Below are 70,521 nucleotides of genomic sequence, written 5' to 3' on the forward strand. Positions count from 1 at the left end.
AACTTTAAATTAAGAAACGTTTTGCTTGAACATATGCCCTACTCACACATATTTCGCACAGCGTTTGTTTCGTGTGATAGTGGATGAAAATCTAGTTTGTTTTGGATTAATTCGTATGACATGTTCCAACAGATTAGATTGATAAATTAGTTGAAAAAGATTTCTGATTTAGGAACAATCCTTAACCCCGGCCCCATTATCTCACGTTTGGACCAACATTGTCCAATTTATCCGATAGTGTTGATTTAAATAGCTCATTTGACACCTGTATAACCTAGCATTTTTATTCCATAATATGTTACAGCACGTTTGCGTAACGCTTCTAATTTCAAGTATGGCCCTCTACCCCCATCATGTGGCCAGTCGTCGTCAAGAATTTTGTTCACAAAATTCGTTCACAAAATTCGTTTACAAAATTTCAATTTTGTTTCCCACCATTACATAGGTACTGATGAGTGTGAATGACATTTTTGGTACGCAGAAGAGCCGATATTTCTGTGTATACAGTGGAAACCAAATGCCACCATGTCCTTGAGAGCTGTATAGGAATAACTGCACCAATTATTTTTCAGGAACGTGCGACCCTCGTCATGCTGTTCAAGTTAGTTTACCAATATTCTCTGTAACATTCCGGCTCTCAAGATGAAGCAATCCGACCAACTTTAGGCGCATCGTCACAAAATTTGGTTGAGTGCGTCGTCGGTAGTCGAAAGATTGAAATCGTTATTCACGACATTTAGATATTTTGATGGGTTAATTTTGTGTGTGATAAGCGAATATACTTTTGCTGTTCCTCCTGCGTTAAGTTTAGTTTGCGTTTGTTCTTTCATCAAGAAAAATATATTACGTTATCACTGTAAGCAAGTACTATCCGTTATGTAAACATACCACCATTCATTTTCAAAAAAGTATATTAAGGTTTTGCTGGCTATGTTCTGTTAAGATTTATTCAACCGCTTTTAGCTTTAAGACATTGACGAATGTAGCGACCCAGAGAAGAAACCTTGCACCGGTGATTACATGGAATGTCAAAACACAGTCGGTAGTTTTCAATGTACTTGTCCTTCCTACATGGGCCACCAGGATGGAAACTGCATAGGTAAGAATTACTTTGCAAATTTTATTTAGGTATTTGAATAATTTGGCATTAACGTTAAAATTTAGGGATCAACGCAAACATAATCCTATAATGTAAATTGATTTAAAATTTTCTAGAGACGGTACAAGTACAAATCAAACAACATTGATGATTAATTCAATTGTGTTACACGCATATATTTACCATTGGTTGGTATGCTTTACAAATGTTCAATTTTGCTTTACAAATGTCCAAAAAACTTAAAAACAACCTATTACAACCTTGTTTAAAATGATCAAACTTAGTTAAATATTGACCTACACGTATGTTGCTTGCAAACTGACGTGAATCATATGTTGTTGTAGCAACATTCGTATTGGATTCACTCCCAACTGGCATGTGACAAACTTTCGGTTCAGAACTTCCGCCAAACTTTGCGTCGAGAATGAAGGAGAAAAACAAAGTACCATTAGCGCCTGGCAGAACCAGAATTGAAATGTTGGCGCTTTACGTGCTTTCAGGAAACGTGGCGGACCTACTGCTTTATTTGCTGCCGTGCAGGTACTAGAATTTGTATGGATAATGATTGTTCGGATTTGTTTAATGGTCAATTGATTTGCTCAAATTAAATAGTGGTTAAATCACAAGATTTAAACGACTTAATTGCATATTTACACATTTTATATTATCATAAATTACGATTTCTATGATATGAAATCTTTCATATACAAGTTACATAGGTTCATGCAGCCCTCTGTTATGTTATTGTGTATTCCACTACCTTTTATGCCAACTGTAACAGCTTGTAATTTTGTAAGCCATGATATGTAGTGCTTTTAACCAATATATTGTATAAGGTATACAAAAGATTGGCAAATTCAAAGACGGAAAAGTTGACAAATCCGTCTCACGGTGAAGACAACGGGATAAAACCGGACGAAATTAATGACAAAGATCAAAGATCTTAAAAGTCTGACAGTGAAACTTTTGACATTGAAATTTTGCACAACATCACAACAACACTTAAATTCGACCTGCTACCTAATTGCTCTCCTCGTGTGTGCGTGCACTCGCCAAACTTAAATTCACAACGATTTACCAAAATACAATCGTTCGCTGCATAAAACAAACGAACAAATTCTTGCTATTATTTTTGTTTTATTTGTTTCGTTAATTGCATAGTGATTGTTGATTTTCTTTTGTACACACTGTAAAACTATCAAGGGTCAGTTTAGCGGCCCAAGGTCCTTCTGTTCCATTTATCGTGTTTAACTGTGCCGAGTTTTTATTGTTTTCGGATAACGACGAAAATAAACTGAATTGAATTGAAATTCAATTGAAATATGAACCAACATGTGTTGTTTGCAAATAAATCTTTGGTATATTTTTCGCCCATTTCGTCATTTTTTTACACTATTCTTTCAAACCAACCGGTTCGTTCGACATTTACTGAAAGCTACAGTGTGGTATTGCTTTCATTACAAATCATGAATCGTCCTCATTCAAATCAGGGAATATTATCATATTTCGCATCAAGTTTAATATACACTATAACAAAGAATTTTACGCAGGACCAACCGAGCAGTCGCAAAGATGCAACACCCAATGTTGCCCGGTTAACTGCCAGTGGGGACAGTGGAGCAAATTTAACGACTGTCCTGTTGAATGTGGTAACGGTACACAGTTTCGCAATCGACGTATTCTGTTTGCAGCTAATTGTGGTGGACAAGCATGTATGGGCGAAGATACCTCGTCACAATTCTGTAACACTCACTGCTGTCCCGTCGACTGCACATGGGGAGAGTGGAGGTACTTCGGCGAGTGTTCAGTCCCATGCGGTGGAGGCCAAAAACACCGCCAACGCCAAGTTTCTGTGGAGCTAGCGTGTGGCGGACGATCCTGCAATGGTTTAGTTGTTGATTCAACACCGTGTAACACACACCCATGCCCTGTGGATTGTGTTTGGGGTAACTGGGGTGTGTGGAGCAACTGCAATGTTACCTGCGGTGGTGGATCCAGGTTCAGATCAAGAAAGGTTGACGTGGAAGCTCAATATGGGGGATTCGAATGTGAAGGTCAATCATATGAGTCAGAGTAAGTGTTTATTTATTGAATAGGTTTATGGTGTTTGGTTCTTGTCATATTTAAGTGGGAAGGTGGTGATTTGCCAACAACATAATATAATTTCGCTTATTTTTGTGTTGATAACAGATACCACTAAACATGTTTTTTTCTCAGTCGTTAAATTTTCCGTTCCACGTTCGGTAAATCTAGTAAAGTTCATCGCTCATTGCTTCTTTCTGTAACAATAAAAAATTTTTTTTGCAGAATCTGCAATCAAAATTGTTGCCCAGTCGACTGTGTCTGGAATAATTGGAGTGTTTGGACAATCTGCTCCAAAAAGTGTGAAAACGGTTTGTAGTGATATGTATGATTCCTAGTATCGACTAAAAATAAACAAAATATTTTTTTAAAGGAACGCAGTCAAGAATTAGAAGTGTCAGCGTGAGGCAAATTTGCGGTGGTTCCCCTTGCTTTAGCAGCTTCACGAAAGAGAGAGCGTGCAATGATGTTTGCTGTCCTGTAGATTGTGTGTGGGGCCAGTGGTCAGCTTGGGGAGAGTAAGTATTGATTTTGGATGTTGTATCTATCTAAATGATATCAAAGTGATTCTTTTTCCGTCCGAGGCGATGTATAAATTAACAGTAATTATGCTAAAAACTGGTTGATAATTTGGCAGATGCAGCCAAACTTGCGGCACGGGCTCCGAGGTACGGGTAAGAGATATTCACTTGAACAAGACCTGCAACGGAGCGGATTGCACTGGTGATAACAGGAATGAACAAGAATGCAACTCTCAGTGTTGCCCAGGTAAGCTGTCACGGAATATTTAAATAGCACCTCAGAATCTCGTGTTAAATGTTTAGCGGCCAAACTCTTGTTTGAAAGATTTGGCCAACAACACAATACGAACTCTTTATTGTTATGTCGTATTACATTTGACTGTGTCTAAAAGTTGCTGTTAGAAACCGTTATTGACTAATCAGATCCGTAACTTGAAGGATAAATTTTTATTTTTAAGTGGACTGCATTGTTTCGAAATGGGGCAACTGGAGCTCTTGTCTACAAACATGTGGTGTGACGAACAATATGGTCAGGAACATATCAGTGATCACTAATAACACGTGTGGTGGGAAGGAGTGTCCAAACCTACAGGAACTCCAGGGTTGTGAAGTTGTTTGTTACAATGGAGCCACTGCGACTACTACAGGTTGTTTATGCCAACCTGGGTGGGGCGGTCTATGCTGTGATCAAGGTAAGTTTAAAATCAACGGTGTTAGCTGTGACTTAGGTAAATTACATTGAGCCAAATATTACTAAAAGCTAAAATATTTCTGAAAATACATTTATGCAATGATTTGTAACTAATAGCCACCAGTTATGTAGAATATTACGTGGTTCATCGAGCAAATAAACATGTTCGTTCATTACAATGAAGAGGAAATGCAAATATCTAAATAAAAACAAGTGTATCAATGCAATGCTGAGAAAACTTGACAGGCGTGCTTTGGCAGACGTTGACGAATGCAGCCAGCCAGGAAGTACTTCATGCCGGGAGACGTCGAACTACGTCAGCACAATAGGGAAATTATCGCTGCGATTGCCAGTCTGGCTATAGGAATAACAACGACTTGGAATGTGAAAGTAGGATTTTGGCTTGTGTTCCAATACTTTAAAGGAAGGGTCAGAACCTTTTGGAACTGATCACAGTAGATTTTATTTTTACAGTTTGTTACTTGGTGTCATAGGAATTTAATGTGTTGTTTGTGCTACGTGCGACAAATAAACCAACATTTTCTATGTTTAATGTTATGTCAAGTTAATAATAATTAATGACAAATTTGTTTTAGACATCGATGAATGCACAGAGCAGATTTCCAATTGCCATCAAAACGGTCGATGCGTTGACACTGAGGGGAGCTTCCTTTTCATGTGCGAGCATGGATTTTCAGGAAATGGAACAGTCTGCTCAGGTATATCACAACTGATAGAACATTATGACATCCATAAAATAATTTTTAATTGCTTTGTAATACTGTTTATGTACGATTCGATCAAATTCGTCAGTGGGAGATTTTTGCTTCATTCAAACGTGTTTGCTTGTTCGGTGACTGACATTGTAAACGTGTACTTAACAACACATATTACCCTCGAGTTTAGTTTGCGTTTGTTCTTTTACGTTGTTATCACTGTATGCAAATAGAATCTGGTATGTCACACCTATGGCACCAGTCTTTTTTAAAATGTTTTATTAAGGTTTTTCTCTTTGACTTAAGTTATAATTTAATCAACCACTTTTGCCTTTAAGACATTGACGAATGTAGCGACCCACAGAAGAAACCTTGCACTGGTGATTACATGGAATGTCAAAACACAGTGGGAAGTTTTCATTGTACTTGTCCTTCCTATATGGGCCTCCAGGATGGAAACTGCGTTGGTAAGAATTACTTTGCAAATTCTCATTTAAATATGCGAATAATTTGGCATGAACGTTAAAATTTACGGAGCAAAGCTAACATAAACTAATGCAAATAGATTAAAATTTTTAGAGATATTACGAGTATAAATCAAACAGCATTGATGATTAATTCAATTGTGTCACACGCATATATTTACCATTGGTTGGTTTGCTTTACAAATGTTCAATTTTGCAACCTAAAAACAACCTATTCCAACCTTGTTCAAAATTATCAGATTTAATTAAATACTAGCTTACACCCGAGTTGTTCAGAACTGATGTGGATCGTGTGTTGCTGTTGGAACGAAACATTTGTATTGGATTAACTCCCAACTGGCATGTGACAAACTTTCGTTTTAGAACTTCCGCCAAACTTTGCGTCGAGAACAAAAGAGAAAAAGAAAGAACCGTCAGCGTCTGGCAGAACCAGAATTAAAATGTTGGCGCTTTACGTGCTTTCAGGAAGCGTGGTTGTCCTATTGCTCGTATTTGTTGCAGTGAAGGTAAATGGGGTATTTTAAGGGCATAAATATTACTTGAATGATTGTACGGATTTGTTTAAGAGTCAATTGATTTAAATACTTAAATTACAAAGATCACAAGGACCTTAATTACGTAGTTACTATGGTTATTGTTTCAAACCTTTATATTTTACCCTAATCATAAATTCTATACAAATCTTAGATACATATAGGTTAATAAAGCCCTCTATTATGTTACTATATATTCCAGTACCATTTTTGCCGACTTTAACAGCTTGTAATTTTGTAGGCCAGGGTCATGTAGTGCTTTTAACCAATATATTGTATAAGGTGCACAAAAGATGGGCAAATTCAAAGACCACATTGTTGATAAATCCATCTCACGATGAAGACGACGCGATAAACTTGGAATTCGATAACTCCGGTTTCGTTGCTGACGAAATTATTGACAAAGATCTTTAACGTCTGATTGTGATACTTCTGACAATGAAATATTGCTTTACATGTGTTTGTTTGTAAATGAACCTTTGGATTTTTTTCGCCTATTGCCTCACTCCTTTACCTTTTTTGTTTCTATATCAACCGGTTCCTTATCTACATAGACTGAAAGCTATAACATGGTAAAATATTACTGTAACTTTGAAGTGCATGTGGTATGGGAATTTTGAACAAAAAATAATTAAACTTTTGAATGATCATAACTTTTAACGCAAAAATAATAGCTCGATACGACCACTTGTTTCTAAGATACAGCTGATCAACGTTACGTTCAAACCGTTGCGATCATAGTAGATTTTTATTGCAATAAAACAAACACCACCACTAGTGAGTACAAGAGCCTTGTGGCTAGAATTTGGAAATCTCTATTCTTCTGGTTTTGAACTAATCAATCTTCCAATTTGTATATACAATTTTATTCCTAACAATTGGCAATAGGAAGACACAAGACTGGCAATGTTAACTTCAATGCTTTTAAAGTAGTATGCCCTACACCGGTCCTTACGGTGGACCGAGGCACACCGTGCGCTTGTCACACGATAGTAGTCAGACTAGAATGACCAACTGCAACGCAGACAGTCAGGAAAAGAGAAAACAAAATTACGCTGTCACATGAACTAGCATTTAACCATTCACATGGGACACCGGATATACTTTATAATTCAGCCTGGTAGATCGTTGCATAAACAAGAGCAGCAGAGGAATCATGAATGTTTACTTGCTTTATAAGACAATTGTTACCTGGACAGGGTACTTTTTGTGGATTTTGGTCTAGGCAGTTATGATTGCTAACGCCACGCATATTGTATTCAAAGATTACGACTTAGGGAGACGCAGACAAACAGTTATTTGTTTATCGCGCATTTAGTATTTATAGAAAGATTGTCGTTTTGTCCACTCCGGGCAAAATATTGGTAATGATGGGACCTAATAGGTCGATAGAGTGGCCATCTGTCTGCAGCTCACATAATTCATATTATTTGCTCCATATTTCGTATTTTTGGTAACGTGGAAGTAGGTTTAGCGCCTACACAAAATCGGTTGTTGTATAATACAGATGCAACAAATTACAAAGTCCTAAGAACGTTTGTGGCCTGAATGGACCAGCAGGCGTGTTTTTTAATTTTTGTTTTCTCAACCAGTGAAATGAATGTTGTTGAAGACATCATAGAATATAACCTATGGAAATCATGCACAAAGCTTGAAGTTTAATTTCCTGAAAATTTATGTACGTGACCAAAAATGATTAAATCGTCACTTTATGGTCTCGTGCGCGTCACGTTCAAGTCTCCATTTTAACTTTGCTTGATTGTGTGATTTGTTCTCGTGTAAGTTTCTTTGGACAATATTCAGACTCACCGATCAATAGACCACGTACTTGGCCAGATCAAATAGTGTTCGAAAACATTATGGTACGTCAAAGATATGAGCAACAGTAATGCTAACTTTCAAAGCAGGTTTGCATTTGCTTAACGTCCATTATTCAAAGTGGATTTTCATTGTGAGCCCTAGATGGTTTAAATCGTTTGTTTAACCAATGCTGCGACAAATTAAAATTGTTCTGTTTTGGCCTACGTTTTAAACGTCAAAGTTAAACAGTCGCTCAGAAAGCTATATTATCACGCGGTTAAACGTGTGGAACGAAAACTAAATACAATAAACTTAGGCTCATTAGGTTAACAGGCTTCGCAGCCCAGGTATTGCAGTATAGCTGGATCAGCCACTTATTTGCGAGATCTGAAAAGTCAAGCTTCCGGTGAGGTTTGAACTCACGACCCTAGGCTAGCCAGGCCAGCTGAGCTATCCCTGTGGTCTGCAATGCCTGGGCTGCGAAGCCTGTAAACCTGTTGATCTTGATACGATAGCTAATATCGCCAAGTTAGGACCTTCGCATTGGGGCAATCCTTCCAATCATGTAATTGCATGAAATATTACTACAATAAACCTAGAACGCAATTTAGGGACAACAGAAAATTATTAAACGATGCGCATATGTTTACAGATATTAGTTGGTGACGATTGTTTTTTTTTATTTTTATTCGGGCATTTGACGATGACCCAGGTTAACTTTCCAAAAATCACACAGGATTTAGCACACAAAGCAGTGAAGTTAAAATCGTGACATACAAGATGCGACAGCAATTATTCTTTCTTTGGTCACGTTGCAAAGCCATAGTAGCTTACGAAGTGGATATACGCAAGTTTCCAGGAATTTGTATGTCTAACTTTAGGTCTTGTCAAGGACTTTTTCTTTCTTTTGAAGCATATATTTAAGGAAATACAAAGCTAATAAAATCTTGGTTGTGTTTTTAAGTGTTTTTATTTTTGAAGCAAATGAGAAATATAACCCAAGCAGGGTCGCCAACCCCAATTTGGTAAACGTCCAGGTTACTCTGCACTGACGGATTACAGCGAAGAACTGGAGCCGCGCGGTCAAGGTGGCTGCATTTCCATTTATACAAGCTCCTGTAGCTCTGTTGGTAGATCGTTGGGCCTGGTTAGCCAAGAGTCGTTAGTTCAAACCTCACCGGAAGCTTGATTTTTCAGATCTCGCTACAAAACAGTGGCTGATCCAGCAATGCTGCAATACCTGGGCTGCCAAGCCTGCAAACCTAATGAACCTACGTTTATTGTATTCAGTTTACGTTCGCGTGATAACATAGCTTTCCAAAGGACTGTTTAAAGCGTAAGTCTACCCAAAACAAATCAGATTTGTCGTAACTTCGTTTGAAGCAACGAGTTAAAACAATCGAAGGCACACCATGAAAATCCACTTTGAATAATGGACGTTAAGCAAATGTAAACCTGCTTTGAACGTTAGCATTGCTGTTGCTCATATCTATCTGATCAAACTTGCCAAAATGTTTTCGAACACTATTTGTTCTGGCTGAGTACCTGGCCTATTGAGCGTGGAGCCAGAATATTTTCCATATAAACTTACAAGTGAAGCAAGCGAAGTTAAAATGGAGACCTGAACGTGACGAGCAAGGGGCCAGAAATATTTTAACGATTTAATCATTTTGGGTCACGTACATAAATTTTCAGGAAGTTGAACTTCAAGCTTTGTGCAGGATTTCCAAAATTTAATGATGTCAACGTTCATTACACTGTTCACTTGTTGTTTACTGTTAGTTAATCCCACATTTCCTCCCATTCCTACACAACTATAGCGCATTTTATGACGTCACACAATAATTATCTAGCTTTTGCACGATCACAGCGGTTTAAATGTAAGTTTGATCAGCTGTATCTCAGAATCTAGTGGTCGTATCAAGTTACATTTTTCGCGAAAATTATTTTACCACATTATAACTTTCAGTCAATGTCGATAAGGAACTGGTTGATATGAAAACATAAAAAAGTCTAAAGAGTGACGAAATAGGCGAAAAAAATTCAAAGATTTATTGACAAACAAACACATGTAAAGCAATATTTCAATGCCAGAAGTATCCCAATCAGACGTTAAAGATCATTGTCAGTAATTTCGTTAGCAACGAAACCGGAGTATTCGAATTTCAAGTTTATCGCGTCGTCTTCATGGTGAGACGGATTTATCAAACTTTCGGTCTTTGAATTTGCCCTATGATACCTTATACAATATATTGATTAAAAGCACTACTACATGACCCTCGCCTACAAAATTACAAGCTGTTAAAGTCGGCAAAAAAGGTACTGGAATAGATAGTAACATAATAGAGGGCTTTATTAGCCTAAATGTATGTAAGATTTTTATAGAATTTATAATTTGTATAAAATATAAATGTTTGAAACAATAACCATAATAACTACGTAATTAAGGTCCTTGTAATCTTTGTCATTTAAGTGTTTAAATCAATTGACAACTAAAGAAATCCGTACAATCGTTCTTTAAACTGCCCCACTTACCTTCATATCACGCTTCCTGGAAGCACGTAAAGCGCCAACATTTCAATCCTAGTTCCGCCAGGCGCTAACGGTTCTTTCTTTTTCTCTTCATCCACGACACAAAGTATGGCGGAAGTTCTGAACCGAAAGTTTGTCACATGCGAGTTGGAAGTGAATCCAATGCGGATGTTTCGTTACAAGAACAACAACATGTGATTCACGTCAGTTTGGAAGCAACATGGGTGTAGGCTAATATTTAATTAAGTCTGACAACTTTGAACAAGAACCGTATTAGTAATAAAAATGCAGGGTATACAATATATTCTTGGGACATGCTTCTTTATCCATTTCAGCCCATCTGTCTACTTTTGAAGAACATATAGTCAACAACACGTTTCAACTTTTAGAAGTTGTGGTTTTGTGTTGCCAGTAGTTCAGTAGTGCGTTACGTCATGATTGCAAACCAGACACAAACAAATTAGTTTTAAACACGTGTTTTTGTGCGTAAGTTTGTTGATAAAACCAATTTTGTCTAGTGGCTACTGTGACCATCAGAGGATATATTAAAAAAGTAAAAGAAAATTAAACCAGAAAATCTACATATTTAAAAGATACACCTGTGGTCATTGCTTTTTTGATAAAAAACAAATTTTAAACAATTTTTTTTCTCTCCTTAAGTCAATTGACAAAGTCGACATTTACGAAGGTTGTGGTCTAATTCTCGTAAGATTAATATTTTGTGAGCATCAAATTGATTGTAACAGAATTTCAGCCCTCTCATTTCAAAGTTCATATACCGTGGTGACTCAGTTTTAGTCGTAATTCATTGTGATGATGTTAAACTCGGTTATAAATTCTCTGGAAATGTGTCAATTTTTCGGAGAATTGTTTTTAGCTACTAAAAAGTTGGTTGCTCATAAAAGTCGAAGCATTGTACGACGCTGCACGTCCGCCCGCCAATACCCATCAATGGTCCGCGACAGTCAATCTGTTACATATATAGCTTCTTCATGCGGTAAAAGACAACCTTGAGCACACAAAGAAATTTGTTAGGATTAGTCATTGATGGCATCAACAAGTGGATCCAAACCACTTCTACCTTCACATATCGGGGCAAATTAAATATCAACCAAATCCTAAACATATTATGTAGCAAAAGCGGTAAAAATCCCTAAAATCGTCGCGGCATTAAACAAAATAATACCGAGAATTTTGTGTAGAACTTGGTTAGTGACTTATCCGGAATTTCAACGTTGCCAGAGAAACGCGTTGTTGTTTCCAGAGATGTGTCATATATTTGGCTTCATTTGAGTTTCGATTAATAACTGAAATTCCGTATTTTTCTTTGACAAAAAAGATTCGAAAAAATTGTGACTCAATGTTTAAACTATTTAAAAACTAACGCGGGCAAGTTGGTGTTTAGTTCATGTGTTTGAGTGTTCGAACGTTTATTTTAGCAATATTTTTCATAAATTTAAATCAGTAAAATTATGTTGAGAACTCTTTGCGTTTGTCTATGTTTGCTTGTAATTATTCACGGGACATCGGCATGGTAAGTACATACAAAATTTTATTGGTATTATTTGTACATTGTTTTTGTTCGTCTAGATGCAAATAAAAATCATCCAGGGGTTTTATAAGTTGAACTCTCCTAAAGCCGCTTATAATTAGTGCAAATAAACCGGATGATGAAAGTTTGATTGTTACTAGCATATACATCAAACGTAATTAGCTGATTTTGTACTTGTGCGGAGTGAGGTTATAGTAATGTTTCTGTACATCTAATTTTGCCATCAAATAGAAATAAGAATTTCAGCAAAATGTTCATTTGCAGGTTGTTTTGGAGTAGACGAAGAAGACGAAGATGCGACTCCACTCCTTGTCAATGGAGCTGGGCAAGCTGCTCACGACCTTGCGGAGGTGGAACCCAATCTCCCCGAGTAACTAGAACACAAGGAAGTTGCGGTTCCTGCAATTTGCCGAGCTCGAGATCGTGCAACAACCAGTGTTGTCCAGGTAATGAAATAAGAACCGGTTTCTCCTCGTTTGTTGTTGAGTAGAAAATAAAGTTAAGTTTGTTTTTGTTAAATGAAACTGGTCATTGCGTTTACCAAATCATGTTGTTGTGTTGGTACTTTCGCCAAAGTTATAACGAAACAGATATTAGCTGCATTCCTGGAATGCACTGTCACGACGTATCAGTTCACATCACAACAGTCTTGTCGCTGTCCAGACTATTCACATTGTGGTGACTTTGTAGTGGACATGGTTTCGTTAGGTACCAAACTATAGGTACAAACTCCCGGAGACGAACCACAGCAGAACACACTACGGCCAAACAACTGCTTGGGAGCCAATAGTGTTGTCGGCTTGATATTACGAACATCATTGGTTCGTTGCTTGTACATAAAATACAGTAGCTTTCAGTGTAATAATTATAATCTGCACTGTGAGTGGCAGTTAGTATAACTGTTTGAGAACATTTGTACCTTTTGTGGTACCGTAATTCAAACTCCAAATATCGCATTACCACTGTTATTGTCATGATTGTTTCAGTGAACTGTTATTGGGCATCTTGGAGGAGTTGGGGAGGATGCTCTGCGAGCTGTGGAAGTGGGATCAGAACACGGACCCGAGGATACGGCCGAAGTGCTAGTTGCGGAGGCAGTCAGTGTCCTGGGAGATCAATTATGTCGGAGACTTGCAACACAAAATGCTGTCCGGTGAACTGCGCCTGGGGTCCTTGGGGATTGTACGGATCATGTTCCGCCAATTGTGGCGAAGGAACGCAGTCTAGATCTCGCTCTACAACAAGATCCCATTCTTGCGGAGGTTCTTGCTCTGGGTCTTCAACTTCGTCTCGCTCGTGCAGCAAACCTTCACGTGAGTTAAAACCGTTTTAGCATCGAACAAAAAATTTCAAGCAATCAAATTAAACACAAGTTACACGTTACATTGCACGATATCCCCGGTGGCTAATATGATTAAAGATTAAAAAACTGGATCTATTTAAAAGCCAAAGTCCCCTGACAGGCTGTCGATCGCACACCATATCGTTATAGTTATATATTAAATTCCACAAAGTGTTGACAGCTCAGATGTTTGAATAAGTTAGAGAAACTGATGATGCCTTCTTAGGCGAAATATATCTTTCTCAAGAAAAATCCTTCTGAGCTGTCCACATATCGCTTTGTGGAATTTAATATATAACTCCCCAGTGACTAAATTTTTTTTTGGTTTTAGTGAACTGCACTGTATCGGATTGGGAAAACTGGGGCGATTGTCCACAAACATGTGGTGTGACGATCAACAAAGTCAGGAACAGATCAGTGATCACTAATAACACGTGTGGAGGGGAGGAGTGTCCGACCCTGCAGGAAGTTGAGAGTTGTGAAGTAATTTGTTACAATGGCGCCACTGAGACTGCTACGGGATGTTTATGTCAACCAGGGTGGAGCGGTCTTTGTTGTGATCAAGGTACATATTTTCTGTAGTAAAAACCGTATCTCCCTAGCTATTTCCCTCTGGTTATAACAACAGTGACATACATCGTCACTGTTTGGTTTTCCAGACGTTAACGAGTGCACCCAACAAGGAAGTAGTTCATGCCCCTTGAATTCAATCTGCGTCAACACAGAAGGAAGTTACCACTGTGATTGCCAGTCTGGCTACCAGAAAAACGACGATTTTGGATGTGAAAGTACGTCAGCAGGAAATTGCGGGATCGCAGCAGATAACAAGGACATGTCCAAACAAAATTAAAAAAAAATTTTCTTTCTGTCAACACTAAACTTTACATTATAATTTTCATTGCATATTTTCACATTTTTCGCCTATAATACTCATATAATATTGTTTGTTCCAGATATTAATGAATGCGATGATCAGAGTGTCACATGCCACCAAAACGCACAGTGTATCGACACTGATGGAAGCTTCTACTGTTTGTGTGATGAAGGGTACACTGGAAACGGTACTCATTGCTCAGGTAAATGACCACGCACTTCATCTCCTCTTAATGTAGACAAACATTGAAACACATAAAAATTTAATTCTACACATATTAGGCATTAGGTTACATGGGTAAAACGTTACAATTGCGCTACGTTGATTAATAACCGAAACTTACTTTTATAGAAATAAACGAGTGTGAAGCGGGCACTGATACTTGCCCAGACAACAGTGAATGCGTCAACATTGAAGGAAGTTATACTTGTCCTTGTCTTCCTGGCTTCGTGTCCCAAGGCGGACAATGCTCTGGTTTGAATTAATGAGAAACGTTTTTCACATTTGTCTTACGCGCCAATCAACAATAAAACTGTGTTGGCCATAGATAATTATGCTATGAAAACAAAAAACGTCTCAAATTTATTCACTCATATGTTCCACGTGTAAAAAAACCCCTTCTCAGCCATTCTCATTTTCAAACATGTAAATTGTGTTAAACCTATTGAAGTTTATGTAGCCTTTTGTTCTGAACATCGATCTACAGATATCAACGAATGTACCGAAGAAACCGCTAATTGCCACGTCCGAGCAATATGTGAAAATAAGGTTGGGTCGTACGATTGTCGATGTGTTGAAGGTTTCGAAGGGGACGGCAGGACCTGTGTTGGTGAGAAATAAACAAACATGTTTATTTGTTTTTTTGTCGTACACATTGATGACAAGTCTTTCTATGACCCAAATTTGATACGTGGGTATAAAGAATTAAGAAGTTTCCAAATTAAAAGAAAACTTTAGTTTAAAAGCTTTTATGAAAATTTCTAAATTTGTAATAGGAATTGTGCTGATTTTGGCGAAGATGCGTGTCCAGATAACGCCGTGTGCGCTGATTTGCCTGAAGGATTTTGGTGTGAATGTAATTACGGAATCCTTCAGGCAAATCAGCGCACACGGCGTTATCTGTTGCTTGTGATGTTAAGTTAGTTAGCCCACCATATATGAGATTCAATGCTGCACCATTCCTAATGATTCTTGGCGAAAATTATGTGAAGATATCAACGAATGTGATGACGACCCGTGTACAGTAGACCACATGGAATGCACAAACACGGTTGGTAGTTACGTATGTGCTTGTCCTGAGCACATGGAATTGGAGAGTGGAAGCTGCATCGGTAAGAAACTGTTCGAAAGTTAGATTTTCTGTGAATGTTTGTTGGTATTGTGATTGCCAAAACTACGTCAACATACTTTGTACAGTGTTGAAATATGTGCTTGGTAAACTTCTCTGTAACGTAAACAACAGGACTTAACACGATTCAGCTGAAAACAAGCTCAGTGTTTCCTTGTGCGTAAACTCACGATTTCTTTTTAGAACTTCCGCCTGACTTACTTTAGAGAACGTGTGATGTGAAGTCTGGCCTTTAAATGACAACCCGGAAAGACCCTACGTTATTTTTATTATTGCATCTCATATGATTTATCATCCATAAATACATCTTGAAAGAGTTTTAAAGTAGCGTGCCATTATCTATCTATCGATTTTAGTTTAAGAAAACCTATTAAGCCAATTGAAAAACTCGAACGCTACGCAATTTTATCTCTCGTATTTCACAGATCATATATCGCGATGACACAATTTTCATCATGGTTTATTGAGACTAAGTTAAACTCGAGAATCAAATTGTTGGAAATGTAACTATATTGACGGAGAATCGTTTTCAGCTGCTTTTCGTTCCAACATTTGAAACGTCTGACACCAGTTTTTTCTGTAGAATTACGAACATTAATTTGAACAACGTAATCAACAAATTAAAAAAGCACTCACGATTTTTTAAAAAAAGTCGTCGTTTTTATATAGTTTTGTAGTGAAACTTATTTTATTGTTAAATTTTCGGTAAAATCATGGATCACAAAGCACGTTTTGATCGTAAAATACATTCCTCAGCTTATAAAAAGTGTTAGCAATACCCAGTACAAAGTTGATTGCTCAAGAATAATCGAAATATTGTTTGCTGTATTTGAACAATAGCAACAGTTTAGTGCGATTTTGGGTCGATGAACCGATCTTGCACACCGGGATTCGAACCCCAAGTGATCCTGGCCACGAACATCGATCAGGATTCCTTACTGGTATATGGGTCGGGGGATAAAGCGATGTTATTGGTCTGCGAACGTTAACGTTTTACATATGCATAGAGCGATGGCTCCTTTATGCGGTCATTTTTGTACAATATGTTGACTATTTTGCACCAGAGCGTAAAATATGACTTGTTTGCAAAAATTTCTCCCTCAAACTCGAGCGCATGTGTTTCCACTTTAGACAGAATGCTACGTGTTGTTAGGTGCCAACAACTTTTTGCTTTCTTAATTTTTCGGCAATGGCAGGGGGCGCTCGCGATTAGGCAGCTCTGTGCACATCGTGTTGATATTTTCCAACTGATTAAGTTCTGGAATTTCTATGTACAAATTCTGTTGCATCAAAATCTGGTGAAGTTTTAACAAAAAAGATCGATAAAAGTAGTGTTTAACAAACGGCTAAACATACTATGAAATAAAAGCTGTAATAATCTCTAAAATAGGATTGCAAAAAAATAAATAATACCAGAAATTTTGTGTAAAATTGTTCAGTGTCTTGGAATTTCCGGAATTTTGATTTTGCTAGAGCAATTTAATGTGCCGTTGTTTACAAAGATGCGTCATGAGTTTGGCTTCATTTGAATTTCACTTCCTTGCTCTTCAATCTCGCTTCCTTAATTGCTCTAAATGCTTGACTCATCCTGAAAACTCTTCAAATTAGCGCAAGCACGCTTGTGGTTCGTACATTCATTTGAGACCAAATAGTGTTGAAACGTTTATTTTAGCAAAACTGCAGAAATTTTAAGCAGCGGTAGTTATGCTGAAAACTCTTTTCGTTTGTTTATGTTTGCTGGCAATTATTCATGGCTCATCGGCATGGTAAGTATGTTTGTTGTTGTGCGGAGTGAGGTTTGTGATGTGTTTGTAAATCGAATTTTGCCGTCAAAAAGAAATACAAATTGCAGCAAAATGTTCGATTTACCCCAGAATTTGGACTTCTGCAGGTTGTTTTGGAGTGATTGTAGCACCACGCCCTGTCCATGGAGGTGGGGAAGCTGCTCACGACCTTGTGGAGGTGGAAGAATGTATCCAACAATAACTCGGAGTAAGGGAGAGTGCGGTTCCTGCAACTTGCCTTACTCGAGATCGTGCAACACCCAATGTTGTCGAGGTAATGAAACAGAGAATAGGTTTCTCCTTATTTGCTGTTCAGTGGAAAATGAGGTTAAATTTGTTTTAAATTTATGAAACATATCAATGCGACTACAAAAAAACGTGCTGTTGTGTTGGAACGTAATAGCGATACAGATATTAGCTACAAAGCGTTGTGCGCATTGCTTCGACCTACCAATACACATCAGTGCAGTTGGTGACTGACAACAGTCTTATCAGCTATAAAGAGAGGATCTCACTTTGCAGTTTCTTTGCGCTGGATGTCGCTGCGTTAAGTCCCAAACGAGGTACGAGCGGCTAGAGACAAACTGTATTGGATAATACCATCGCCAAGCAACTGCTTGGGATCTAATAGTGTGGCCGGCTTGGTATCACGAACATTATTGGCTCATTCCGTGTACATAATATACAGAAGTTGGCAATTAACAATTATAATCTACACTCCGAGTGGAAGTTAGTAGTACTCTTTATGAACAAATGTACTTTGAATTTAACTGTAATGAAATTTTGTAATAAAAAAATTCAATCTCTGAGTTTTAAGATATCGCATTTCGACTATTATCATCATGATTGTTTCAGTGAACTGCTATTGGGCATCATGGAGGAGTTGGGGGTGGATGCTCTGCGAGCTGTGGAAGTGGAATCAGGACACGGACCCGGGGATACGGCCGGAGTGCAAGTTGAGGAGGCAGTCGTTGTTACGGAAGCTCAACTTCGTCACAGACTTGTAACACAAGATGCTGTCCGGTGAACTGCGCCTGGGGATCATGGGGGCGTTACGGTTCATGCTCCGCCAATTGTGGCGGAGGAACGCAGTCTAGATCTCGCTCTAAAACAAGATCCCATTCTTGCGGAGGGTCTTGCTCTGGGTTTTCGTATTCTTCTCGCTCGTGCAATACTCACTCTTGCCCTGTGAATTGTCGTTGGAGTTCATGGGGTGAATACGGGACATGTTCTGTCTCTTGCGGAGGGGGGACACATGTTAGATCAAGAAATATCTCTGTAAGTTCCAGACATGGAGGTTTAGCTTGTTCGGGGCCATCGAAGTCTTCAAGTAGATGTAACTCTCAGCTTTGCCCTATCAATTGTCGTTGGAGTTTGTGGGGTGAATACGGGACATGTTCTGTCTCTTGCGGAGGTGGAACACAGGTTAGATCAAGAAAGATCTCTGTAAGTTCCAGACATGGAGGTTTAGCTTGTTCGGGACCATTAACGTCTTCAAGTAGATGCAACTCTCAGCTTTGCCCTATCAATTGTCGTTGGAGTTTGTGGGGTGAATACGGGACATGTTCTGTCTCTTGCGGAGGGGGAACACAGGTTAGATCAAGAAATATCTCTGTAAGTTCCAGGCATGGGGGTTTAGCTTGTTCGGGGCCATCGAAGTCTTCAAGTAGATACAATTCTCAGCCTTGCCCTATCAATTGTCGTTGGAGTTTGTGGGGTGAATACGAGACATGTTCTGTCTCTTGCGGAGGGGGGACACACGTTAGATCAAGAAATATCTCTGTAAGTTCCAGGCATGGGGGTTTAGCTTGTTCGGGGCCATCAACGTCTTCAAGTAGATGCAACTCTCAGCTTTGCCCTATCAATTGTCGTTGGAGTTTGTGGGGTGAATACGGGACATGTTCTGTCTCTTGCGGAGGGGGGACACAGGTTAGATCAAGAAATATCTCTGTAAGTTCCAGGCATGGAGGTTTAGCTTGTTCGGGGCCATCGAAGTCTTCAAGTAGATACAATTCTCAGCCTTGTCCTATCAATTGTCGTTGGAGTTTGTGGGGTGAATACGGGACATGTTCTGTCTCTTGCGGAGGGGGGACACATGTTAGATCAAGAAATATCTCTGTAAGTTCCAGGCATGGAGGTTTAGCTTGTTCGGGGCCATCAACGTCTTCAAGTACTTGTAACTCTCAGCCTTGCCCTACAGATTGTCGTTGGAGTTTGTGGGGTGAATACGGGACATGTTCTGTCTCTTGCGGAGGGGGGACACATGTTAGATCAAGAAATATCTCTGTAAGTTCCAGGCATGGGGGTTTAGCTTGTTCGGGGCCATCGAAGTCTTCAAGTAGATACAATTCTCAGCCTTGCCCTATCAATTGTCGTTGGAGTTTGTGGGGTGAATACGGGACATGTTCTGTCTCTTGCGGAGGGGGGACACACGTTAGATCAAGAAATATCTCTGTAAGTTCCAGGCATGGGGGTTTAGCTTGTTCGGGGCCATCGAAGTCTTCAAGTAGATACAATTCTCAGCCTTGCCCTATCAATTGTCGTTGGAGTTTGTGGGGTGAATACGGGACATGTTCTGTCTCTTGCGGAGGGGGGGGGACACACGTTAGATCAAGAAATATCTCTGTAAGTTCCAGGCATGGGGGTTTAGCTTGTTCGGGGCCATCGAAGTCTTCAAGTAGATGCAATTCTCAGCCTTGCCCTATCAATTGTCGTTGGAGTTTGTGGGGTGAATACGGGACATGTTCTGTCTCTTGCGGAGGGGGGACACGTGTTAGATCAAGAAATATCTCTGTAAGTTCCAGGCATGGAGGTTTAGCTTGTTCGGGGCCATCAACGTCTTCAAGTAGATGCAACTCTCAGCTTTGCCCTATCAATTGTCGTTGGAGTTTGTGGGGTGAATACGGGACATGTTTTGTCTCTTGCGGAGGGGGGACACACGTTAGATCAAGAAATATCGATGTAAGTTCCAGACATGGGGGTTTAGCTTGTTCGGGGCCATCGAAGTCTTCAAGTAGATGCAATTCTCAGCCTTGCCCTATCAATTGTCGTTGGAGTTTGTGGGGTGAATACGGGACATGTTCTGTCTCTTGCGGAGGGGGGACACACGTTAGATCAAGAAATATCGATGTAAGTTCCAGACATGGGGGTTTAGCTTGTTCGGGGCCATCGAAGTCTTCAAGTAGATGCAATTCTCAGCCTTGCCCTATCAATTGTCGTTGGAGTTTGTGGGGTGAATACGGGACATGTTCTGTCTCTTGCGGAGGGGGGGACACACGTTAGATCAAGAAATATCGATGTAAGTTCCAGACATGGGGGTTTAGCTTGTTCGGGGCCATCGAAGTCTTCAAGTAGATGCAATTCTCAGCCTTGCCCTATCAATTGTCGTTGGAGTTTGTGGGGTGAATACGGGACATGTTCTGTCTCTTGCGGAGGGGGGACACGTGTTAGATCAAGAAATATCGATGTAAGTTCCAGGCATGGAGGTTTAGCTTGTTCGGGGCCATCAACGTCTTCAAGTACTTGTAACTCTCAGCCTTGCCCTATCAATTGTCGTTGGAGTGTGTGGGGTGAATACGGGACATGTTCTATCTCTTGCGGAGGGGGGACACACGTTAGATCAAGAAATATCTCTGTAAGTTCCAGGCATGGAGGTTTAGCTTGTTCGGGGCCATCAACGTCTTCAAGTAGATGCAACTCTCAGCTTTGCCCTATCAATTGTCGTTGGAGTTTGTGGGGTGAATACGGGACATGTTCTGTCTCTTGCGGAGGGGGGACACACGTTAGATCAAGAAATATCTCTGTAAGTTCCAGGCATGGAGGTTTAGCTTGTTCGGGGCCATCAACGTCTTCAAGTAGATGCAACTCTCAGCTTTGCCCTATCAAATGTCGTTGGAGTTTGTGGGGTGAATACGGGACATGTTCTGTCTCTTGCGGAGGTGGAACACAGGTTAGATCAAGAAATATCTCTGTAAGTTCCAGGCATGGAGGTTTAGCTTGTTCGGGGCCATCAACGTCTTCAAGTAGATGCAACTCTCAGCTTTGCCCTATCAATTGTCGTTGGAGTTTGTGGGGTGAATACGGGACATGTTCTGTCTCTTGCGGAGGGGGGACACACGTTAGATCAAGAAATATCGATGTAAGTTCCAGACATGGGGGTTTAGCTTGTTCGGGGCCATCGAAGTCTTCAAGTAGATGCAATTCTCAGCCTTGCCCTATCAATTGTCGTTGGAGTTTGTGGGGTGAATACGGGACATGTTCTGTCTCTTGCGGAGGTGGAACACAGGTTAGATCAAGAAATATCTCTGTAAGTTCCAGGCATGGAGGTTTAGCTTGTTCGGGGCCATCAACGTCTTCAAGTAGATGCAATTCTCACCTTGTCCTATTGATTGTCGTTGGAGTTTGTGGGGTGAATACGGGACATGTTCTGTCTCTTGCGGAGGGGGAACACAGGTTAGATCAAGAAATATCGATGTAAGTTCCAGGCATGGAGGATTAGCTTGTTCGGGGCCATCAACCTCTTCAAGTAGATGCAACTCTCAGCTTTGTCCTATCAATTGTCGTTGGAGTTTGTGGGGTGAATACGGGACATGTTCTGTCTCTTGCGGAGGGGGGACACACGTTAGATCAAGAAATATCTCTGTAAGTTCCAGACATGGGGGTTTAGCTTGTTCGGGGCCATCAACCTCTTCAAGTAGATGCAACTCTCAGCTTTGCCCTATCAATTGTCGTTGGAGTTTGTGGGGTGAATACGGGACATGTTCTGTCTCTTGCGGAGGGGGGACACACGTTAGATCAAGAAATATCGATGTAAGTTCCAGACATGGGGGTTTAGCTTGTTCGGGGCCATCGAAGTCTTCAAGTAGATGCAATTCTCAGCCTTGCCCTATCAATTGTCGTTGGAGTTTGTGGGGTGAATACGGGACATGTTCTGTCTCTTGCGGAGGTGGAACACAGGTTAGATCAAGAAATATCTCTGTAAGTTCCAGGCATGGAGGTTTACCTTGTTCGGGGCCATCAACGTCTTCAAGTAGAGGCAATTCTCAGCCTTGTCCTATTGATTGTCGTTGGAGTTTGTGGGGTGAATACTGGACATGTTCTGTCTCTTGCGGAGGGGGAACACAGGTTAGATCAAGAAATATCGATGTAAGTTCCAGGCATGGAGGATTAGCTTGTTCGGGGCCATCAACCTCTTCAAGTAGATGCAACTCTCAGCTTTGTCCTATCAATTGTCGTTGGAGTTTGTGGGGTGAATACGGGACATGTTCTGTCTCTTGCGGAGGGGGGACACACGTTAGATCAAGAAATATCTCTGTAAGTTCCAGACATGGGGGTTTAGCTTGTTCGGGGCCATCAACCTCTTCAAGTAGATGCAACTCTCAGCTTTGCCCTATCAATTGTCGTTGGAGCTTGTGGGGTGAATACGGGACATGTTCTGTCTCTTGCGGAGGGGGGACACACGTTAGATCAAGAAATATCGATGTAAGTTCCAGACATGGGTGTTTAGCTTGTTCGGGGCCATCGAAGTCTTCAAGTAGATGCAATTCTCAGCCTTGCCCTATCAATTGTCGTTGGAGTTTGTGGGGTGAATACGGGACATGTTCTGTCTCTTGCGGAGGTGGAACACAGGTTAGATCAAGAAATATCTCTGTAAGTTCCAGGCATGGAGGTTTAGCTTGTTCGGGGCCATCAACGTCTTCAAGTAGATGCAATTCTCAGCCTTGTCCTATTGATTGTCGTTGGAGTTTGTGGGGTGAATACGGGACATGTTCTGTCTCTTGCGGAGGGGGAACACAGGTTAGATCAAGAAATATCGATGTAAGTTCCAGGCATGGAGGATTAGCTTGTTCGGGGCCATCAACCTCTTCAAGTAGATGCAACTCTCAGCTTTGTCCTATCAATTGTCGTTGGAGTTTGTGGGGTGAATACGGGACATGTTCTGTCTCTTGCGGAGGGGGGACACACGTTAGATCAAGAAATATCTCTGTAAGTTCCAGACATGGGGGTTTAGCTTGTTCGGGGCCATCAACCTCTTCAAGTAGATGCAACTCTCAGCCTTGCCCTATAGATTGTCGTTGGAGTTCATGGGGTGAATACGGGACATGTTCTGTCTCTTGCGGAGGGGGGACACACGTTAGATCAAGAAATATCTCTGTAAGTTCCAGGCATGGAGGTTTAGCTTGTTCGGGGCCATCAACGTCTTCAAGTAGATGCAATTCTCAGCCTTGCCCTATCAATTGTCGTTGGAGTTTGTGGGGTGAATACGGGACATGTTCTGTCTCTTGCGGAGGGGGGACACACGTTAGATCAAGAAATATCTCTGTAAGTTCCAGGCATGGAGGTTTAGCTTGTTCGGGGCCATCAACGTCTTCAAGTAGATGCAACTCTCAGCTTTGCCCTATCAATTGTCGTTGGAGTTTGTGGGGTGAATACGGGACATGTTCTGTCTCTTGCGGAGGTGGAACACAGGTTAGATCATGAAATATCTCTGTAAGTTCCAGGCATGGAGGTTTAGCTTGTTCGGGGCCATCAACGTCTTCAAGTAGATGCAACTCTCAGCTTTGCCCTATCAATTGTCGTTGGAGTTTGTGGGGTGAATACGGGACATGTTCTGTCTCTTGCGGAGGTGGAACACAGGTTAGATCAAGAAATATCTCTGTAAGTTCCAGGCATGGAGGTTTAGCTTGTTCGGGGCCATCAACGTCTTCAAGTAGATGCAATTCTCAGCCTTGCCCTATAGATTGTCGTTGGAGTTTGTGGGGTGAATACGGGACGTGTTCTGTCACTTGCGGAGGGGGAACACAGGTTAGATCAAGAAATATCTCTGTAAGTTCCAGGCATGGAGGTTTAGCTTGTTCCTGCTTTTCGATGTCCATAAGAAGTTGCAACACCCACCCATGTCCAATGCATTGCATCTGGGGAGCGTGGAGCGAATTTGGAAAATGTTCTGTGAGTTGTGGTGGCGGAAATAAGATGAAAACAAGATCGGTGCAAGTAAAAGAACAACTTGGTGGCACAAAATGTGCGGGCGAAACATTCTTTAACCAATCCTGCAACACTCGGCCTTGCCCTGTTGATTGTTTATGGGGAGAATGGAGCAATTACGATAAATGCTCTGTAAGTTGTGGTGGGGGAACTCAAACAAAACTTAGGAAAATCGCTCGTTACGAAAGGCATGGAGGTTTAAATTGCACAGGACCAACCGAGCAGTCGCAGAGATGCAACACCCAATGTTGTCCGGTTAACTGCCAGTGGGGACAGTGGAGTAAATTTAAGGATTGTTCCATTGAATGTGGTAACGGCACACAATATCGCAATCGACAGGTTGTGGTTGCAGCTGACTGCGGTGGTCAAGGATGTTTGGGCGAAGATACCTCGTCACAATTCTGTAACACTCACTGTTGTCCCATCGACTGCCAGTGGGTAGAGTGGAGTGATTTCGGCGAGTGTTCTGTCCCATGCGGTGGAGGCCAAAAACACCGACAACGCCAAGTTTCCATGGAGCTCGCGTGTGGCGGAAAAACCTGCAATGGTTCTGATATTGATTCAACACCGTGTAACACACACCCATGTCCTGTGGATTGTGTTTGGGGTAACTGGGGTGTGTGGAGCAACTGCAATGTTACCTGCGGTGGTGGATCCAGGTTCAGATCAAGAAAGGTTGACGTGGAAGCTCAGCATGGCGGATTCGAAAGCGAAGGTCAATCAGAAGAGTCAGAGTAAGTGTTTATTGAATAAAAATGCATGGTGTTTGGTACTTGTCATGAGTGGGAAGGTGGCGATTTTGTGTTGGCACCAGATATCACTCAGCTTCCCATTTGTTAGATTCCCTGTTCCTAATTTGCTAAAAATTTACTGCTCATTACTTCTATAACAATAAACAATTATTTGCAGAATCTGTAATCAAAATTGTTGCCCAGTCAAATGTGTCTGGAACAATTGGAGTGTTTGGACGCTCTGCTCCAAAACGTGCCAGAATGGTTGGTAGTTATTTGGTATGCTTTCTGGCATAGATTGAAAAAAAAACGTAACAAAATTGTTTATTTGAAGGAACGCAATCAAGGTTGAGAAGTGTCAGTGTGACGCAAACATGCGGTGGTTCCCCTTGCAATGGCAGCTTCATGGAAGAGAGAACGTGCAATGATGTTTGTTGTCCTGAAGATTGTGTGTGGGGCCAGTGGTCAGCTTGGGGAGAGTTAGTATTTATTTTGGCTCTTGTACCTATCTAAATGTTACCGTAATGATTCGTTTTCTCTGAAGGCAATTTTCTGGAAAACAATTACTATCAATGTTTGACACTGCATTGCTTCATAGGATGTATAAATTAGCGATAATCAAGTTTATATGATGCTAAAAATTGGTTGATAATTTGTCCAGATGCAACAAAACTTGCGGCACAGGCTCTAAGGTACGGGAAAGAAATATTCACTTGAATAAGACCTGCAACGGGGCGGAATGCGTTGGTGATCACAGGGATGAACAAAAATGCAACTCTCAGTGTTGTTCTGGTATGTTGTCCCAGAATAGCTGAATAACAGTTCAGAAATTCGTGTCAAAATCTTGAAATCGAAACCCAAATTACACTCTGTCTACAAAGAATCAGCAGGACAAATTTTTGTTTAGTAAGCTGCACTGTATCGGATTGGGAAAACTGGGGCGTTTGTCCACAAACATGCGGTGTGACGAACAATAAAGTCAGGAACAGATCAGTGATCACTAATAACACGTGCGGAGGGGAGGAGTGCCCGACCCTGCAGGAAGTTGAGAGTTGTGAAGTGGTTTGTTACAATGGAGCAACTGCGACTGCTTCAGGTTGTTTATGTCAACCAGGGTGGAGCGGTCTGTGTTGCGATCAAGGTATTTTGTTTAATTATGTGGTTTGTTATATCTGCAATAGAAAAGTGGCAATGAATTTTTTTGTGATGTAATGAGTAATCTGCAGCTTCGAAAGCTTTTAAAAGTGTTACAAAACTTATTTGGAATTTTGAAAGAACAGCACAGTAAATGAGTAATCTGCAGCAATGTTAGTAATTACGTGGCTGTCTGCATTTCCAGACGTTGACGAGTGCACGCAACAAGGAAGTAGTTCATGCCCCTTGAATTCAGTATGCGTCAACACAGAAGGAAGTTATCGATGTGAGTGCGTCTCAGGCCATGAGTTTGGCTTCATTTGAATTTCACTTCCTTGCTCTTCAATCTCGCTTCCTTAATTGCTCTAAATGCTTGACTCATCCTGAAAACTCTTCAAATTAGCGCAAGCACGCTTGTGTTTCGTACATTCATTTGAGACCAAATAGTGTTGAAACGTTTATTTTAGCAAAACTGCAGAAATTTTAAGCAGCGGTAGTTATGCTGAAAACTCTTTTCGTTTGTTTATGTTTGCTGGCAATTATTCATGGCGCATCGGCATGGTAAGTATGTTTGTTGTTGTACGGAGTGAGGTTTGTGATGTGTTTGTAAATCGAATTTTGCCGTCAAAAAGAAATACAAATTGCAGCAAAATGTTCGATTTACCCCAGAATTTGGACTTCTGCAGGTTGTTTTGGAGTGATTGTAGCACCACGCCCTGTCAATGGAGGTGGGGAAGCTGCTCACGACCTTGTGGAGGTGGAAGAATGTATCCAACAATAACTCGGAGTAAGGGAGAGTGCGGTTCCTGCAACTTGCCTTACTCGAGATCGTGCAACAACCAATGTTGTCGAGGTAATGAAACAGAGAATAGGTTTCTCCTTATTTGCTGTTCAGTGGAAAATGAGGTTAAATTTGTTTTAAATTTATGAACATATCAATGCGACTACAAAAAAACGTGCTGTTGTGTTGGAACGTAATAGCGATACAGATATTAGCTACAAAGCGTTGTGCGCATTGCTTCGACCTGCCAATACACATCAGTGCAGTTGGTGACTGACAACAGTCTTATCAGCTATAAAGAGAGGATCTCACTTTGCAGTTTCTTTGCGCTGGATGTCGCTGCGTTAAGTCCCAAACGAGGTACGAGCGGCTAGAGACAAACTGTATTGGATAATACCATCGCCAAGCAACTGCTTGGGATCTAATAGTGTGGCCGGTTTGGTATCACGAACATTATTGGCTCATTCCGTGTACATAATATACAGAAATTGGCAATATAACAATTATAATCTACACTCCGAGTGGAAGTTAGTAGTACTCTTTATGAACAAATGTACTTTGAATATAACTGTAATGAAATTTTGTAATAAAAAAATTCAATCTCTGTGTTTTAAGATATCGCATTTCGACTATTATCATCATGATTGTTTCAGTGAACTGCTATTGGGCATCATGGAGGAGTTGGGGTGGATGCTCTGCGAGCTGTGGAAGTGGAATCAGGACACGGACCCGGGGATACGGCCGGAGTGCAAGTTGCGGAGGCAGTCGTTGTTACGGAGGCTCAACTTCGTCACAGACTTGTAACACAAGATGCTGTCCGGTGAACTGCGCCTGGGGATCATGGGGGAGTTACGGTTCATGCTCCGCCAATTGTGGCGGAGGAACGCAGTCTAGATCTCGCTCTAAAACAAGATCCCATTCTTGCGAAGGGTCTTGCTCTGGGTTTTCGTATTCTTCTCGCTCGTGCAATACTCACTCTTGCCCTGTGAATTGTCGTTGGAGTTCATGGGGTGAATACGGGACATGTTCTGTCTCTTGCGGAGGGGGGACACAGGTTAGATCAAGAAATATCTCTGTAAGTTCCAGGCATGGAAGTTTAGCTTGTTCGGGGCCATCAACGTCTTCAAGTAGATGCAATTCTCAGCCTTGTCCTATTGATTGTCGTTGGAGTTTGTGGGGTGAATACGGGACATGTTCTGTCTCTTGCGGAGGGGGGACACAGGTTAGATCAAGAAATATCTCTGTAAGTTCCAGGCATGGAGGTTTAGCTTGTTCGGGGCCATCAACGTCTTCAAGTAGATGCAATTCTCAGCCTTGTCCTATTGATTGTCGTTGGAGTTTGTGGGGTGAATACGGGACATGTTCTGTCTCTTGCGGAGGTGGAACACAGGTTAGATCAAGAAATATCTCTGTAAGTTCCAGGCATGGAGGTTTAGGTTGTTCGGGGCCATCAACGTTTTCAAGTAGATGCAACTCTCAGCCTTGTCCTATTGATTGTCGTTGGAGATTGTGGGGTGAATACGGGACATGTTCTGTCTCTTGCGGAGGTGGAACACAGGTTAGATCAAGAAATATCTCTGTAAGTTCCAGGCATGGAGGTTTAGCTTGTTCGGGGCCATCAACGTCTTCAAGTAGATGCAATTCTCAGCCTTGTCCTATTGATTGTCGTTGGAGTTTGTGGGGTGAATACGGGACATGTTCTGTCTCTTGCGGAGGTGGAACACAGGTTAGATCAAGAAATATCTCTGTAAGTTCCAGGCATGGAGGTTTAGGTTGTTCGGGGCCATCAACGTTTTCAAGTAGATGCAACTCTCAGCCTTGTCCTATTGATTGTCGTTGGAGTTTGTGGGGTGAATACGGGACATGTTCTGTCTCTTGCGGAGGTGGAACACAGGTTAGATCAAGAAATATCTCTGTAAGTTCCAGGCATGGAGGTTTAGCTTGTTCGGGGCCATCAACGTCTTCAAGTAGATGCAATTCTCAGCCTTGTCCTATTGATTGTCGTTGGAGTTTGTGGGGTGAATACGGGACATGTTCTGTCTCTTGCGGAGGTGGAACACAGGTTAGATCAAGAAATATCTCTGTAAGTTCCAGGCATGGAGGTTTAAGTTGTTCGGGGCCATCGAAGTTTTCAAGTAGATGCAACTCTCAGCCTTGTCCTATTGATTGTCGTTGGAGTTTGTGGGGTGAATACGGGACATGTTCTGTCTCTTGCGGAGGTGGAACACAGGTTAGATCAAGAAATATCTCTGTAAGTTCCAGGCATGGAGGTTTAGCTTGTTCGGGGCCATCAACGTTTTCAAGTAGATGCAATTCTCAGCCTTGTCCTATTGATTGTCGTTGGAGTTTGTGGGGTGAATACGGGACATGTTCTGTCTCTTGCGGAGGTGGAACACAGGTTAGATCAAGAAATATCTCTGTAAGTTCCAGGCATGGAGGTTTAGGTTGTTCGGGGCCATCAACGTTTTCAAGTAGATGCAATTCTCAGCCTTGTCCTATTGATTGTCGTTGGAGTTTGTGGGGTGAATACGGGACATGTTCTGTCTCTTGCGGAGGTGGAACACAGGTTAGATCAAGAAATATCTCTGTAAGTTCCAGGCATGGAGGTTTAGCTTGTTCGGGGCCATCAACGTTTTCAAGTAGATGCAATTCTCAGCTTTGCCCTATCAATTGTCGCTGGAGTTTGTGGGGTGAATACGGGACATGTTCTGTCTCTTGCGGAGGTGGAACACAGGTTAGATCAAGAAATATCTCTGTAAGTTCCAGGCATGGAGGTTTAGGTTGTTCGGGGCCATCAACGTTTTCAAGTAGATGCAATTCTCAGCCTTGTCCTATTGATTGTCGTTGGAGTTTGTGGGGTGAATACGGGACATGTTCTGTCTCTTGCGGAGGTGGAACACAGGTTAGATCAAGAAATATCTCTGTAAGTTCCAGGCATGGAGGTTTAGCTTGTTCGGGGCCATCAACGTCTTCAAGTAGATGCAACTCTCAGCTTTGCCCTATCAATTGTCGTTGGAGTTTGTGGGGTGAATACGGGACATGTTCTGTCTCTTGAGGAGGGGGGACACACGTTAGATCAAGAAATATCGATGTAAGTTCCAGACATGGGGGTTTAGCTTGTTCGGGGCCATCGAAGTCTTCAAGTAGATGCAATTTTCAGCCTTGCCCTATCAATTGTCGTTGGAGTTTGTGGGGTGAATACGGGACATGTTCTGTCTCTTGCGGAGGTGGAACACAGGTTAGATCAAGAAATATCTCTGTAAGTTCCAGGCATGGAGGTTTAGCTTGTTCGGGGCCATCAACGTCTTCAAGTAGATGCAACTCTCAGCTTTGCCCTATCAATTGTCGTTGGAGTTTGTGGGGTGAATACGGGACATGTTCTGTCTCCTGCGGAGGGGGAACACAGATTAGATCAAGAAATATCTCTGTAAGTTCCAGGCATGGAGGTTTAGCTTGTTCGGGGCCATCAACGTCTTCAAGTAGATGCAATTCTCAGCCTTGTCCTATTGATTGTCGTTGGAGTTTGTGGGGTGAATACGGGACATGTTCTGTCACTTGCGGAGGGGGAACACAGGTTAGATCAAGAAATATCTCTGTAAGTTCCAGGCATGGAGGTTTAGCTTGTTCCGGCTTGTCGATGTCCATAAGAAGTTGCAACACCCACCCATGTCCAATGCATTGCATCTGGGGAGCGTGGAGCGAATTTGGAAAATGTTCTGTGAGTTGTGGTGGCGGAAATAAGATGAAAACAAGATCGGTGCAAGTAAAAGAACAACTTGGTGGCACAAAATGTGCGGGCGAAACATTCTTTAACCAATCCTGCAACACTCGGCCTTGCCCTGTTGATTGTTTATGGGGAGAATGGAGCAATTACGATAAATGCTCTGTAAGTTGTGGTGGGGGAACTCAAACAAAACTTAGGAACATTGCTCGATACGTAAGGCATGGAGGTTTAAATTGCACAGGACCAACCGAGCAGTCGCAAAGATGCAACACCCAATGTTGTCCGGTTAACTGCCAGTGGGGACAGTGGAGTAAATTTAAGGATTGTTCCATTGAATGTGGTAACGGCACACAATATCGCAATCGACAGGTTGTGGTTGCAGCTGACTGCGGTGGTCAAGGATGTTTGGGCGAAGATACCTCGTCACAATTCTGTAACACTCACTGCTGTCCCATCGACTGCCAGTGGGTAGAGTGGAGTGATTTCGGCGAGTGTTCTGTCCCATGCGGTGGAGGCCAAAAACACCGTCAACGCCAAGTTTCTGTGGAGCTAGCGTGTGGCGGACGATCCTGCAATGGTTTAGGTATTGATTCAACACCGTGTAACACACACCCATGTCCTGTGGATTGTGTCTGGGGTAACTGGGGTGTGTGGGGCAACTGCAATGTTACCTGCGGTGGTGGATCCAGGTTCAGATCAAGAAAGGTTGACGTGGAAGCACAGCATGGGGGATTCGAATGTGAAGTTCAATTATATGAGTCAGAGTAAGTGTTTATTGAATAGAAATGCATGGTGTTTGGTACTTGTCATGAGTGGGAATGTGGCGATTTTGTGTTGGCACCAGATATCACTCAGCTTCCCATTTGTTAGATTCCCTGTTCCTAATTTGCTAAAAATTTACTGCTCATTACTACTTTCTATAACAATAAACAATTATTTGCAGAATCTGTAATCAAAATTGTTGTCCAGTCAAATGTGTCTGGAACAATTGGAGTGTTTGGACAATCTGCTCCAAAACGTGCCAGAATGGTTGGTAGTTATTTGGTATGCTTTCTGGCATAGATTGAAAAAAAAACGTAACAAAATTGTTTCTTTGAAGGAACGCAATCAAGGTTGAGAAGTGTCAGTGTGACGCAAACATGCGGTGGTTCCCCTTGCAATGGCAGCTTCATGGAAGAGAGAACGTGCAATGATGTTTGTTGTCCTGAAGATTGTGTGTGGGGCCAGTGGTCAGCTTGGGGAGAGTTAGTATTTATTTTGGCTCTTGTACCCATCTAAATGTTACCGTAATGATTCGTTTTCTCTGAAGGCAATTTTCTGGAAAACAATTACTATCAAAGTTTGACACTGCATTGCTTCATAGGATGTATAAATTAGCGATAATCAAGTTTATATGATGCTAAAAATTAGTTGATAATTTGTCCAGATGCAGCAAAACTTGCGGCACAGGCTCTAAGGTACGGGAAAGAAATATTCACTTGAACAAGACCTGCAACGGGGCGGAATGCGTTGGTGATCACAGGGATGAACAAAAATGCAACTCTCAGTGTTGTTCTGGTATGTTGTCTCGGAATAGCTGAATAACAGTTCAGAAATTCGTGTCAAAATCTTGAAATCGAAACCCAAATAACACTCTGTCTGCAAAGAATCAGGAGGACAAATTTTTGTTTAGTGAACTGCACTGTATCGGATTGGGAAAACTGGAGCGTTTGTCCACAAACATGTGGTGTGACGAACAACAAAGTCAGGAACAGATCAGTGATCACTAATAACACGTGTGGAGGGAAGGTGTGCCCGACCCTGCAGGAAGTTGAGAGTTGTGAAGTGATTTGTTACAATGGAGCAACTGCGACTGCTTCAGGATGTTTATGTCAACCAGGGTGGAGCGGTCTGTGTTGCGATCAAGGTATTTTGTTTAATTATGTGGTTTGTTATATCTGCAATAGAAAAGTGGCAATGAATTTTTTTGTGATGTAATAAGTAATCTGCAGCTTCAAAAGCTTTTAAAAGTGTTACAAAACTCTTGGAATTTTGAAAGATCAGCACAGTAAATGAGTAATTTGCAGCAATGGTAGCAATTACGTGGCTGTCTGCATTTCCAGACGTTGACGAGTGCACGCAACAAGGAAATAGTTCATGCCCCTTGAAATCAGTGTGCATCAACACAGAAGGAAGTTACCAATGTGATTGCGACCCAGGCTACCAGAAAAACAGCAACATGGAATGTGAAAGTAGGTTTTTGGCTCGTGTTGCAATTCATTGTGAAAAACACCGAAACTTTTTGAAAAAACATGTTTACTTCTATATTGGTTACTTAGTGTTTAAGCATTCAATACGCGGTTTGTTCTTCCATGCAATACAAGTTTTGGCTCGAATAACAACTAATTCTAAACCTTCTGTTACAGATGTTGATGAATGCATAAACGAGATTTCAAATTGCCACCAAAACGGTCGATGCGTTGACACTGATGGAAGTTTTTTTTGCATGTGCGAGCATGGATTTTCAGGAAATGGAACAGTCTGCTTAGGTATGCCACTGGTCCTTTTTTGATCATTTAAATAAAATCGCCTGCAGAATCCTTACACTATTAACAGTAATTTTAATTAGACGACAAAACAAGAGCAAGCATTCATGATATTAGATTCCTAATTTTAATTTTAGGTCAACATAGTTAATGATACAACTTTGGAATTATGTATTTTATTCGTCCAGATATTAATGAGTGTGAAGCAAACACTGCTCTCTGCCCAGACAACACCATATGTGTCAACACTAAAGGAAATTATTCATGTCCATGTCTGACTGGCTTCGTGTCTCAATTTGGGCTATGTTCTGGTTCGTACTGACAAAATAGTGATGGTTATTCGATAGTTAATGTTAGGTTTGAAAACACAGTTCACATTTTTCAATTAAGTATTCAACAATTTTGGACACTGTTTTGTGAGCCCACGCAATGTAATAGCTGAAATTGCTAAGTTAAGCGGTTGTAAAGCGGGCGACTTTAGCATGGAAAAAGTATGCATTATTTCAGAAATATTTGCTTGTTATATTTTGTTGAACAGATGTTAACGAGTGCCAGCAAGGGAATGCCGGGTGCGCTGTCAACGCAAATTGCGAAAACACGTTCGGTTCGTACAAATGCTTCTGCAATGAAGGAATGTCCGGGGACGGAAGGACTTGTGTTGGTAAGAATTAAACTTGCTTATGTTTGCTTGTTCGGCAACTGGTGATTTGAAACGAAACATTCAACATAAAAAATAACTACTATAAGTCCTCACCAATATCAACCAACACAAAAAATTAAACATCTGCTTTAAAACACACGTTATCCTTGAGTTTAGTTTGCGTTTCATTCATCAAAAATATCACGTTTTATTGGGGATTTCCGTAACAATTTAATAGTAATGATGTAAATACAGTACAGTTAGGGCTTGTCACACCTATGCCACCATCCATTTTCAAAATGGTTTATTAAGGTTTTATTCTTTGATCTCAGTTATGATTTAATAAAACACTTTTGCCTTGAAGACATCGACGAATGTAGCGACCCACAGAAGAAACCTTGCACCGGTGACTACATGGAATGTCAAAACACAGTGGGTAGTTTTCAATGTACATGTCCTTCCTACATGGGCCTCCAAGATGGAAACTGCGTTGGTAAAAACTACTTTGCAAATTTTTATTTAAATGTAAAAGAGGGTGTATTGAGCTTACAACCAAAGCTATCAACAACCTTTTGTGCAATAGTGTAGATTGATTTACAAATACAAATCAAGCAGCATTGATGAATAATTGATCTAATCTAATAATCTAATCTAATTACCCCTACTGGCATGTGACAAACTTTCGGTTTAGAACTTCCGCCAAACTTTGTTTCGAGGAAAAAGAAAGAACCGTCAGCGTCAGGCGGAACCATAATTATAAAGTTGACGCTTTACGTGCTTTCGGGAATCGTGGTGATCCTACTGCTCGTATTTGTTGCAGTGCAGGTAAATTAAATCTTTGTAATGTATTCCAGTACGTTTTTTATGCCAACTGTTGTAACTGTGTAATCCATGCTCATGTTGTGCTTTTTAACCAATTTATTGTATAAGGTGTACAAAGGAGTGGCAAATTCAGAGACCGAAATATTGACAAATCCGTCTCACTGTGAACACAACGCAATAAAACTGGACGAAATTAATGACGAAGATCTTTAACATCTGAATGTGACACTTTTGACATTGAAATATGTCCTCACATGTGTTGTTTACAAATAAAGCTTTGGAATATTTTTCGCATATTTGATCATTTTATGACACTATTCTTTTGAAATTAAAAGAAAACAAGTCGTTCATTACAAAACATGAGACATCTTCCTTTAAATCAGGACGTTTTCTGATGTTTCGCAACATGTTTAATAAACAAACTGACAAAGAATTTTACAACAGTATTCGTATATTTTCCACGAAAGATTTTTTGCCAGCGCAATTCCTAACATCGTCTCTCAAATCTTCAACATCGATAAAGCAACATATCGAAAATCGTTCGTCATATCGACAATCGTACGATTTCAGTACAGAATTTTATAAAGCAACTAATAACGTTTATTTAAAGAAATCAATGTCGTGATTTCGCCTTTTGATAGTTTGCACAAAACCCGTTGTTGTTGAATTCTTTTTCATCATGGTTCTGCAGCTAAACCACACTAGGAAACCGTTTACCTAAGAAAAAATGTAATACTTTTTGAGCAAGTGCAAATTTACAGACGAATTACCCAGAGTTCGCTAACTAGCCTTGTTGACTTGTGATGCAAACAGATGACCACTGTTTCGACTTGAGTCTCAGTGGTCACCATCTTGCTTAGTTTCGTGGTGTTACAAGCGTGCAATTTCAGGTCTATACACTCTGACAGTGAAGGATTGACCACAACAAATTACCAAGTCGAAAGAACTGTTGTGTCCTGTTTAGAACGGTTTAGCGAAAGACATCATGAGCCACGACGAAGTTTTCTTCACTTTTTGTTTTGTTAAAGAGTGGTGTAATGAAAGGTGTTTAAGATAGTATGGAATATACCCTACAGAATCCCAGAAGAAATCCATATAAATTTATATGCAAGATCAAGAAATGCATCGTCATTTAAAATATTTAACCTACAAAAGAAGAAATTAAAATTGTCGGAAGGTGTCGCTGCAGAGCATTATAGTTCCGGCTGTGTAAGGGTGATATTGGATTTTCGCTTAAACCGTAATTAAACACTCAGTTAGAAGGCTACGTTTACATATCCTCGTGCAGTCGGTATATTTTTGACAATATGTCGATTATTTCGCATCAGAGCTAAAAATAATAAAATATGACTTGTTTGCTGGGATTTCTCCGTTTGAATTTCCACAAGTTTTGGTGCTTTCTGCTCATTCATTTTTCTGTTCATTATTTTTGTTGACACAATCCAAAGTCATCCATTCAGTTCCCAAGTCGCAAAAAATTCTTTGAGCACAAGGTTTTCGAACACTGTTTAATCTGGATTGGTGCCTGGTCTTTTAAGCGGCGAGTCAGAATATTTTCCAAAGAAAGTTACAAGAGAACTATTTACACAAGCAAGGGAAGTTAAAATGGAGACTTGATCGTAACACGCACGAGGAAATGGGGTGCGATGTATTAATTTTTTCGACACGTAGCAAGTTTTTGGTCACAATGCATTTCTTGATCTCGTGTATAAATTTCAATGGGCTTCCTCTAGGATTCTGTAGGTTATATTCCATGATATCTTTAACACCGTCATTACACTGGTTGACAAAACAAAAAGTAAAGAACACTCTTCTTTGTTTAGGCTCTGAATATCTTTCGCTAAACCGTTCTAAGCAGGACACAACGATCTTTCGGATGGGTAGTTTGTTGTGGACAACTCTTCACTAACAGAATATATAGGTTTGCACGCTTCGAACGCCACCAAACTAAGCAAGATGGAGCCAATGACATGAATTATGTGAAATTAAGACAGATGGCCACTGTTTTTGCACATTAGGTCTCATCAGTAAAGCTTAGTGTGACTCAGGACGAAACAGTAGCCATCTGTGTGCACATCACATAAGGCAACGAAACTAGTTAGCGAACTGTGGGGAATTTCTTGTGTTAAATTGCACATGCCTAAAAAATTTAGACGGTGTTTGTTTAGTGAATGGTTTCCTAATGGTTTAGCTGTCGACTGATTAAAAAGAATTCAACAACAACAGGTTTTGTGCAAACTATCAAAAGGCACAAAATCACCGATTTGATTTCTTTGAAAGGTATGTTTTTCGTATAATTGTCGATTTTCGACACTTTAAGTATCGTCCAGGCAAATTGCAAAAGAATGGGGATCGATTTCCAAAGTCACTTAACAAGCATTGTCCATATATTGAAGATTTTAGTGACGATTTCAGGAATTGCGCTGACAAAAAACTTTTGTGGAAATCATATGATTTTTGTCGTGCTAAAGTGATTTGTTATGGTGTATATTAAACATGCTGCAAAATATCAGGAAACTCCCTGATTTGAAGGAGGATGATTCATGTTTTGTAATGAACGCCTTGTTTTCCCACATTATAGCTTTCAGTATATATCGATAAGGAACTGATTGATTTGAAAATAGTGTCAAAAATGACGAAATAGGCGAAACAAATTCCAGTTTAAGAACTCATTTTCGAACTCATACTGGAGAAAAGCCGTTTAAATGTGAAATATGTAATAAATCTTTTTCTGAAAAACACAATTTCAGAACGCACTTTCGAATTCATACTGGAGAAAAACCGTTCAAATGTGATATTTTTGAAAAAACATTGTTCACCTTCAAACTCATACTCATAGGGAGAAATCATTAAAAAGCTTGCAACATATGTAATAGACTTTTTCTGCAAGGAATGTATCGTGAACATTTACCGTCGGATCCACACTGGAGAAACATCGTGAAGATGTAGTTAAACCTTTTCAACACAGCCTCGGGATTTGCACCGTCTAACTTGCTCTTGACAAAAGAAAAAACCCAGCGGATTGCAACATGTCAGATAAAGATTTCAAGGAACTTAAACAACACAAAATATCGTATACTGATAATATATGTCTCATGCAATATGTTTTTAAGAATCGTTGGTGATGCTATATGGATTGATAGTTAGATTTTAATCTATGCCAAATAGTCATGACATTTCGTCATCGGGAACAACTGTGCCAACGCGAGCGTAAACACAGTGTATGTGTCTTCAAATGCTGTTGAAATTTTTCGCGGAACTTTGTCATTTCCTTTCTTCCTTTCAAATGTTTTTTTTCCAAGTACTGTTCCTGGTATTCTGTATGGTTGCCACGTGAACTACTATGTAACAAGAGATAAGTTATCGTGCCTGTCTTGTGCCCCGTCAAACGGAACTTAGTAAGAATAAAATTGTACGTATTATTTGGAAGAATCATTCATAATCGAATAAGATCAGACTATATGACCAAAAATATAGCTATGCACAAAGTAAAGTGCAACATACTTTGTCGATCGTTGTATGCTACATGTTTTACAACTTTAATATCAGAGGTAAGATAGCCTTAATCTTCATTCAAATTTTCCTATTAAGCACGTATCAACTAGTACGACTAATTTGAACTTGTTGTTAGTAAATTCATTCAGAATGCTGAAAAATTATCTCTAATATTAAACTCACTTTGTATGTGCCTACGAACATTACACTACTTTATGTAGAAATAATGGGTATGGTTTTCTTTCAAACAATTCATCAAGGGTTTCTAACCAGCGTGATACTGGTTTTCAAAACCTTTGCAAATTAGTTAGGGGCCATTTAACTGTAGCTTTTTGGCATTTCATCCGTCTATTAAGCAAACGCCCAAGGTGTTGGCAATAGTGGAGCGGTATGTATGTGTTTCATGACACGTTGCAGCGCACTGTATAATGTATAATGTGGTTTATAAATTTAGCCAATTGAAAAGTCCTGCACTGAATTGTTAAAACAATAAATCCACAGCAAAATGACAGTCACAATTAAACGATAAAAATTTGAGGAAAAAGTTGATAAGATTTATAGCAAAATGAGTGATAAACTGTTATTTAATTTTCAACTTTGCACTGAAATGCAATGGGTTCAAATAAACCAAGCTCGAATATGATTTGTGTCGTGTTGTTTCATCAAAATCAGTTTCAGATCAGCAAAAAACACGTCACAAAACTCGACTTGTAATGACCGCCGATTTCCGTATTCGTTAATACGATTGTATGATTTTCAGCCTCTGGCGCTAGAAGAATTGTGTAAATAATCGCCAATATTACTCAGAGGAAATATCGAATACTTCTGGAACGTCGGACGGAACGAAGGATGCAGACAGAGGCTTTCCTGTAGTAGTCCCACAGCCTTCTGGCATCCGGTTCAACGACTGACCCTTTTCATTGCAACTTGTTAAACACGTGTGACCTGTTCACATTCAATCTGCCACCCAACTAGTCTCTGCCACTTAACTTACTGCCTATAGCACAGCAGTTACTCGCTCAGTCAGTCTAGTATTTATCATTATCTCACAAAAGCACGTTTTATGGTAACTAACTTGCTACAATTCAGTCACGTGTTTTCATTCTTAAACATTAACTCGAAGTCATTTACGCGCTTTGACAATTTAACAAACGCTAATTGATACTGAAACGTGTTCTTCAACTGATGAATAACTCTGCTCGCGGATTCAAAACCAGTAGTCGTAGGTAAAGAACACACACAACAGACTTAGTTTCAAACATTTGGAGGCTGCAGAACTGGTAGATGGAATTGAATAGTAATTTTTGCGAACTCTAATCGTTAAAAATAAAGGAAAATGCACAATTCTTGAAAAATTATTTCACTTTCAGGTTATATAGGGGAGACCGGGGATACCTCGGACACGGGGATACCTCGGACCAGGTATTTTACGTCACAATTAGGTATTGTTAAGACACTTTTACAAAAGCCTTATGTCTCCATCAAACGTTAACAGGAACTTTGGAATTAAATCATGTCTGCAGAATGAATATCGTGTACGGTGAAGAGAATGCGATGCGATTTTAACGTGAGTCAAAACAGGTTAAATTTTTTTTATGTTTCGAATTTTTGATCACACCGAGATTCGAATCCAGATGGCTCGGGGTTTCTTAAATGATGTTGCCAATTGCTCATATTTTTTTTTACCGCACCGATGTTTGAGCCTAGGATATCCTGGCCACGAATCCCGATCAGGTTTTCTTCTTGGTATATGGGTCAGGCACATGGCCAATGCTGCCAATCACCCGCCCCAATTGCTCATCGACCATTAACTCATAACTAAAACAGCTCAACAGCGCCCACGTCCGGGTAATAGATTTTGTGTTTTCATTCGCTGAACGTGTTATGGAGCATCTAAGATGTTCTGCACACGTAAATTTGTACGTGAAGAACGAATTCGAATTCGCTTCGCCCAATCGCTCCTCCCTTTTCATGTGCAAGAGGAGCGCTGGCGCACTCAATTGTTCTCGCGTTTAAACGGTTCAAATGAGGTGTATTGAATTCGAATCGCTTTCAAACTACTTCGCTTTTTAACAAATGCAACCGGTTTTTAGGTTGTTAACTTTGTCACATTGCATCAGATAAATGATAAACATTGAAAGACAAGATGTGCTTGAAATTGCTTTTATAATTGTTTTTTTTACGCCCTATGGCTTGTACAAGTTTTTCTTAGCACTTCTATGATGGTTTGTTTTCCGAGGGTTGCGCTTAGTTTTGTTCCCAATGGTTGACGGCGACTGTGCTGTAGTCACCACAAATTGGATGTCTTTCTTGACTGCTCACATACAAGATCATTGTAGGACCTATTATGTGGAAACAGTGGACCTTTCTATGGCTCACTATTGAAAACATATTGGTTACATAGCTTTAATGCCAATCGTTGAGGTGTTGGTCGTATAGGATCTTGACCGAGGAAATCCAGCTGCGCAATGTACGAAGCGGAATGTGATCTTGAATGTGGTTTTGTTCAGTCGCCCATGTCATGCAGTCAAGCGTATCCTTAATTTCGACAGAGCTGGTTTGCGCGAAAGGGAAGTAGGTTTGTGGACGGAAAAAGAAATACCTACTAGTTTTTTATTGCTGTATTTCAGTAGTGAGCTGACAGGGTTGCAAAATATACTGCAAATTTGTTGTGATTATTGTATGATGTCGTTGTGCTACTTTTTGCCACCAACACTGGTTACAGCTGTAATTTTGATTGACATAAGACTCAATTAGCGGTACAATTCGCGTTTTGTGTTTATTGTTACAACTTATATACAGTTTATAGCAGTGGTGGGATTTAAATATTGAAGAATTTTGCTGGAGGTCAAGCATAGATGATTTGCATGTTTATTATAAATGACATTTTCAGGTTTCACTGGCATTGCATCCATGCTAAGTGGAAGCGCTTTTTTTGACGGGTTAAATCGACATCGAAAAAATCATCAGTTCATTATATTATCCTGGACACGTAGGGCCACTGTGCTCTGTCGACTAAAGTTGAAAATTTTACACAACGGCAAATCGCTTGCTGGCAAAAAAAACTCTAGCTTGGGATATCCATGTTTATGTGATATGTCCAAAACTTTTATTTGACCCTTCATGTTATTAGTTATAGGAGCTTTATTTTGTGAAGTGATCTCATGTTTCGAAGCGTACAGCAAGCGCTTCCAAGTGCGCCTTGTGGTAAGTAACTGTATGCAAATGTAGTATTAAACATTATCTACCCTAGCATATGTTGATGTATAATGACTTTCTTCTTAATAACTACACTAAATAAAATTTTTAAACTAGTCTGGTCGTATTTAAGCGGTTACAATAACAACGAAGAAAGAAGTAAACAAGGAATATGTGCACGTGATTGACCAAAATAAAATCGAAAAAGTGTTTGGAAGAAACGATGTTCGAAACTCCCCTGTTGCAATCTATTCAATTGCAGGATGCTTAAGAAAGGGAAAGTCCTTTTTTATGAACTTGGTATCAAGATACTTGGACTTTCTTGTGAAAAGCCAGGTTAGTTCATATGCCAACATATTTTATCAAACAGGACATCACCGTCAAATGCATTTAAAGAAAGTTTGTGCATTATATTTCCGAAAATGTTTTGTACATTTATTTTGTTAAATTTGCCTCAGTTTCCTTTAAACTTGAACCTCTGATACAGGAAGACGAGTGGACAAAGGACAAAGATGCCGAACTAAACAAGTATTTTGATTGGCGCCCGGGAACTGAGTCTCACACTGAAGGAATATTGGTTTGGAGTGAACCGTTTTGGCTAAAAAGTAACGAACACCCAAAGGTTTGCAGCTGAATAGAATTTATTCTAATAATCTGTTCTTCTGGCACAATTAAACGTAACTTTTATTGATCGACGTTTTACTTGCTATTCAGCTATGGGCTTCCTCAGGATAATAAATATTTCAAATAGAATATATTCAAAAACGATTTTCAATCTATAATGTGTAGTTTCACCTTGTGGGTCTGTTCCTTGTTTAGTGTTGTAGTTAGTAAAAACAACAGCATTACACAATCACGTGAAAAAAATATACTGCGGTAATATGTATGTTTTTGCATCTACAGATAGCTGTGTTTCTCATGGATACACAAGGTGTTTTTGACGGGAAAAATTCGGAGTTTTCCGATTCTGTTGTGTTCTGTTTAAGTACTTTTTTAAGTTCATGCCAGATTTACAATGTAACGGGCATGATAGATTCATCACATTTGAATAAACTGAAGGTCGGTTTTGACATACATAGATAATAACTTTTTAATCTAATATTTGTATTCAGACGTTTTCAGATTGTGGAAGTCATGTGTTTGGTGCAAACCTGTGTGAAAGTTACCAAGTAAGATGGTTGATTTTAAAGTAATATTGAGCGACGAATCTTGCCTTTAACGCACCAAAATCATTAACAATGTATTGTTAAAATCGGTAGACGTTGCTCTTTCTTGTGAGGGATTGGCAAAACGCAGGATATGAACTCGGTTTTGAAGGTGGTAGACTCCATCTAAAGAAAGAAATGCAACAACATAAAAAAAAGTCTGCAGAGCATCAATCTTTATGCAGAAATATCCAAACATCTTTCAAAGAAGTAAATTGTGCTTTGCTTCCGCACCCTGGAAATAAAATAACATGGAGAAACGAAACCAACACTAAAGCTAGTATAAAAGGTATGTTATATATTCTTATGCATTTTTATGCCTAATGTTTCACCAAATGCACAAGCTAGAAAACGAAGAACCATATTTTATTTGCTATATCCCAATATTTCTGATACAACTTATGTATTTCTGTCTTTCTCCAACACTTATCATTAAATGACAGTTCCCTCACATCAATTACAGTTTTGTACGTTTGTTTTGGTTTGAAAACTATTTTGAAATATTTTTAAACACAGATATTGACTCAATGTTTTTGGAAGCAACTGACAAAGTACTAAAAAAAATGTTTGAGGAAATCCAAGTAAAGAAACTTAATGATACGACGCTCAAAGGAGAGGATATTATCAATATGGCAATAGCAATTTCGGAAAAAATTGAAAAAAACCTATTGGATCCAAAGGGAATCTTTCAGGTTTTATGTGTGTTATTATTAAAACTATTTCTTTCACTTTTGAGACTATATTCAGGCATTATCGACAACAATTGTTGCAAATCTTGTGAAGAGCAGCGAAGATATTTTCTACACAGAAATACAGGTCTGTCGGCGATTAATCATAACTGCTTTAAACTTTCTAGTATGCTTGTTTTTCAGGTCGCCTCAGCTGAAAACAAATACATGTCCAAAGAAGTTTTGGAAAATACTCATTCAAAAATTGTTAATATAGTGATGAGAATGTTTAACACCAGACTAAAGCCTGAATTACAGCACTTTGTTTCACAAAGTCGACTTGATTTGGAAAAGAGTCTGGAAGAAAGAATCTTTATTGCAGAAAATCTCAACAATATTTCAAGGGTATATTGGCTGTATACATTTTAAGGTTGTTGGCAATGTAGTATTGTGCTGCTTTTATATTTGCAGGAACAATATTTTGTTTGTCAACTAAAAACCTTGGCATTAGGATGAATAGATAATATCTGGTTCATTCGATTTATTTTTTTATGCACAGGAAGGTGTGTGGGAGCTATACCGTTTGTTGATGGAAGACTGCTTCGATGCATGCCTTGATGAGTATAAGGTTTGTGTGCAAACAGAACAGTACGTTACAAACAGGGTAACGCTAATCGAATGACTTTAGAGAATATACGGAAGACACGTGAAACAATGTCGCTTCTTGTCTGCTGATAGAATAAAGGAAGAGTTTGGTGAAATAAAAAACAACGCAATAAAACTGTTCAAGTACACTGCAGGCGACAAAGTGGTTGACAAAACATTTGAAACAGAACTGCTGATTAAACTGGAAAAGAAACTTGACCTATTATTAAGGGTATTTTTGGAGGATAATGAACTACAAAAGGTAAAAACAAAATTTTTTTTTCTTTATTCAGTTGTTAAATGCACTTTAGAGCGTAGCCTAATTTTTCAAAAACGTTGAAACAAGTTTATTGCAAAAGAAAACAAGTTTAGTCAAACATGAAACACAGTAGGGTATGAAACTTGTCGGACTGAGAAATACACACACACACACAAACGTTTTATCAATATGTGATAGCAATTTACGAATATTTTATGCCACGTCCAATGCAAGAAACTGTGTATGTTGTAGGTAAATACTGCTATCGCTGTTTTGAAGGAATCTGAAAATGTGCTTCAAAATTTTCAAGAAAAGGTGAGAAAAATTTGTACATGAAAAGCCAAAGGCCTGCTGCATTTGTTTCCTTTTCGCTTACATAGGTCAAAAATAAAGGCAAACTTGAGAAAAACGTCCTGAGTATAAAAAAACAAACGATGGACGATTTTGTTGTTGATCATCTGAGCAAACTTCCAGCAACGTGGCAGGATCATTTCAAACGAAAACTTGATTCTGCAATGGACAACATCGCTAAACACTACTTGGACCAGTTTTTAACCTCCAGTGATCAAAATGTCGTTCAATATAATCTGAAAGAATACGTGGGGCATTACATTCCTGTGTTCTTTTCTGCAGGAATATAAGCACTTACATGCATTTTTCACAGACAAAGAATCGTGTTGAATTGGAAAAGGCAATGCAAAGCATTCGTTCTTTGGGCAAGCAAAATATTGCTGATACAACATCGGTAAGTAAACACAAAATAAATTATTTCTGTTCATTTGCCAAACAGATTATTGCAGTATAATTTTTAAGATGTTTCGAGTTGAAGCCATGTTTTCCATTTCCGGAAAAAGTTTAAATAAATGGAGAAGTTCGCCAAATACCGAGGAAATACTTTCTCTTTGTCCAAAGGAAACAGTTGAAAAGTGGATAGAAACACAGCAAAAATACAATGAATTGTACTTGGTGAGAATTAGGTACTGGGAAAATTATTTGTAATTTAATAATTATACGCTTATCTATTTATGCCAGAATTTTCAACGAAAAAGATCATCAGTTCTATTACAACTCCTTTTGAAAAAATGGAATGAAGACATGCAATGGGTGGGAAATATGTTCGTATTTACTTTTCCACTCCTTATAAACTCCACAAAAATATCTTTTGTTGTCCAAACTTGCGTAAAATAAACATTAATCAAAATTCCTACTCTTTATTAGATGCTTTCTGGTACAAAAATGACCGGTTCCCAGATGGGAATATGTTATGACGAAGTGGAAAACATAGGCAAGGCTTTCACAGCAAACTTGCCAGCTGATATTAGGAAGGAAGAACATGCAGCTTTAAAATCGGAATTAAAATCTAATTTAGCAAAATGGGAAAACGTGAATTTGTTTCACAAAACAATCTTTGTCCAAACCCTTCAAGACGTCCACGTTTTCTTCAGGAATGTTAAATTATGGTTTGAATCTTGGTGGGTCCAAGCGGATGTGCAGAAAATGCGCTTCGCCACAAAACCGAAAGAATGGTCGCTCCAGCGAGTAATGGGTTCATGCACACCTGGATTTGCAAATTTGAAAACTATTGCTTAAAGGTTTAACTGTACATCTTGATATACATTAGTTTTAACATTGGTAGTTTGACTAATTGATTTGCTAATTGGCATTGAATTGTGTTGCTGCGTTTTGTATAAAATGGTGTACATAATTTTGCCGTTTATGATTTGCGACCATTTTGCTTTTAATTCGCTTTACAATTTTTGCGTTGTAGCTGTCATAACATGTGCGTGTATAAAGTAAGCAATAAATACAGATCCTAAACCACAAATGCTTCAATAAAATTAATAAGGCTGGCGCTAACTTAAACATTTCACTCGCCGAGCAAGATATGCTTTCCGGCCTTAAAAAGGGAACTGAGCCCACTAGAGGCGCTCAAACGCTTTCGCCAGCAAATCGGTCAGAAGGAAGTTGTGGCGACTGTGCCCAGATGTCGTAGGTAAAAATATATATTATGTGATCGGCAAGATGCAGTTCATAGGGAAAGATGCTGTTAACTTGGTTAAGATTTAGGTGTTTTTTTTGTGCGTTTTTATGAAATTGGTTTTGTGTTGCTGCTTTCTATGGGATGTGTGAAATGCATTTCGTACTGGATTATCAACACAAACAGATTTATAAAGGTCTCTCGCTGCTTTTTTTGACTTTTTCATTTGTTTAACTGTGTCAGGAAGATGAGAATTATCATTTCTGCATTTTTTGTTGACAACATGGAGAATCATATCGTACTTTTATGATCACTGCAAAGCGCTGAAACGCACAAGAACAAAACGGAACAGGAGTTTTCATATTTGGCTGCTATAAAGACTGCTAAACGTAAGTCTCCACCATCTCGGTAGGAATTTAGTTAGTGAAGAAGGTCTGCGCATTGTCGCGACGTGGAGGATATAACTTGACAAAATGGTTGAGCAACAACAAAAGGTGTTTCGTGCGATAACGCAAACGCCAACAATCGCAAGCGAATGCCACGGGAACGAACAAAATAGATTTTGTTGAGGTTTCAAGAAATCATATTTGAGTCAATGTTTAATATTTGTCCGACTGAGAAAATTTATTCAATCGCGTACCTGCAGTTGACTGGTTGCTTACTAGTACATGTGGTACTTTTCACACAAACATCAACATACAAATACACCATGAATTTATTAATATCGCGAAGTAGCACTTTTTACAAAGCGATAGTGTTTCATGCTTGTTTCTTGCTTTTCCAAATCTTTTATGTGCCCGACACCAAGGGAAAAACGTTAGAAGAAATTCAAGCGCATTTTATGTGAAGGGTTTTTAACAAAAATGCGACGGACTGAAGTACTTTTTTGCTGAAAAAATCTTGCCAACAAAACGATTGTTTCACATTAACTGGTGTACTGTTTATCGTCAGTGATGCCATAATTTTGATTGCACGATTATAGATACCAAATAAAATATTGCAGTGTTTTAAGGTTCTTGCAGGATAGCTGCACTTAACGTAAACAGACAAGAATCGGTAACCTCTATGGAAGGTGATTTCAGTTCGGTTACTTTTTCTGTGCTGTCCCTTTTTACAATACCTATTGCAAACAACTACAGAATGAATATCGTGAACGGTAAAGAGAAACAACGTCAAGTTATGCGATGCGATTTTAACGTGAATCAAAACAGGTTAAATTTTTTATTTTTCGAATTTTTGATCACACCGAGATTCGAATCCAGATTATTTCGGCTACGAATCTAGATGGGTCGGGGCTTCTTAAATGATGTTGCCAATTGATTATCTTTTTTTACCACATCGAGGTTTAACCCAGGATATCCTCGCCACGAATCCTGATCAGGTTTTCTTCTTGGTATATGGGTCGGACACATGGCCAATGCTGCCAATCACCCGCCCCAATTGCTCATCGACCATTAACTCATAACTAGAACAGCTCAACAGCGCCCACGTCCGGGTGATTGATTTTGTGTTTTCATTCGCTAAACGTGTTATGGAGCATCTAAGATGTTCTGCACACGTAAATTTGTACGTGTAGAACGAATTCGAATTCGAATTCGCTTCGCCCAATCGCTTCTCCCTTTTCATGTGCAAGAGGAGCACTGGCGCACTCAATTGTTCTCGCGTTTAACCTGTTCGAATGAGGTGTATTGAATTCGAATCGCTTTCAAACCACTTCGCTATTAAACAATTGCAACCGGTTTTTAGGTTGTTAACTTTGTCACATTGCATCAGATAAATGATAAACCTTGAAAGACAAGAAGTGCTTGAAATTGCTTTTATAGTTGTTTTTTAGGCCCTATAGCTTGTTCAAGTTTTTCTTAGCACTTCCATGATGGTTTGTTTTCCGCGGGTTGCGCTTAGTTTTGTACCAAATGGTTGTCGGCGACTGAGCTGTATAGTCACCACAAATTGGATGTCTTGCTTGACTGCTCACATACAAGATCATTGTAGGACCTATTATGTAGAAACAGTGGCCTTGTCTACGGCTCACTATTGAAAACATATTGGTTACATAGCTTTAATGCCAAACGTTGACGTGTTGGTGGTATATGCTCGTGACCGAGAAAGTCCATCTGCGCAAGGTGCGACGTGGAATTTAATTTTGAACGTAGTTTTGTTCAGTCGCCCATGTCATGCAGTCAAGCGTATCCTTAATTTCGACAGAGCTGGTTTGCGCGAAAGGGAAGTAGGTTTGGGGACGGAAAAAGAAATACCTACTAGTTTTTCATTGCGGCATTTCAGTAGTTACCTGAAAGGGTTGCAAAAGATATTGCAAATTTGTTGTGGTTATTGTATGTTGTCGTTTTGCTACTTTTTGCCACCAATACCGGTTACAACTGTAGCGGTACAATTCGCGTTTATTGTTGCAACGTTTAATGCGTTTTAAGAAGTGGTGGGATTTAAATATTGAAGAACTTTGCTGGGAGTCAGTCAAGCATAGACGAGTTGCATGTTTATTATACATGACATTTTCAGGTTTCACTGGCATTGCATCATGTGGAAGCGTTTTTGTTTTCTTGACGGGTGATAGCGACATCCAAAAATCATGAGTTTTTTGTATTATCCTGGACACGTAGGGCCACTGTGCTCTGTCAAGTATGGTTGAAAATTTTACATAACGACTATAGTAAATTACTACAAAAAACTGTAGCTTGGGACACCCATCTTTATGTGATATATCCAAAACTTTCAAGTTATTAGTTACAAAAGCTCTATTTTGCTGTGAAGTGATCTGATGTTCCCAATCACACTTCCAGGTGAGTCTTGTGATATGTAACTTTTTTGGACCACTTAGCCTTGTATTTGGTTTAGCCTAGAAGGGGCACAATTTGCACTTAAAACAGCTCGGCCGACGAGACTTTGTACTACCACGTTGTGTCAGCTTTGGACCAACCACCCCGCAGAGGGCGATCTCCGAAGAGGCAATAATTTATTTTATGTGTATGTTTTTGAGATGACCATCTACCCCACATCCCTTTTTGGAGGGGAGCTGTGTAGCGCTTGTGTTTTGCCGGCAGGCTGTGCCGAAGCGGATTTAGCCTTTTTTCCCTCTCTCTCTCTCGAGTCTAGTGTACGTGACGTTTTGCCTATTTTTAAGATAGTTAGCGCCAACGTACTGAGAATAGTTTTTGAAATTTTGATCCGCTAATGCGCATCTAGTCACGTGCATTGAAACACCCATGGTTGTATGTGACGAAATCATGTTTGTTTGGGACAAATAGAAACAAAGGTTTCGTAGTGGCGGATATAATTTATGGTGGCAGCGCTCACTCCAGCAAAATATTTAGGAATAGCAAAGTGGCAGAAATGCCAGTACATTATGGATCGTAGTGTTGTTAAAAAAATTTTGAAGGTCAAGTGAAAAAGATCAAATTCCTGTTATACATTAGTCGATTTGTCTTGAAGCTTGCGAGTTGGGCGTCGGACGAACTGTTTGTCGTCCCAGCCTGAGCCATTTTGGGTAGCTATTGTGTAACAAGGTTGCTACACTGTCGTAATGAAGAATCAACTCTTGTCGAAATTCTTTTCGGTTTGGAACTATTTTGTTTGCTTCGAGTAGTTTATATAATAAGCATGCTTGAATTACTAGATACCTTATGTACGTGTTTTAGTTTTTTGGAGATATTAGAAATGAAATGCAGTCTCTAGCAATAAGCAAAGAAGTAATTGTTCAGAAACTTTTCCTAACCTGCAAAGCTGTAATTACGGTAACATCATGTAGCTACGTTTTGCGTGTTGTTTTGAAAGGATAAATGGCATGGTGCCATATTCTGTAGCGCATTTTATGCAAAGTGTTTTTAACCAAAATGCGACGGACCGGCGAATCTTTTTGCTGTAAAAAACGTTGCCAACAAAACGTTTGTTTCACTTTAACTGATGTACCTTCTATCTTCAGTGCTGCCATAAAATGTATTGCACGATAATAGATAGCAAATAAAATATTCCAGCGTTTTTTGAGGTATTTGTGATATAGCGTGCCCTATACTACACGGCAGGAACCATTTTTTTTTTATTCAAAATGCAAAAATCGTTTCAAGAAAAATTTGTTTCGAGAAAATTTATTTCAAAATAAAACTAACACTTTTGCCCTTCTTGAAATACTTGCTTTTTGCGTAAACATGTTTTTTTCAAGGATTTCAGATAAAGCAAACAAAATAAGTTTTTTAAAAACTAACATGCGGTGGCGGTAGAGGATTGTAGTGGAATAAAAAAATGTTGTTCTTTGTGGTTGATGACAAGTTTATCGTCATTTGTGATGTTTTTGGAGTGGTGTTTACATTAATTAGTAAAGTATATTAGTTATGTTGAATTGTGACGGTCGTTACAGCTTAGTGAACATATTATGACAAAACTTAATTATGCCTGAGCAATGGCAATGAACGTTATTTTCGTTATAATAACTAAAATCGTCACTTAAAGACTTTCGGTGATGTTGGCGTGGTCATGCAAGAGCAGTCATATCTTTTGTGTTGTAATAATGTATGTTTCTATGGATAGTTGTGTAGCAATATTATGAATAATGGTATTTCGGTATGTCGCGTATTTCATTTAACCCACTAACGGAACATTATAATATGACGATTGCCTTTGTTTAATAGTCTTGAGACAAACTATCAGCCTAATTTGTTAGTCAGCAACTTACAGCTTATCAGATATATACAAAGATATTGAGCATAATGTGGCAATGTTTGCAGCTCATTTATTTAACTATATCACACCCCAGATAAATTGTTATTTTCATTTTTAAATAAATAAGTGTGCGTTTGTGTAACATATTTGTAAAACATAGCACCCACATTAATTTATCAACAATACTCGCTTCTGAAATCAGAATTCTTAGTGTTTCTTATTGTCACTGATTTTAACATTGCCTGACTAACTTTGTCAGATATGGAATCAGATAAAGGTTTTCCAAGTACATTTGGGTAAGAATTTCACTAATCCAATTGGCCCAAGATAACATAACAATGTTAATTTTAATGAGAGTTCAATTCATATTTTTTTGCTTGCTGATTGATCTTTTTGAGATTATTTTTCTCAAGAAGGACATAAGTAAGTCTCCTAGCATGTCAAGGATCATTATTCTAATAACACCCTAAGTTGATGTGAAATTTTAACAAAATGTCAGCTTAAAACTATCATGTTTGAAACTTGTTGAAAAGTGCAACATGATCAAGTTCTTTTTTTGTTTGCTTGCAACATTTTCTCTTCAATAAAAAAGACCACAAAGGGAAAGTGGATGGATGAGTGATATCAACCCCATCTCATCCGGACAATGTTTTCGATATTTTTCAAGAAAAAGACCACACCACAGCCGCATAGCTGTGCGGAGTAGAGAGTCAACCTCTTCAAGTCGATCACCATCAACCCACAGGTAAAGCTGTTAAAAAAAGGACTAAATGATATCAAACAATAACAAAATTATTGATGTTTTTTGATATTTTTAAAGAAAAAGGCCACACCACAGCCACAAACCTGTACGGAGTAGAGAGTCAACCTCTTCAAGCCAATCACCATCAACCCACAGGTAAAGCTGTTCAAAAACGGACTAAATAATGTCAAACAATAACAAAATTATCAATATTTTTGTTTTTTTTCAAGAAAAAGGTCACACCACAGCCACAAACCTGTACGGAGTAGAGAGTCAACCTCTTCAAGCCAATCACCATCAACCCACAGGTAAAGCTGTTCAAAAACGGACTTAATGACGTCAAACAATAACAAAATTATTGATCTTTTTGATATTTTTAAAGAAAAAGACCACATCACAGCCACAAACCTGTACGGAGTAGAGAGTCAACCTCTTCAAGCCGATCACCATCAACCCACAGGTAAAGCTGTTTAAAAAAGGACTGAATGATGTGAAACAAAAACAAAATTATTAATCTTTTTGATATTTTTCAAGAAAAAGACCACACCACAGCCACAGAGCTGTTCGGAGTAGAGAGTCAACCTTTTCAAGCCAATCAGCATCAACCCACAGGTAATTTATAAATTTAATAGGGGTCCGTTAAAAGAAAAATACGACCAGTACCAATACATGGCACTTGTTGGGAAACAGTGTTTTTTATGTTTTGCACAATTGGTAAAACAATAAGATGCCAATAGGCGAAATTAATATTTCTTTAATGAAGATCTTATACTGGTGTGATCGTCTTTTTCTCCTTTTGGAGCTCTAGGATTGGTAAAACAATTAACAGTAAAATAGTAACCAAAATTTGACTGTAATTTAGCCCAGATAAATAGTTTGTTATTGTTTTCCAGTATCTCCAATAAAAAGAATTCGCAGAAACTCAAATTCTGCTTCAGCTGCCACACCAAGCAAGAAATTACCAGGTATATCTAAAAGTTTCAAAAACATTTTTGTGCGCTGCATAGTAGACTATGTTGTTGTCTTGCGCAGTTTAAGTACATTTGGTAAACAAGAATGTCAAAGGAATAACCCAAAAAGTTTGAAATAAAAGTCTTGTTTAAATTATTGCTTATTTTAAAAAAAAATGTTGTCACATAAATGCTAAAACAAGCTGTTTTAGGATCTAAAAGAAAAAAGAATGAACAGAGATCTGAAGATGACTTTTAATTCAAAAACAAATTGCCAAACTGGTGCTGCATGTTTTATGCATCAAGTATTTTTTTTTGTTACTTTGCTTCATATATGCTAAACATTCCTTTCTTATTTTTTTATATGTTTAGTGCTGTACTTTTAATTCAAAAACAAATTGCCAAACTGGTGCTGCATGTTTTATGCATCAAGTATTTTTTTTTGTGACTTTGCTTCATATATGCTAAACATTCCTTTCTTATTTTTTTATATGTTTAGTGCTGTACTTTTAATTCAAAACAAATTGCCAAACTGGTGCTGCATGTTTTATGCATCAAGTATTTTTTTTTGTTACTTTGCTTCATATATGCTAAACATTCCTTTCTTATTTTTTTATATGTTTAGTGCTGTACTTTTAATTCAAAACAAATTGCTAAACTGGTGCTGCATGTTTTATGCATCAAGTATTCTTTTTTGTGACTTTGCTTCATATATGCTAAACATTCCTTTCTTATTTTTTTATATGTTTAGTGCTGTACTTTTAATTCAAAACAAATTGCTAAACTGGTGCTGCATGTTTTATGCATCAAGTATTCTTTTTTGTGACTTTGCTTCATATATGCTAAACATTCCTTTCTTATTTTTTTATATGTTTAGTGCTGTACTTTTAATTCAAAACAAATTGCTAAACTGGTGCTGCATGTTTTATGCATCAAGTATTCTTTTTTGTGACTTTGCTTCATATATGCTAAACATTCCTTTCTTATTTTTTTATATGTTTAGTGCTGTACTTTTAATTCAAAAACAAATTGCTAAACTGGTGCTGCATGTTTTATGCATCAAGTATTCTTTTTTGTGACTTTGCTTCATATATGCTAAACATTCCTTTCTTATTTTTTTATATGTTTAGTGCTGTACTTTTAATTCAAAACAAATTGCTAAACTGGTGCTGCATGTTTTATGCATCAAGTATTCTTTTTTGTGACTTTGCTTCATATATGCTAAACATTCCTTTCTTATTTTTTTATATGTTTAGTGCTGTACTTTTAATTCAAAAACAAATTGCTAAACTGGTGCTGCATGTTTTATGCATCAAGTATTCTTTTTTGTGACTTTGCTTCATATATGCTAAACATTCCTTTCTTATTTTTTTATATGTTTAGTGCTGTACTTTTAATTCAAAACAAATTGCTAAACTGGTGCTGCATGTTTTATGCATCAAGTATTCTTTTTTGTGACTTTGCTTCATATATGCTAAACATTCCTTTCTTATTTTTTTATATGTTTAGTGCTGTACTTTTAATTCAAAACAAATTGCTAAACTGGTGCTGCATGTTTTATGCATCAAGTATTCTTTTTTGTGACTTTGCTTCATATATGCTAAACATTCCTTTCTTATTTTTTTATATGTTTAGTGCTGTACTTTTAATTCAAAACAAATTGCTAAACTGGTGCTGCATGTTTTATGCATCAAGTATTCTTTTTTGTGACTTTGCTTCATATATGCCAAACATTCCTTTCTTATTTTTTTATATGTTTAGTGCTGTACTTTTAATTCAAAACAAATTGCTAAACTGGTGCTGCATGTTTTATGCATCAAGTATTCTTTTTTGTGACTTTGCTTCATATATGCTAAACATTCCTTTCTTATTTTTTTATATGTTTAGTGCTGTACTTTTAATTCAAAACAAATTGCTAAACTGGTGCTGCATGTTTTATGCATCAAGTATTCTTTTTTGTGACTTTGCTTCATATATGCTAAACATTCCTTTCTTATTTTTTTATATGTTTAGTGCTGTACTTTTAATTCAAAACAAATTGCTAAACTGGTGCTGCATGTTTTATGCATCAAGTATTCTTTTTTGTGACTTTGCTTCATATATGCTAAACATTCCTTTCTTATTTTTTTATATGTTTAGTGCTGTACTTTTAATTCAAAACAAATTGCTAAACTGGTGCTGCATGTTTTATGCATCAAGTATTCTTTTTTGTGACTTTGCTTCATATATGCTAAACATTCCTTTCTTATTTTTTTATATGTTTAGTGCTGTACTTTTAATTCAAAACAAATTGCTAAACTGGTGCTGCATGTTTTATGCATCAAGTATTCTTTTTTGTGACTTTGCTTCATATATGCTAAACATTCCTTTCTTATTTTTTTATATGTTTAGTGCTGTACTTTTAATTCAAAACAAATTGCTAAACTGGTGCTGCATGTTTTATGCATCAAGTATTCTTTTTTGTGACTTTGCTTCATATATGCCAAACATTCCTTTCTTATTTTTTTATATGTTTAGTGCTGTACTATTAATTCAAAACAAATTGCTAAACTGGTGCTGCATGTTTTATGCATCAAGTATTCTTTTTTGTGACTTTGCTTCATATATGCTAAACATTCCTTCCTTATTTTTTATATGTGTAGTGCTGTACTTTTACTTCATGCCAGATTGCCAAAATGATGATGGCACATGCTTTCAATGCAAAAAACTAACTCTCTGACTGTGGCATACATAACCAAAACGTTCTTTTCTTGTATTTTTCTTTCACATTGTATTAAAATAAAAAACATTAACAGGCTGTCAATTGTTTGTTTTAACTTTAAATTTACTCAAATTTTGCAACGTGATACTACAGTCTATTCAAAATCGGAATGTAAAAACCGTTTTAATTTAAGGGCATTGGCTTCAATGTGGCCAAGGAATAGACGTTTCAATACGCTGCTTTCCATTCGGTGTAACCAGTCCACAAACAGGTTAATCGGCTGTCGTATGTTTGTGTTAACTTCAATTATTATGAAATTTTTCAATTTGATACTACCGTATGTTTGAAGTTGGACTGTAAAAACCGTTTTCTTATGAGGGATTTGGCTTTTTTAAACTGCGAAACGAATAGGCGTTCCAATGCGCCGTTTCCTATGGAGTCCCGCTGGCAATTTTATCGCATTCGGCTGGTGATATATTGTGCTGTGTGGGAGTCGGTCGACAATGCGAGTTAATGAAGCGAAGCTCCTTTGACATTTTGACTGATAACTTTTAATGTCCCGTGGGATATTGGTTGTTCTCTGTTTATGAACGAATGACGATGCGTTTGGTTTTTTTAGCAGTTCTGCAATTGCCAGATGTGTAGCCTTTTTGACTCAGTCAACACAACTGCTTTCGAATTTAACAATTGCTTTTGAAAATTTATCTCAGTACCTGTCAACAGACTTTCCACTCCCCTTTCGAAAGCAATGAACGAAACTTTTATTGCTCGAATGTTTGCTTTGATTGTGTTTTGTTGGCTTTTTATTTGAAGCAAAGCTGTCACATAACATTTCATGTGTATTTGCCTTACGTTCAGTTTTGTTTGCTTCATTTATAACTGTGCTCGACAAGAATAATAAAGTGTTTTTGATTAAACAAAGCCTTTTGACTGGGAACATTGAAAGACCTCAGCCAAGCGGGAAACAATTCGAAGAAGTTCCTTGAAACTCGTGAGACTCGCGCTAAATTTGCTGAATTCTGCTGTGGATTTCTGTGAGAATGAAAATTCCCAAACTCGTTTCAGCAAGTCAGCTTTAAGGGGTTAATTAAAGTTTATTTTTACCGAAACGTGCATCGTCGCGCTCGTTCTGTACAAATGCAAAATGTCTCATAACTTTTTGTGTCTTGTGATTGCTTGCGTTCTGTTAAATCACTGGAGGTCATCATTGAAACCAGTTAGTTTAATCAGATGTATTTCGCACGGGCCATCAAACCCGATAAATCATAGTATCATAGTAGAGGCCAAGAACGCAAAGTAAACGAAGATAAACACTTTACAAAGTGATCGATTCTCAGCTTGATACAACCAATGGCGACTCAGAGATACCATAACGTGGAAGTCTTTTCTCATGACTATTTTCATGACAAGACAGCTACCAGTCAGTAAACGCACTTAACCTTTATTAACATAACGTTTGCGACTCCTGTTGCCTGAATAGTTACAACAAAAACAAACAAGTAACGGACTAACACAGGCTAAAAGTCACTTAGTGAGTTTGAAAGGATAATTATCACCAAATTGAATTACGTTGAACTCATTGCCTTTGTAGTCACTATAAATAGTTTAGTTTCAGTTACGTGTTAAGTTTCAGATTTTCTAATTAGCCATTGAAGGAGTTATATGTACCTGCATCTATGGTGGTAAAACATTCGCTTGTACTTGTATATAAGCATGATAAAAATCAAAAATTCGCAATGCAGCAGAACTTAATACAACAAGGTGCAGCCGGAGTTTCCGCATTCTAAATTTTCCTCAGTGCAAGGATTTGCTGTCACGTGTAACATACGTCACAGAGGCCAGCGCTTGCACAATCCCATACTGCGGCCCATATGATAAATTCATCGAATGTTCTCGAGTAAAATAATACAAGGAGGATCAACTCCTTCAGCTAGTGTGCAACAGAATGTGTGAACAAGCGACTGCTAGTACAGCACGCGTGAATCATCTATATCCGCTCCCACGGATAACATTGATGTGTACTGTATTTTATGTTCCTGCAATATATTACTTCAAGCGCCTCATGATATCACGTGACATTATTGACCAATCAGCTCTCATAATGGAGAGCGTTAAAGAGCCCAGTTTAGACCGGTAAATTCATTCTATTTGATTCTACTTGATTCTATTTGATTCCATTCGATTCTACTTGTTTTATCGTATTACTGTAACACTGCTAATATTACTGAGACTCAACAAGCTATTCGCCGGCTTGGGATTTATTCCCATAGCCTGATAATAAACTGTTTATTTGGAATCAGCGGTTTGCTGGTGAGAACGAGGCAGAAGCAGATTTAACAATCGAAGAGACTCAATAACCGCTCAGGCCATCGAGACACTGTTAAATATCTCAGAAACACTTCGAGTTATTTACACACGCATTATTTGCTATTGCTGTAAAAGTGTGCATAGGTATTGCAGCAGATCGGCAAGTAGGCACAAATTACAAAGGAAGCGAAAAATTTCACTGTAGCAAACAATGGACGACTGACGTAACGTTATTGCCCGAGAAACTTCTTGTACCGAAATCCAGGTATTGTCGTATGCAGTAACTCGATTTGTGAGCTCACGTGCTGGGCAAATGCGTACTGCAGGAGGCGCAGCAGTTATAAAAGGTTGTTGTATACTGTCAGAAAATGTACACATTATCACATATTAATGTTTGTGTTTTGGTGGTCAGTAAAGTTGTTGTCCTATTTGCATTTAAAACAATTTTCAGTAGTAAGCGTAGAAGCTACGACATCAAAAGAGTACAGTGAAACTATAGACAAACTGCTAAAGACATACATACTTTTATGTACAGCATAGCCTACTACCAATAAATTTACGAGGAATTGCATTTAAGAAAATTCACCAAAGTTGCATTGTGATGGATTAAATATGTTGTATGTATTTCTCGGATAGTTTCCTTGCATCTCGCTGTTTTGCCGATTAAATGTAGAAAAAGCTGTTTGTACAACCTCAGAGTCAGGTGGTTCGTCTGGTGTTCTTTGGTCTAACTGACATTGGATAATTATTTCTTTAGTAGATCTATCAAAAGACACATTTTGATGAATTGTGCCATTATTGGATGTTGCCGTATGATTTTGGGTTGCATTTGAGTAATTGGTCTCGAAAGGAACAGTTTCATCTTCACAGGCAATTAAATCACCAGTAGGTGGCCCAGCATCTTCCTCAATCGCTTCCTGAGAAACATCTGTGAAAACGGGGTTACTGGCAACCTATGGGTTGTGTGAGATGTTTAGTCGTTTCGAACATCCAAAAATATGTAAGTTAATGGTGATAATCACACTATTTCTTAAAATTGAAACCCAGATCTTTATATCAAAGCAATGTTAGACATCCACGCCATTTATTTTATATTTTTACTCATTTGTTTGACATCAAACCCTTACATACGACAAACAATACTGTTCTAATTGAAAATGTTTGCCATCAAATCACACAGTTTGGTGTTTTTTTTAACTTACTTTCATTGGTTTGCGACACAGACCCTGCAGTTTCTACTGACGAAAATGTACCAGGTTGATTTTCGATGTTGTCTGACGACAAATTCTTGGTTTGTTCCGAATGGTTATTAGCTTCTATTTCTCTCAGGCTTGGACCGTCTTCATCTGCTACTTCAGTCAATTCCATATTTACCTATTTTTTAATTTACCGATGAAACAAGTAATTGTATAATATCCTTTGGGTCTTTAAAAAATTTCCATATTCAGAACATAAAATCGTGATACATGGAAAGAGTATATCTTTCCAATTTGTTGCGCTGTTGCTTAAGAAAACTTTAGCTGTTCAGGCAAGTTTCAACTTACTTTTATGAGTTCCAGTTGCTAAGCTCGATAAATTAAATTTTAATAAACCCAGGGTGGTTGTTTACCAACTCAAACGTTTTTCGAAGAAATGTATCAACAAATATCACAAACATTGACCTCAACTAGTTTGGAAACAGTTGTGAGGACCATCAGTGTTGAGTGGTTTTTTGACACTTCACAAGTCATTTCGTTCTTCAATTGCGCTGTAAAATGTCGTCACGTTACAAACACATTTTCCTCGTAGGTTTAGAAAAATATACAGTGGGCCCTTTATGCACTTAAACCTGAAATCCTTGTTAGTGCTAAATTTAAAAAACACCAGAAAAAAATATTAGAATCAACTAGCCTTCGAGTTCCGAAACAACTGAACTGTTTGAAGTAACTTGAAGAGAAAAACATGCAATTGACCTTCCAGCAATGGCAAGTATATGCGGTTTTTCAAAGGAAACTAAATATATATATATATATTATTATTATAAGTTCGTTAAAATCTTGCAACAATAGCAGAATCAGTTCCAAAGCCTACTTTTTAGACGGTTTAATATTTCTTGGACTTTGTGCACCACCTCTACACATTCACTAATGTCGTTTACTACCACCTTTTCAATAGCTTCATGGAAGTGTGCGATAGCAGGATTCGCTGCAAAAGAAGACTAAACGGCCTTTGAATTGTATTCGTTCAATAATAACTGCTTTCTGTGTCATACCTTTTGCAAATCATTACATGCGATCACATATCGTGATTCAACGGTATAGAACTTTTCTTCCAATTGTAGTACGGCTAAATCCTTGTCGTCATCAAATGCCACCAGTTTAAAACGGGACGCAATGATCTAAAATAAAACAGGGAAATGTGTTGAGAAATCTGGAGTCGGCGTGACTAAAACTATGATTTACATGTTTCGACTCATGTATACTTCTTCCTTGAAGCAGATACCACAGTACCACATTTGGATCTACATGCAACACCACGTCATGCCCCACCTACGACAAATCAAGAATATGCAAACACGTGCAGTAATATACATGTTGTACTAAGCTTTACTTTCAAAGCGTCTTGCTTTTTATTCTCCGAATCGATTTGCTTACGTAATGCGGATGCTTCCGGTACATTTTTCAATGGCATCAGGTCGAACGGATTTACCTGTATTCTGAGTATTTGCACAGTATACTGAAATAGTTTGCTAGCATATTGGAAGACATATTAATTATTGAACTTACTTCTCTCCGTTTAATGATATTATCGCTTGGGTTTGGGAAATGTAGCCTAAGAAAGTACCCACTCCTTGACAAACCTAAAAGTATTTAAATAGGTTTACTGGCATCAGTTGCGATTAGATCAGTATTTGCATAAAGTGGTAAAACAACAAAATACAAAACCATTATACATCAGCAAAATTCTGTGGAATTCTTAAACCGTCCAAATAGGTAGCAAATGAAGGTTTATAGGCAAATCCTAATAAAACCAAGTCATCAACCTGATAATGACAAATTTTTAGTTTAGTGTTATCGTAGTTTTCATATTTTTATACAACATAGCTCACTGCATATGGAAACATTTCGTTGATATAGGGAGCATTGTGACTTTCCTTTTTTTCTTTTCGATTATTTTTGTCTTTTTTGTCTCGTTTTTCCAACATTGTGTGAGGCAAAATATATCTGAAATAAAAGCTTACGTAACAGCGCAAAAACGAAAAAAACAACATTTAGATTGCTTAATTACGTTTTGTTCTTTATGTTAACTCCGATCTCACCATTTACTCCATGATACGTCACTTTACCTTTTGCACCCAATATCTGAAACACAGGTAAAAATAACTCCTCTAAAAAAAATGTTTGACGTTTTTCATAGATATATATATTTCGCCTGTGCTTGCAGCCATCATCAGTATCGCTAAAAAGATAAAACAACGCAGATTATTTGCAGGAGTTTGTTGCTAAGTCTTTGTTGGCCATAAAGGTAACAGAAGATTCCAAAAATACACCCTTTCTTCCAAAAACATATATTTTACCCGCGTTAGTGAATATTTCCACGAGGGATTTCTAACTTGTTGTAGAAGGTCGCTGGTGATGGTCACGTCACTGTACTCTGGGAACTTTTTTTGAAACTAAATTATTACTGAAAGTTACTTTTCGCACTTAAAACAAAGCACTATGAAACAAAGCACAAACCGCGTTTGGGATGATTTTTAGTTTGGGCTCCATTTCCTTTTTCCTTTTTTCGTTTGTAGCCTTTAGCAGCGTGGGGTTAATGAGAAAGCTGAAAGACGACACCGCAACACATAAAATTGCTATTACATAAAGTCTTATGTAGGGAAAAATTGTGGACAAAATATTACTTAACATATTTAAACACACCTCGCTTTTATTACCTCCATTTGTCTCCAACGCTCACATAAGCGTAACCACTAACATCAAATGAAATTACTTTTCCCAAGAATTCTTGAAACTGAAAAAACTTAATCTCGGCGTTCTGTACATAAAGATGACAGACAATTACTTACAGCTACTATTTGTTGCCATTGACATTTTTGAGGGTTTTGCAGATTCTGTACAATTCCAGGTTCAAATGCCATGCTAACATGGTCCCCTACCTGCAATAATAAAAATTAATATACGTTGCTTAATTAAACAGTGTCGGGTACTGATATTTGTAAAATATTCCAACGGGCCAGTTGGCAGCAGGAAATTTATGTTCTCATTTTTACCACAAGTATGTCAAAAAACAGACAATTAGACCACACGAAAATTATAAATATTTTTTGTTCTCTCCGCTTTGACCTGTTTAGTCATCTCAAATATCGTTTATCGTTCAATCGTGCTACTTGCTACCAACGATCCTGTTTGTGGTACATTTAGCTTTTTGAAAATCAGTTGCCAATTTCACGAAATGCAAGTTACACACAAGGATATAAACATGGACCATTTGTGAATTAGGTTATTTCGGAAATTGTTTTAAAACCTACCCGCCAGGAGTTTGCTCACCGAAATATCAGAAAAGTAAATTCACCTCATGCGTTTAGAGGACATGTTTACCACAAAATGACTTCGTGGCAGACAAAATCATATTTGTTTTGTATTGATGGCAAGACAAAGTATAAAAGAAAATTGAAACCTCGTTAAAAAGTAAAAAACAATCAACCTTTAAGCCATTGCAAGAGTACTTATTTGAGCCATCAGAATCACATTCATCTGATACATTGCACAATACTTCTGGGTTCAAGGCCCACCTACAATAAAGCAAACTTTTATTGCTTTCCGTATATTTCCACGTGAAATAACTTACTTTCTTCCTTGAGAGGGAAAGTATACAATTGGTTCCAAGGCACCGTCGTGTAAAAATCTGGTAATTGTTCCCAATTCTCCTATGTCCTATGATTGAATACGACAATATTTACATTACATTTAAGTAAGACTGTTTACTAACTCTGGCAAGTAATTCATCCCACGGAAGTTCACTTTGTTCTTGCTTCTGTTTAAGTTGTCTTTTCTTCAGTTTTATTACCACGCGGTCACCAAGCTGCAATGTATATGTGTATTCAATGAAAGAATGAAGCTTATTTATCCAAAACTTTATTCTCATGAACAAATATTTTCCAATTTAAGTTCGTGCTTAAAAGTACCACAGAATGCTCCACCTTAAGGCTTCCTTTGAAAGATTTTTGTGTTTTCCAATATTCTTCGTTGTCTTTGAGTGATCTATACAAAAAAGGGGTTTGGTCATTAGATATCATTACAGCTAACTATGGGTTGTTTAAAACGCCAAGGATGCATTTGGTCTCATTACAACTGTATGCAGTGATTGCAACTGCTTCCGAGTTTTTGCACCAACCTGATTTCCTTTTCATCAATTTCTTGAATGCTTTCTGATATCTATAAAATGTAAAAAAATAACATAGTTGAAATAAGCCTGCTAAATATAATAAGTTGGCAGTCAATACATAAATGTTAAATGAACCAGCCTTCTGGCATAAAAGTTTTGTAGATTTTATTGTTTTTTATTTTTCTTCTTCTATCCGGCGAGAACAGTAGCACAATACATTTGGCAAATTTTTTGCAAAGTATAACTTTAAAAACATGTAGGAAGCAAATTACATTCTGGTTTTACCTCAATTACTCTTGCCTTGCATTTTAGGAATATCGCCTGAATTACGGACTCGTTTGATAGTTGTGCAGGTGGCACATTAGAAAATGTAACAGATACCATTGCCTATAGACTATGTACAATATATAGCCTACATAAGAAAATTAGAAAAACATAACCGTTTTATATTAATAAACTTATTATATGTGCAAAAGAGCCATAACAATTAATGTGCCTGCTAGTCTATCAGCTAGCCCTGTGCCACAGTCACCAACTGCACTGATTGGACCTTACAGGTCGAAACAGTGTGTAAACCCTGTCTGCTGCTCTCATAATAATCTTAGACTTTCAAAGTGCAGAAACAGCAAGCTCAAATGCGTGGCATGAAGGCGTAGTATAGCACATCATATACCCGACATTTTTGTTTGACCCAGGCAAACAGGGGAACGATTTAAGGCCTTGACATTATTTGCAAAAAAGCTAGTAAACGGTTTGCTCAACAAATGCTGCCATAACTTAATGCATTCCCTTGCCTCCCTTGACAGTTTTACAACTGAAGGCTGTTTGTACTGAAATATACATAAAAATGTTCATACTCCACACAGCTACTTTCGGTCCAATGCTTTCACTGCTGGCAACCATTGCGTTCTACTGATGTAGAAAAAGTGTTTAATAACGCTGTGTAAACAAGGCTATGTGTGGAAATATGAATAAGCCCGTTTACATGAACAATTGAAGTGAATTCGAATTCGCTTCACTTAATCGCTCCTTCCATTTTTTGCGAAAGAGGAGCGACGGAGCGCTCAATTGCTCTCGCTCTTGGATAAATCCAATCCACTTGGAGAACAGAAGAATGCCGGTTTTAGGTGCGCGTTTTTTTAGTTTGTCACATTGCAATAGATAAATGATAAACATTAAACGATAACTGCTTAACAGGTTTCAAAGTTGTTTTAGATGTAGACCGTCCACATTGCACGCAATGTAGTGGATTCCAGCACACTTAATCTTTTTAGTTTTTTTCTTGTTTTTTTTCTCCGATTTCATCACAAACGGTATTCAGTTCAACAGAATCTCGTTTATTTTTAGATTTTTGTTTATTATACCACGTTTTTTAGTCAATAAAAACGACCAAACCTCACATGTGAACACAGGCGATTTATGGATTAGAACGAGATGTTTTAATTCGTCCCATTTCCGGCTAACCCGATTCGCTTCTGATATATGTAAATGCACTCAAACGGAAAACACGTGATGTAGTTAAAACAACACAATTGGCGGTGCTTGTCTTTTCCACTGCACTATACATTTCCATGTCTCGGGTTTGTCCATGTTCTTTTAGGCCATGTGACCAAACATGGAAGTGGCGCAAATGACGCAGGCCGAGTACTTGGCCAAAAACTACTACAACTTTATCTGCAACGCACTGTAAAAAGTAGCAAATCGACATCCTACAACAAACAAATTTGCAGTACATTTCGCAACCCTTTCAGCTAATTACTGAAACACCGAAATGAAAAACAAGTTGGTACTTCTAATTCTGCCCATACACCTACTTCCTTTTAGTGCAAACCAGCCCTGTCGAAATTAATGATGCGCTTGACTGCATGGAAACTGATCAGGCCACATTCAAGACCAACGTCCAAACGTCTTGTTTCCCTTGTCATGTGACCATCACGTCACCGATGGGCAAGCATTTAACAATACGCAATAAAGCCAGTAATTTTTTTATACCGAGATGCAGATAGGGCTACTGTTTCGACGTAACAAGTCTTATCTCTGCAGCTCAGGTGACTTATAACGATCTTGTATGTAAACGCCCAAGCAAGACATTTACTTTGCAGTGACTATGCAGTCGCCGTCAACAATTGGGTACAAAACTAAGTGCAATCCGCAGAAAACAAACCAGGATGGAATTACTAAAAACACTTGTACAGGCAACACAGAAGTAATGCCATGCTTACGCATAGCAAGGCGGGATCACCCCACTGCACATAAAACGGAAGGAGCGATTGAGCGTAGCGAGTTTAACCACGCTATATTTGTTTGACCTGGGCTTCGATTCGAATTCTTTCTGGTATGACCCTTGCGCGTGTCAAGAAATGAATGCCGGCAAAACGCCACGTACGCTATAATCGAGAGAGAGACAAGGAAAAAGGCACTAAATCCGCTTCGGCGCAGCCTACCGGCAAAACACTAGCGCAACATTCGTACAATAACGTGAGTAAGAGTGAATTACAGCTACAAATTTACGTGTGGAAAATATCTTGCTTCATAACTAGCTTAGCGAACGAAAATACAAAATCAATTACCCGGACGTGGGCGCTGTTGAGCTATTCTAGTGATGAGTTAAAATTGGGGGCGGGTGATTGGCAGCATTGACCAGGTGTCTGACCCATATACCAAGAAGAAAACCATAATCGGGATTCGTGGTTGAAATCGCATCGCATTACTTCTCTTTACCGCATACGATAACCATTGTAGTTATATAATGCGTTAGGTATTGTAAAAAGGTACAGCACAGAAGTAGTAACCGAACGAGAATAAGCTTTCATAGTGGATACCGATTCTGGTCTGTTTGCGATAGGGCAAGCTATAGCACAATTACCTTAAAACACTGGAATATTTTATTGCGCTATAGAATATGGCACCATGCTAATCTCTTTTCAAGACAACACGCAAAACGTAGCTACAGGATGTTACCGTAATTATAGCTTTGCAGGTTAAGAAAAGATTGTGAACAATTACTTCTTTGCTTATTGCTAGAGACTGCATTTCATTTCTAATATCTCCGAAAAACTAAAACACGTACATAAGGTATCTAGTAATTCAAACATGCTTATTATACAAACTACTCGAAGCAAACAAAATAGTTCCAAACCGAAAAGAATTTTGACAAGAGTTGTATTCTTCATTACGACAGTGTAGCAACCTTGTTACACAATAGCTACCCAAAATGGCTCAGGCTGGGACGACAACTATGTTCCAACTACTTATTGATAAACTGTTTTAATAATGTAACTGCATAGGCCTTTCTCTGCACCAACCAGTGTGTGTAAATCTTTATCTGTAGCGCTAAGTTACAACAAGGTTTGATCGTAAAGCTCGACTCAACGTTGTACGGACTTTGTATCGTATATATTTGTATTGGATACAAAGTCGTTAAACACAGTTGAACTAAGCTACCTGGTAGCGACGAAACCTAGGTTTTTATTTCAGCCAGACAAACAGTTCGTCCGACGCTCAACTCGCAAGCTTCAAGACAAAATCGACTATTGTATAACAAAATTTTCCTCTTTTTCACTTAACCTTCGCAATTTTTTTAACAACTCTACGATCCATAATGTACTGGCATTTCTGCCACTTTGCTGTTCCTAAATATTTTGCTGGAGTGAGCGCTGCCACCATAAATTATATCCGCCACGACGAAACTTTTGTTTCTATTTGTCCCAAGCAAACATGATTTCGTCACATAAAATGCGCTTGTATTTCTTCTGACGTTTTTCCCTATGTGTCGGGCACGTAAAAGATTTGGAAAAGCAAAAAACAAGCATGAAACACTATCGCTTTGTAAAAAGTACTACCTCGCGATATTAATAAATTCATAGTGTATTTGTATGTTGATGTTTGTGTGAAACACATGCACTGGCAAGCAACCAGTCAACTGCAGGTACGCGATTGAATCAATTTTCTCAGTCGGACAAACATTAAACATTTGCTCAAAATTGATTTCTTGAAATCTCAACGCAGTCTATTTTGTTCGTTCGCGTGGCATTCTCTTGCGATTGTTGGCGTTTGCGTTATCGCGCGAAACACCTTTTGTTGTTGCTCAACCATTTTGTCAAGTTATATCCTCCACATCGCGACAATGCGCAGATCTTCTTCAATAACTTGTTTCCTTCCGAGATTCTGGAAACTTACGTTAAGCAGTCGTTTGTATTCAAAAAAACAGTGTCTGCCTCTTTGCTGTGCTCCCTTTTTACCCTTTTCCAAATATGCAACCTCCTGTACCGTTTCGTTCTTGTGCGTTTCGGCGCTTTGTAGGGATCATAAAAGTACGATATGATTCTCCATGTTGTCAACAAAAAATGCAGAAATGACAATTCTTATCTTCCTGACAAAGTCAAATGAACAAAAAGTCAAAAAGCAGACAGAGAACTTCATAAATCTGTTTATGTCGATAATCCAGCACGAAATGCATTTCACACATTCCATAGAAAGCAGCAACACAAAACCAATTTCATAAGTATCGCACAAAAAAACACCTAAATCTTAACCAAGTTAACAGCATCTTTCCCTATGAACTGCATCTTGCCGATTACATAATATATATTTTTACCTACGACATCTGGGCACAGTCACCATAACCTCCTTCTGACCGATTTGCTGGCGAAAGCGTTTTAGCGCCTCTAGTGGGCTCAGTTCTCTTTTTAAGGCCGGAAAGCATATCTTGCTTGGCGAGTGAAATGTTAAAGTTAGCGCCAGCTATATTAATTTTATTGAAGCACTTGTGGTATTTATTGCTTACTTTATACATGCACATGTTATGACAGCTACAATGCAAACACATCAAATGTAAAGCGAATTAAAAGCAAAATGGTCGCATCATAAACGGCAAAATTATGTACACCTTATTACACAAAACGCTACAACACAATTTAATGCCAATTAACAAATTAATTAGTCAAACTACCGATGGTAAAACTAATGTATATCAAGATGTACAGTTATGCCTTTAGGCAATAGTTTTTAAATTGGCAAATCTAGGATTGTATGAACCCATTCCTCGCTGGAGCGACCATTCTTTCGGTTTTGTGGCGAAGCGCATTTTCTGCACATCCGCTTGGACCCACCAAGATTTAAACCATAGTTGAATCTTCCTGAAGAAAACGTGGACGTCTTGAAGGGTTTGGACAAAGATTTTTTTGTGAAACAAATTCACGTTTTTCCATTTCGCTAAATTAGATTTTAATTCCGATTTTAAAGCTACATGTTTTTCCTTCCTAATATCAGCTGGTAAGTTTGCTGTGAAAGCCTTGCCTATGTTTTCCACTTCGTCATAACCTATTTCCATCTGGGTACCGGTCATTTTTGTTCCAGAAAGCATCTAGTAAATAATAGGAGTTTTAAATAATATTACATTTACACAAGTTTGGCCAACGAGAGGTTTTGTTGTGGAATTCACAAGGAGTGGAAAAGTAAATACGAACATATTTCCCACCCATTGCATTTCTTCATTCCATTGTTTCAAAAGGAGTTGTAGTAGAACTGATGATCTTTTTCGTTGAAAATTCTGGCATAAATAGATAAGCGTCTAATAATTAAATTACAAATAATTTTCCCAGTAGCCAATTCTCACCAAGTACAATTCATTGTATTTTTGCTGTGTTCCTATCCACTTTTCAACTGTTTCCTTTGGACAAAGAGATAATATTTCCTCGGTATTTGCCGAACTTCTCCATTTATTTAAACTTTTTTCGGAAATGGAAAACAAGGCTTCAACTCGAAACATCTTAAAAATTATACTGCAATAATGTGTTTGGAAAATCAACAGAAATGTTTTATTTTGTGTTTACTTACCGATGTTGTATCAGCAATATTTTGCTTGCCCAAAGAATGAATGCTTTGCATTGCCTTTTCCAATTCAACACGATTCTTTGTCTAGGAAAAATGCATGTAAGTGCTTATATTTCTGCAGAAATGAACACAGGAATGTAATGCCTCACGTATTCTTTTGGTTTATATTCAACGTCATTTTGATCATTGGAGGTTAAAACCTGGTGAAAGTAGTGTTTAACGATGTTGTCCATCGCAGAATCAAGTTTTTGTTTGAAATGATCCTGCCACGTTTTTGGAAGTGTCGTCAGATGATCAACAACAAAATCGTCCATCGTTAGATTTTTGATACTCAGGACGTTTCTCTTAAGTATGCCTTTATTTTTGACCTAAGTAAGCGAAAAGCAAACAAATGCAGCAGGCCAAGAGCTTTTCATGTACAAAGTCGTCTTACCTTTTCTTGAAAATTTTGAAGCACATTTTCAGATTCCTTCAAAAGAGCGATAGCAGTATTTACCTACAATATACACAGTTTCTTGCATTTGACGAGGCATAAAATATTCGTAAATTGCTGTCACATATTAATAAAACGTTGGTGTGTGTGTGTGCTTCTCAGTCCGACAAGTTTCATACCCTATTGTGTTTCATGTTTGACTAAACTTGTTTTCTTTTGCAATAAACTTGTTTCATCGTTTTTGAAAAATTAGGCTTCGCTCTAAAGTCCTTTTAACAACTAAATAAAGAAAAAAATTGTTTGGTTTTACCTTTTGTAGTTCATTATCCTCCACAAATACCCTTAATAATAGGGCAAGCTTCTTTTTCAGTTCAATCAGCAGTTCTGTTTCAAAAGTTTTGTCAACCACTTTGTCGCCTGCTGTGTCCTCGAACAGTTTTATTGCGTTGTTTTTTATTTCACCAAACTCTTCCTTTATTCTATCAGCAGACAAGAAGCGACGTTGCTCTACGAGTCTTCTGTATATTCTCTAAAGTCATTTGTTTTGCGTTAAGCTATTTGTTATGTACTGTTCTGTCTGCACACACAAACCTTAAACTCATCAAGGCATGCATCGAAACAGTCTTCCATCAACAAGCGGTATAGCTCCCACACACCTGCCTGTGCATAAAAAGATAACAAACATTGATTTATTTTATTTGAACAAAAATCGAATAAACCAGATATTATCTAATCATCCTAGTGCCAAAGTTTTTAGTCGACAAAGCAATTAATTTTTCCCACAAAGATAATATAACGTCCCGAATAATATACTAAGCACTGTAAAATATAAATGCATCTCAATACTGCATTGCCAACAACCTTAAAATTTATACAGCCAACACACCCTTGAAATATTGTTTAGATTTTCAGCAATAAAGATTCTTTCTTCAAGACTCGTTTCCAAATCAAGTCGACTTTGTGAAACAAAGTGTTGCAATTCAGGCTTTAGTCTGGTGTCAAACTTTCTCATCACTTTATTAAGAATTGTTGAATGAGTATTTTTCAAAACTTCTTTGGACATGTATTTGTTTTCAGTTAAGGCAACCTGAAAACAGACATTCTTGAAAGTTCATAGCAGTTGCGATTAAGCGCATGCCTAGGACAGACCTGTATTTCTTTGTAGAAATCATCTTCGCTGCTCTTCACAAGATTTGCAACAATTGTGGTTGATAATGCCTGAATATAGTCTTAAAAGTAAAAGAAATAGTTTCAATAATGACAGACAAAAAAACCTGAAAGATTCCTTTCGGATCCAATAGGTTTTTTTCAATTTTTTCAGAAATTGCTAATGCCATGTTGATAATATCCTCTCCTTTGAGCGTCAA

General features: G+C 38.4%; 6 protein-coding genes and 1 long non-coding RNA gene across 7 annotated transcripts; all 7 read left to right on the forward strand.

The window, feature by feature from the left end:
- Positions 1–1,020: 1,020 nt before the first annotated feature.
- On the forward strand, positions 1,021–4,133 carry LOC145909508 (coadhesin-like). Its single transcript, XM_082996897.1, has 6 exons — positions 1,021–1,099; positions 2,650–3,172; positions 3,407–3,492; positions 3,555–3,699; positions 3,819–3,949; positions 4,126–4,133. The coding sequence occupies exons 1-6, from the start codon at positions 1,021–1,023 to the stop codon at positions 4,131–4,133; spliced, it is 972 nt and encodes a 323-aa protein (XP_082853023.1).
- Positions 3,629–6,888, forward strand: LOC145908001 (uncharacterized). Its single transcript, XM_082995172.1, has 8 exons — positions 3,629–3,699; positions 3,819–3,949; positions 4,161–4,394; positions 4,654–4,783; positions 4,990–5,112; positions 5,448–5,576; positions 5,958–6,100; positions 6,410–6,888. The coding sequence occupies exons 5-8, from the start codon at positions 5,070–5,072 to the stop codon at positions 6,539–6,541; spliced, it is 447 nt and encodes a 148-aa protein (XP_082851298.1). The 5' UTR covers positions 3,629–3,699; positions 3,819–3,949; positions 4,161–4,394; positions 4,654–4,783; positions 4,990–5,069; the 3' UTR covers positions 6,542–6,888.
- An 11,345-nt stretch (positions 6,889–18,233) lies between these two features.
- LOC145909509 (coadhesin-like) lies at positions 18,234–25,502 on the forward strand. Its single transcript, XM_082996898.1, has 5 exons — positions 18,234–18,382; positions 18,862–18,961; positions 21,594–21,644; positions 24,683–25,077; positions 25,409–25,502. Exons 1-5 carry the CDS (start codon positions 18,234–18,236, stop codon positions 25,500–25,502), a joined length of 789 nt encoding a protein of 262 aa, XP_082853024.1.
- A 235-nt stretch (positions 25,503–25,737) lies between these two features.
- LOC145908021 (uncharacterized) lies at positions 25,738–26,449 on the forward strand. Its single transcript, XR_014402918.1, has 3 exons — positions 25,738–25,866; positions 25,982–26,215; positions 26,414–26,449. It is a non-coding gene; the product is annotated as an uncharacterized LOC145908021 (long non-coding RNA).
- Positions 26,450–27,661: 1,212 nt separating this feature from the next.
- LOC145909510 (semaphorin-5B-like) lies at positions 27,662–35,121 on the forward strand. The gene is made up of 14 exons (XM_082996899.1): positions 27,662–27,789; positions 30,512–30,569; positions 31,011–31,477; positions 31,657–31,742; positions 31,813–31,957; positions 32,140–32,270; positions 32,386–32,619; positions 32,816–32,944; positions 33,119–33,241; positions 33,427–33,549; positions 33,777–33,899; positions 34,243–34,371; positions 34,570–34,703; positions 34,809–35,121. Exons 1-14 carry the CDS (start codon positions 27,662–27,664, stop codon positions 34,911–34,913), a joined length of 2,115 nt encoding a protein of 704 aa, XP_082853025.1. The 3' UTR covers positions 34,914–35,121.
- A 6,091-nt stretch (positions 35,122–41,212) lies between these two features.
- LOC145907981 (uncharacterized) lies at positions 41,213–45,979 on the forward strand. The gene is made up of 17 exons (XM_082995133.1): positions 41,213–41,402; positions 41,527–41,729; positions 41,881–42,015; positions 42,297–42,452; positions 42,506–42,562; positions 42,653–42,887; positions 43,115–43,290; positions 43,346–43,414; positions 43,471–43,671; positions 43,826–43,894; positions 43,955–44,173; positions 44,423–44,485; positions 44,551–44,769; positions 44,835–44,915; positions 44,984–45,136; positions 45,203–45,274; positions 45,389–45,979. Exons 1-17 carry the CDS (start codon positions 41,360–41,362, stop codon positions 45,758–45,760), a joined length of 2,523 nt encoding a protein of 840 aa, XP_082851259.1. The 5' UTR covers positions 41,213–41,359; the 3' UTR covers positions 45,761–45,979.
- Positions 45,980–48,396: 2,417 nt separating this feature from the next.
- Positions 48,397–53,088, forward strand: LOC145907997 (uncharacterized). The gene is made up of 8 exons (XM_082995168.1): positions 48,397–51,115; positions 51,412–51,564; positions 51,640–51,717; positions 51,792–51,869; positions 51,944–52,021; positions 52,096–52,173; positions 52,455–52,526; positions 52,724–53,088. The coding sequence occupies exons 1-8, from the start codon at positions 51,081–51,083 to the stop codon at positions 52,728–52,730; spliced, it is 579 nt and encodes a 192-aa protein (XP_082851294.1). The 5' UTR covers positions 48,397–51,080; the 3' UTR covers positions 52,731–53,088.
- Positions 53,089–70,521: the final 17,433 nt, after the last annotated feature.

The sequence above is a fragment of the Ascidia mentula genome, chromosome 7, assembly GCF_947561715.1.
Source record: "Ascidia mentula chromosome 7, kaAscMent1.1, whole genome shotgun sequence".
Taxonomy (NCBI): domain Eukaryota; kingdom Metazoa; phylum Chordata; class Ascidiacea; order Phlebobranchia; family Ascidiidae; genus Ascidia; species Ascidia mentula.

Bases quoted from the DNA above. Each gene is read 5' to 3' on its own strand.
- LOC145909510 (XM_082996899.1), top strand. From the start codon at position 27,662: ATGGAGGAGTTGGGGTGGATGCTCTGCGAGCTGTGGAAGTGGAATCAG. The intron at 31,958-32,139 runs GTTAGTATTTAT...TAATTTGTCCAG, and splicing joins CAGTGGTCAGCTTGGGGAGA to ATGCAGCAAAACTTGCGGCA. The intron at 32,271-32,385 runs GTATGTTGTCTC...ATTTTTGTTTAG, and splicing joins CAACTCTCAGTGTTGTTCTG to TGAACTGCACTGTATCGGAT.
- LOC145909509 (XM_082996898.1), top strand. From the start codon at position 18,234: ATGGAGGAGTTGGGGGTGGATGCTCTGCGAGCTGTGGAAGTGGAATCA. The intron at 18,962-21,593 runs AGAAATATCTCT...TGTCGTTGGAGT, and splicing joins GGGGAACACAGGTTAGATCA to TTGTGGGGTGAATACGGGAC. The intron at 25,078-25,408 runs GTAAGTGTTTAT...GTTTATTTGAAG, and splicing joins GGTCAATCAGAAGAGTCAGA to GAACGCAATCAAGGTTGAGA.
- LOC145908001 (XM_082995172.1), top strand. From the start codon at position 5,070: ATGTGCGAGCATGGATTTTCAGGAAATGGAACAGTCTGCTCAG. The intron at 5,113-5,447 runs GTATATCACAAC...TTTGCCTTTAAG, and splicing joins AAATGGAACAGTCTGCTCAG to ACATTGACGAATGTAGCGAC. The intron at 5,577-5,957 runs GTAAGAATTACT...CTTTCGTTTTAG, and splicing joins CCAGGATGGAAACTGCGTTG to AACTTCCGCCAAACTTTGCG.
- LOC145907997 (XM_082995168.1), top strand. From the start codon at position 51,081: ATGGAATCAGATAAAGGTTTTCCAAGTACATTTGG. The intron at 51,565-51,639 runs GTAAAGCTGTTA...ATATTTTTAAAG, and splicing joins CGATCACCATCAACCCACAG to AAAAAGGCCACACCACAGCC. The intron at 51,870-51,943 runs GTAAAGCTGTTC...ATATTTTTAAAG, and splicing joins CAATCACCATCAACCCACAG to AAAAAGACCACATCACAGCC.
- LOC145909508 (XM_082996897.1), top strand. From the start codon at position 1,021: ATGGAATGTCAAAACACAGTCGGTAGTTTTCAATGTACTTGTCCTTCC. The intron at 1,100-2,649 runs GTAAGAATTACT...AATTTTACGCAG, and splicing joins CCAGGATGGAAACTGCATAG to GACCAACCGAGCAGTCGCAA. The intron at 3,173-3,406 runs GTAAGTGTTTAT...TTTTTTTTGCAG, and splicing joins GGTCAATCATATGAGTCAGA to AATCTGCAATCAAAATTGTT.
- LOC145907981 (XM_082995133.1), top strand. From the start codon at position 41,360: ATGTTTCGAAGCGTACAGCAAGCGCTTCCAAGTGCGCCTTGTG. The intron at 42,453-42,505 runs GTCGGTTTTGAC...ATTTGTATTCAG, and splicing joins CACATTTGAATAAACTGAAG to ACGTTTTCAGATTGTGGAAG. The intron at 44,770-44,834 runs GTGGGGCATTAC...CATTTTTCACAG, and splicing joins AATATAATCTGAAAGAATAC to ACAAAGAATCGTGTTGAATT.